The following is a 60,948-nucleotide window of genomic DNA, read 5'->3' as shown; positions in this document are numbered from 1 at the left end:
AAGCCGGAGATTCGCATTAATTGCAGAGTAGGCCGGAGATCCGCATTAATTGTGGAGTAAGCTGGAGATCCGCATTAATTGTGGAGTAAGCCGGAGATCCGCACTGATTGTTGAGTGAACTGGAGGTTTACAGTAGCCATGCGCAATAAATGCTGAAGCAGCGGCAGGATATGGTCCTCAGTTGGACCTCGGAGGAGTACGGCCGTAGTAGGTAGCTGACAAGGGTAGACCTTGAGCATCAGGATTTTCTTAGGTCGGAGGTTTCGAGGTCGGGCGTTCCGAGGTCGGACGCCGACTTTGGTTGTTCAGGGTCGGGGATTGTGCGGCTTCTTGGGGGCATTCGTGTCACTTGGGGGGAAAAATCTTATTCCCCCAACAGTGGACATCCATTTCGTGTTAGAACTTTTCATGTGCGCATAATAATTGCATGACATTGCCCTTATAATATTAGAAATTATTTTTGATTAAAATAAATTAGCTTTAGTTGAAACAAAGACTTCTCAAATTAGAAGTGATGAAACCGGAACTGTGTTTGCTAATGAAATCATTGACTTGGACCTGACAAATATTTTGAACCTTTGACTGTGACAGAAGCACAGCATGCATGAAAAAATTGGACTAGGCCACTAGCCGATTCCAATAGCACAAGTAGATATATAGCCAAGACGAGGAAAATAAATGTAAAGAAATAAGGCAACTTGCGATCGACAAATTTTTATTTATCATGTTTATAATCTTATCTTGATGAAAGATCACGTCGGTAGAGCGACACTTATTCTTCAAATTTATTAACTTCGAATATATTCCTTATGGAATAAACTATTAATAAACTTTTTGCCTCTCTCTCTCTCTCTATAAATATGTAATGCGACCTTCCACTATTAAAACTCGGTGGTGCGCTATGCCTATGACCGGCGGATTAAAATACTCTCTTTCCTCGTTCCCAACCTCAGATCTGCTTGCACTCTCTCTCTCTCCTCCTACAGCTCCCGTGCTTGCTTTACCTTAGCGCCTCCCTCGATCTAGGGTTTTGGTTGTCGCTTATCGGATCGAGATCCGGTCCAGATCTCATCACGGTGAGCAAGATTGTAGGGTCTCAGTTTCAATCGATTTCCGTTTCGATGATTTCACTGGTGAAATCTACTTCGTTTTGATGGTTTCTGTCGTGGGAAATATGAGGCACTTAGCTTGGTTGATGGGTCTGTGAATCATCTCGCTTCTATTTCCATTCGTGAGAGATTTTTTTCACCAAATGTTTGCGGTTTCTTAGGAAAAATAGTCGTGGTTTTTGAATTTGGGAAAAAATGCATGTTACGGTTCTTTAAATTCGGGATTTTTATTTTTAAAATACTTTTTTTTGGGATTTATATTACTGTTATTTGGAATTACCTTGACATGGACTCTTGGGGCGCTGGGCGGAGAATTTATTGCTTCTGGATAGTTCGCTCTTAGCGTGATTTCGCTTCATAGGATAGCTTGGCAATGATATGAAATTGGTACTGATAAATCTTCTAGTAGCTTATCCTTGATTTTTTTTATTATTGTTTTGGCTGACAAACAACGTGGGTTAGTAAATGGCTGTTTTGATTGATAGACATTTTGATCTAAGTTTGTTTGGCCAATGAATCGCGTGGATTTGATCAGTATTTCATGAGATTCTCTCGATCTCGCGAATGTCAAGCAGTGAACATCAGTAATTTTTAGTTCTTTTCCCCCCTCTATCTTTAGATTGTGTGCTGAATCTTTCAGATCTATGCCCTCAGTTCTTTTCCTGATTGATTACCTGGATGTATTTTTACCCGCCCTCTCCTATTGGTATTGAAGGCTGTTGGCATGGTTAAATTCTGATAAGTGATTAGAAATTTATGGTTGATGACTGATAGTAAATATCTTCGATGTTTCCAGGTTTTGTTTCCACCTGTCTGCTTCAGGGTCAATTTTTGCAGATTTTCTGTCATTTCTCTTTAAAAGATTAGGATCTCTTATCGGGAAGGAAAGGCAGTACAAGTTAGTTACGGCATTGACTGAAGTTTTGCTGTAGGGGTTGTAGTTTTTTGTGAGATCTTAATTTATTTTATCACAGGTTGGTGTTATATGATCCTTTGAATGCTGTTGTAGAAGAGGACTATAATAGATTTTGTTTGCTAACGTCATGAGGGGGAGAGCAGATGGAGGTCAAAAGAAACACTTGGTCCCGTCGTTGTGTCTTATGGTGCTCATTTTAGGTTTTTTGTTCCTATATTATGGTTCTTTCTTCGGTCCTCGGGGGCAGCATACTAGCTCTGCTTTAGAGTATGGTAGTAGATTCTCAAGATCAATTGGTTGGAGTAGTGATGATAGTGGAGAGGTTGGCAAATCAGATGAGTCCATTTTTGCGCTGGAAGATGGGGATGGCAGTCTTGTACCCAAGAGCTTTCCAGTAAGTGTTTGTTGAATTAGTTGTTTCTGTTTACAATCATTGACTATCATGTTTACTGAATTTAGTCGTTTTTGTTTTGCCAATGAAGATCTGCGACGATCGGCATTCAGAGTTGATTCCCTGCCTAGACAGAAATCTTATTTATCAAACACGACTAAAGTTGGATCTATCTTTAATGGAACATTATGAGAGGCACTGCCCCCAGCCTGAGAGGCGTTTCAATTGCTTGATCCCTCCACCACCGGGTTATAAGGTCAGCTAGTGTGTGCCTGAATGAAAATGCCCATGATATATGGTTACCTCACAGTTATTGTGTATTTTAAAACTTTTGCTGAATGCGTTATTACTTGTGTTATAGATTCCAATCAAGTGGCCAAAAAGCCGAGATGAAGTGTGGAAGGTGAACATACCTCACACTCACCTTGCACACGAGAAGTCTGACCAGAACTGGATGGTTGTCAAAGGTGACAAGATTGCATTTCCTGGAGGTGGAACTCATTTTCATTATGGAGCTGATAAGTATATAGCATCACTTGCAAATGTAAGTTTGGTTTGCATACACTATTAAGAAACTTAATATGGGAAGCTAACACTTTTCTGGCATTTTACTATATCCTAATTCTAATCGTAACTTTTTATATATATTCTAAAGTTGCTTGTCTATAATCTAGGATTGTTAAATCTTCTAATTACCGGCCAGTGCATTTTTCATGTTTGCTGTGCATTTATTCCTTTATCGTATGCTTTCATTGGATGACAAAATGAACAAACTTGTTCCTGGTTGAATTGACAGATGCTTAACTTCACAAATAATAATTTGAATAATGAGGGAAGAATCCGGACGGTCCTTGATGTCGGTTGTGGAGTTGCAAGTTTTGGAGGATATCTTCTTTCCTCAAATATTGTAGCAATGTCTTTAGCGCCAAATGATGTTCATCAAAACCAGATTCAATTTGCTTTGGAGAGAGGAATTCCCGCATACCTTGGTGTGTTAGGGACGAAGAGACTTCCTTACCCTAGCAGATCATTTGAACTTGCTCACTGTTCTCGATGTAGAATTGATTGGCTTCAAAGGGATGGGATCCTTCTACTTGAGTTAGATAGGCTGCTTAGGCCAGGTGGTTATTTTGCCTATTCATCTCCTGAAGCATATGCTCAGGATGAAGAGGATCTTAGAATATGGAAAGCAATGAGTGCACTGGTTGAACGAATGTGTTGGAAAGTTGCTGCCAAAAGAAACCAGACAGTTATATGGGTCAAACCTTTGACAAATGACTGTTACATGAACAGAGTGCCGGGCACGAGACCTCCTTTATGCAGATCTGATGATGATGCAGATGCTGTTTGGGGTGTCCCAATGCAGGCTTGTATCACTCCTTACTCTGACCGTGAGTATCCTGGCATTTTTCACCGCTTATGATTATTTCTTTCTTTCTTCATGCTACAGAAGTCATTGGATTTTACCAAGCTTATTTTACCATTTCTGAATATTTGGGATTGCTTGTGACTATTATGCAGCTAGGCTTTTTGGTGTGCTTGTTGAGTTCTTATTTGAGAAATCAAGCTATGTAAGAAACTATTTAGAGTAATTGTTGTGATCATGGCCATATTGTGGAAAAATCTGTTCATGAACTTTTTATGCCGGGTTAATCATTATTGTGCTCATCTCTGCTAATATGGACTTATGGTTTCTCTTTTGACCTAATTTAAGTTTTTTCATTTTGGTATGTTATATGCCAAGTGTACAACCATATGAATCCAGTCAATTATATATGGACTAGAGATGTGCTATGATGATTCCCTCTTCATTGATTGGATATGTTTGGCCCTATATAAACCATAGAACATCTTATTTTGTACATGCAGATTGTAGTTATGCACTTTCAGATTCGTGTGACCTCAGTCTCTTGTTCTATTAGCAGTAGGGGCATGCAGCAGGTGGGGGGGGGGTGGGGAATAGGATTATTACTTATTAAACTGTTTTGATTTGTTTTATAATGTGCCTCTGATTGTCTGATTTCGAGTTTAGTCATTTTGAAAGTTGGCCAGCATTATCCAGAAATGCTATCAATGTTGTTTAAATAGAGGACCGCGAAACTACACTTGCTGTTTGTTTGCAAGTTTGAGGACTTTAATTGTTATGGCAACAATGTTTACTGGTTGTATAATGTATGCATGGGAGAACCGCTATGAGAACACTATGCCTTGTGTTGATTCACAAAAGTTGTGCGTGTATCTTGACAAACATGCACTATATTCTGTTGTATGCAACCAAAGGGAGCCAAATCTTTTTTCCATTTTATATTCCTTTTGAAGTAATGGTAGGAGGACCATGTTGAACAACACTTTGGAAAACAATCCCAAGATTCGAACACAGACTTTCCACCAATTGAAGAGGACTGCAACTATTGAGCTGTTGCCTTTTTTACAAGAGGAAGCAAATATTGTATTAGTCATTATCAATTTCAACACCTTTGGTGGTGAAAAAGGTTTTAGAAATTTGATGCCTCATCTTCATGGAAAGAATTTGTGGTGTTTGTTGCCTTGTTCTACTGGACTGCCGTATGTGTCAACAGAGCTCTTTTTTCTCTGAATATTCTAAACGGCATACAAGATATTCATGTTATTGATGAAAATCTTAGATGTCCACTATGTGGACCCGTTGTTTTATTTTTGAAAAAAATACTCATCTTATCGCCCTTCAGAAATTTTGAAATTAAAATTTGTGGTAACTTCCAAAATATTTTCCTTTTTGCAGAGAGCCATAGAGATAAGGGGAGTGGATTGGCTCCTTGGCCAGCTCGCTTAACTACACCTCCTCCCCGCCTTGCTGATCTTGGTATTTCCAGTGAGACATTTGAAAAGGACATGGTAACAGAACAAGCATTTCTGCTCTTTATGTTTTTCTTTGTGGTTGTCTTTTGATGCCAGTTAGCGCAAGCATACAATTAATATACAGAGTTACAGATGATCATTGGTATAGCAGAGTTTGGTTTCTCATATTTGCTCATATACTGCAGGAGATTTGGCAAGAAAGGGTTGAGAGTTATTGGAGCCTATTGAGTCCAAAAATACGACCAAACAGTCTGAGGAACTTGATGGACATGAAGACAAATATGGGATCATTTGCAGCTGCCCTCAGAGACAAAGATGTTTGGGTTATGAATGTTGTACCAGAAGATGGACCAAATACCCTCAAGATAATTTATGATAGAGGCCTAATAGGCACCCTGCATGATTGGTAAGCAGCTGTCTAATTTATATGCACCTAAGTTCTGAAATCTAGAATGTGCCTCTATTTCTCTAAATGGGACTTTTACTTAATCCACTTATTGCCGCTTCTCAGTCGTGTGCAGAATGAGGCAGTGGTATAGGTTTTCATGAAAAGCAAAGATCAATATTGGTGGTTAGCCAATTAGTTATTGTTGCATCGTGCATTTATGGTCCTAGGACTATTTGAGTAGATTAACTTCTAGGGCAACCTTGTTTTGATGATTTGCCAAAATAGATGGGTTGCCCAATAATTTTTTAACTCCTAAATTGTGTTATGTGCTTGTAACTAAAATAAGTTCTGATAAGGTTTACATCATGCTGTTTCTAATTTGGTATGGTATCTGTCATTAATGAAGTTCCATATTATTTCAATATCTAGTGTTAAAGCATCAGGCAAAATTTTAAACTTAGGAGGTAAATAGCAAGTTATACCCCATCGAGTTGAGTTCTCTTGTTGGATTTTACCTTTGGTTTCTATCTATTGCCATGTTCTTTGATGTTGAAGAAATGCCTGCTGACCATTATCCATCTCTTTTTTCAATAATACCCCCTCCAGCTGAAATTGAAGTCCTCTTCTTTGAGGTTGTGGCCAAACCTGCACTACATTGTCAGTCCATCTCAAACTGGTTCTACCTTATCAAAGATTCTTGTTTATCGCACTAGCACCTTTTTTCATTTTAGTAATAGAACCATAAAAAGAAATCTGTCTCTGTCTCTCTCTCTCTGCGCGCGCGCTTTCGTGTTTTACAGAGACACGACTCGGTAGTTTCAGGGTAAGCCTCTATAGGGAGACAGGAAAGTTTGATGGTTGATATCAACAGGTTTGTAGTTAGTTTTCCTGGAGAAATTTAGCATACAGTAGGATCTATGTTACTTATGCTGATATATACCGTCTCGGTCAAGATAGAAGCCAATATCGAGCCCTGCAGGCAAATGCTATCTTATAATTCTGCAAATTTGGGTTTTAATGATTAATCTCAAATTTGACAGGTGTGAGGCATTCTCAACATACCCTCGTACTTATGATCTCCTACATGCTTGGACTGTCTTCGCTGACATTGAGAAAAAAGGTTGCAGCGCCGAAGACCTGCTTCTTGAGATGGACCGAATGCTCAGGCCAACTGGTTTCATAATTTTCCGGGACAGGAGGCCAATCGTTGAGTTCATCAAAAAGTTTTTAACAGCATTGCAATGGGAATCAGTTGCTGTGGTGGATGCTGAGCCAAACTTGGATTCAGAAGATGGTGAGATGGTATTTGTTATCCAAAAAAAGATGTGGCTGGTAGATGACAGCCTCAATGATTCAGCATAAAAGTGCTTAAATAGCTTTGACGTCCTTTGTTTCTGTGTTCGTTTGTGCAGTTGGGCCAAAACAATGAATGGCCTGAGTGCACCAAAAAGGTCCACGAGGAGTGAGTCGTTTACTTTCCCCTGTTTCTAACTGTAGGCCTGGTTGTTGAGTCCGTAAGCCTAGTTCAGCGTTATGCGATACATTCTTGTCTATTTTTTTTCATTCTGAAAAGCAGTCCTTTTTTTCATCTAATAAACGTGCTCAAAACATTCCTTTTAGATGGATCTGAAAATGTATACAGGTGGAGGCACAACTGTAGGGTATGTGGCTACTTTGGTATGCCTAGAAATAAATGTACAGCCTCTGCTTGCGAACTTTGTTCTGCTGTCTTTGGCATTCAGTCTCATCCGAGCATGCTGGCTTTGATTTCATTACTGGCTTTGATTTCATATCACCTATGCCAGCTTTTATTCTCTTTTCTTCGTGCCCACAAGCTGATACCATCTGCATCAAGGAGGTACTTGATAATTCCCTAGATCATGAAGGATTGCCGATCTATGGAAATGGCTGTGTCCACGCTGTCGACTAAGCTGGCATCTGCTTCCGTATTACATACGCGCACACACGCACACACCGTTCGAGAGTTTGGCGACGTGTATGAGACGTAATCACATTATATATATGATAGACCCATTTATTCTATTTATATTTTCTGTGACCAACGGCTGCTTCGTATTTCAATAAAAAACAAATTAACGTTCTCTCCTCACAAACATCTCTCTTAAGCACGACTCGTGTAAGAGCTACCCTTCGTTATGCAAGATCACAGCCATCCATGTTCCATCAAACAAGATCACAACCAGCTATGCTCCATCATGCAAGACCACAGCCGTCCGTGCTTCTCGCATGCCAAAGTTCCTGCCAGGGTCCTACCGTGGATCGAAGGTCGTTCTTTCGGTGCTTGGTTGGCGGAGATATTTGGAGAGCTCCTTGAATGGCACGACCAGGAAGATATTACGAAACATGGTTACTCCTGGAAAGCATTTTAAAAGCATTTTAAAGGCGTGCTGGGTATCAAATCTTTTCGAGCTTAAGCAAATATGGGGCCATCACCGCAAGACCTAACATCACACTGGACTAGCTAAAATATATATCAGAACAAAAGGAATCATATGAACAAGGTTACACAAGAATCCCACTGCCATATTTTCAAAGTGAGACTAACATGTACATCATCGCATGCTCTAAAACCCAGCTCACCATCCAATTTCGGAAAAAAAAATCTTCATAAATATCAGAGGACCAGAGATGGCAATTCCTTGTAAATAATGGTACTACTTCGAACTCCGACCTTCATGAGAGGCCATATTTCAGGAAAAGAAAAAGCTAGTTTTTGAGTCAGACCATCATACATGGGGCTTTTGCTTCTTAATGACAAAAGGGAACTATAGCGTGCATGGTTTGTTCATCATGCATCAGTCACAATCCAGGCTTGCGATGCTCTGCTCCAACAAATTTCTTCACACTAATGCAAACAAAATGAAGTTAGATATTTTGCAGCAATCCAAGTTCACCAATATAGCAATAAATGCAAATAAATTGAGAAGCAAACACATAGCAGCCCTAACATACTAGTTCCTATTATTCAACTTATTTACAAGAGGACCCCAACATTCTATCACCTTGTCTCCTCTCTGCACTCTCGCACACATGTTCTATAAAGTTGTATTGCACTGGTAAGCATTTATATGTTATAGCCCAGTAAAAATGGCCAGGAACGTCGCCATGTTTTGTATTGCATGGGTTGATATTCAATGGGGGCATACCAGCACGTTACTCTTGTCAGCAATGCAATTGTGTGCAATGATTCTGCCTCCTTTGTTGCATTGAAGGCATTGGCTAGAAGACCAAAATGTTTCCATGACTACCAACCTATGCTAACACAAAATATAACAGCATTCTGGTTCATTTAAGTAAAATGCAACTTCAAATTAAAGCGACTAGACAAGAGATGAGTGATCATTAGCATTTGGATTGCCCCCCAAGAGAGGAAGAGACTTATTTGAAGTATATTATCGAGAATGTCTCCATAGCATAGAGAAAGAGCATCTAAAGCTATTTCAATCTGTATCATTTGTTATTTCTCCCTCCTAGCAGCTGACCTCTGACCTCGATACTGAGGCAGTCGAAGATCTCCTTTAGAAAACAAAGCACCCCCTCACACAAAAAAAAGGGAATCCCAGCAATGCATGATTTAACTTTCATATCTAGAGCAGTTGTACCATTTGGCATCAGATAGAAACCACAGGAACACAGTTTTCAGAGTTGACAATGACGATCAGCAAGCGACCTTCAGTGAGGAGAAAACAAGAGAAAATCTTATTATTATCCAAGTTCTCTGGCTCAAAAAAAAATCTACTTAATTTGTTACTCTTCAATTTGCATGATCATTTTCAGGAAGTCTCAGCAATATAGGAGGAACAAGCAACAGAATTAGAAGTGAAGAGGCTAGTGATGCTTAATGGGCTAGCAAAGCAACTTACCGCTTGTTACTGGGTAATTATTTGGTGAGAACCTTCAAGCTTCATTTGTGCAGGATACTTTTCTTTGGCAGTTTGGGCTTCTTCTGAATGTGGTTCTGAACAAAGCACAGGAGGTAATTAACGGTAGCACAAACACAAAGGGAGCATTAAAAAAAGTAATAGTTCAGCAGGATACCTTTTGCCTTTCTAAAGCTTCAACATCTGTCCTCTCTTTCCAAATGCTCTTACGCAATTTGATAGGTCGATTTCCAACATATTTACCTAATATGGTTGTGGTGGGGAGAAGAGCCATGTAAGATAATGAAAGAAAATAAAAATATGATTTTTCCTAAACAGAAGCATGTTATATGAAGATTGTACGACTTAAAAGAGGATATAAGTATTCTTTCAAAAAAAAAAAAAGGACAAAGTATGTACCATTCATCTCTTTTAGTGCAGCTGCAAGGTCTGAAGGGTTTCCAAAACTAACAAATCCAAAACCCCTTGTTTTTCCAGTCCTCTTGTCTCTTACTACCTAGAAGCAAAACATTTCAACTGATAAGAGTCTTCATCATTAAAATTAAAATAAAAACTGCATTTATCTGCAAAAAATAAGGCCACTATATGATCTGCAATACTGCCTCAGAGGCTGGTTAGCAGCTGTAAACAATGTATGTTTTTTTTTCTTCAGGCTATAAGACACTGGTCATTCCAATCACTACGGCTCTAAAACTGAATTCACTGTTAATAGACTGCATCTAATACAACCTAATCTTCAATGCCATTCAGAACCTAAAGGAAGTAAGCTCACTGATTGCACTCAGAATTACCATGATTCTGTTGTAAAAGTTGGAAACCTCAAGATAAAGCTGAACATTAATCAAACTAGGGTGTCGCTTACGGTTTCCTGTGAAAGAAACTCTTGCACAGCCATTAAACAGATTGAATATTGAATTGAGAGATTTTTAAGCATGGATGGCTGTGATCATTTACATAATGAGATAAGCCCCCGAATTTGACTTGTGCAATTTCATGTTTCCCCCTTGTAAACAGAGAGTAAGAATTAAACCAGAAAAGGTGTATTTCTCAAAAAAGGGAGTTTTAAGAGACACATGGACAGTGAAAATGTGTGGAGTCAGACATTCAGGTAATGAATTTGTGCTATAGTGTTAGACATAGATTGAATAGAAACTCACTCTTGCCATGTTGAAGGAGGGGAACCTTGAGAATGCTTTTGAAAGAACATCATCATTGACTTCGTTGCCCAGATCTCCACAAAATAAACGAAAATCATCTGCAAAATATCTAAGAATGAGTGCACTTTGCACCTCTTTCATAGAAACTGATGCCAAACATCAATTTATGACAGGTAAACGTCTATTGGCAAGTGGAGGAATAAGCAAGTATTATGGGAAAGCAACTAAACTGGACACTATTACCTATAGTCAGACTAAAGTATGATATCCCTAAAAGGTTTTGATACATTCAGAAAGTATAACACATTAGCTTCAAATACATAAAATAATGTCCTTTAGTATATACATTTTATATGCAAATGTGATAGTTGTATTTAATGCTTTACACTGGATCTGGTTAAAATCAAGTTTGACAGAAGCCTAATAAACTCAAGCAAGAAGGGCTAGTCCAGGTCCAAAAGTTTTGAGAATAAAAGTGAAGGACCTATTTTTGTGATCGTCTATATTATGTCAACCACCTTGCATCTTTCCTAGATTGATCCAAAAAATCCCTTGACCTAATCTGCATAAAAGAAAAGCAACTTATATAAGCATGCAATGGACAAACTTACACACCAGCAAGTTTCACTTCATACCAAAATCTTCCAAAGTTCAAATGCCATGAACTTGAAAAAAAAGATGAAGAAGCTATTGTACATGCACATATACAAGTTTCACTTCTGAAAAAAAAAAATGTCCTTCAGCGAAAAGCCCTATTACAGTAACTAGCCCCATAAGGTAGGATAAATTTCCACAATCTGAACAACTCACCATGTCTTTCATAAAAAAATAAGCTTAAATTTATCATACAGACAGTATGGCATATTCAAAACAATAATTGAAATATTAATCTAAAGACAATAGTAAAAAATGTCAGATCGATACGAGCATACGACTCTTAGCAGCTTGCATTTACTTATACATCCAAAAATCTAGATTGGTGGCAAATAATTAAATTGTCATCCATCCTATAATGAGCACATTAACACATGAAATTTAGCCATACCACAACCTCAATATATGTTTGATAACTGAAGCCACTAACAATTACCAAAGTGAGAATTCATATATATCAAAAGAATCACAATCAAATATATAAATAAAGTGAGTTGCTGAACATACTCTCTGGCCATTCCGCCAATGTTGGATCCTCCCAACTTTGTCCAGCTGCCTTACGAGGTATTGCTCTCTTTTTTGTTTCAGCTTTATGCTCAACTTCACTACTTGCAAGAGCAGCTTTCACACTTTCTAGAGCCTCTGGTGTGATAGTCTGTGCATCCCGCTGGAAAAGTTGTTGTGCCTATAAATATAAAGTTTATAGTCATGCAAATCTGTGAGGTAAAATATGAAACATAAGTTCTTCCTTGAGAACAAAATATGCAACAAATATATAAGATAACAAGTATTAATGATAATCACAATTTTTCCATCCACTGATATTTGTCAAGTTTTTACATTGAAGAAAAGCCTAACATCATTAGTCAAACTCAAATAGACTCATAGTTGATTTCTAATTACCTATAATTATGCCGAATACACCAATCACGTCCCTCATCCAAGTCCCATTTATTATACTACAAAATCAACAAAGCATTAAAAATCTGGTCATATGTGAACATGGACATTTTGCATCTTTACATTTTCTCCCAAAAATATTGTAACTAGCAATTCGATTATAAAGCCAGGGGTCCGCAAAATTCTATTGACAGATGAAGCTCTAGTATCATAATTTTGATGACTTATTAATCTTGTGGTTGTGCCTCTAGATCGAACAGCATAGGATACCTCTCTAGCTTTAGCTTTGTGATCACACGGACTTACAAGCCAAGCTGCACTTTTAATTGGATGGTATTGTAAAGATTTGGTACAATTGGTATATCTTTCTTGAAAACGCGACCAAACTTCTACTAGGAAGACCGAAGATCACAACTTTTCCCTCAATTACCTACATCTTCCACCTGGTTTCTTCGTAAAATCTCTTCAATTTAAATATTTCACATGAATTATCAGCATCAAAACAATAAAATTCGAAAACGTTATCAAATGCAACATATTTTCAACAATTCGAAACGGAAATATAGAAGACAAGAAGCCGAAGAACTGACCTGCTGGTACTGTGGGAGCGAATAGACACCGGACACCACCGGAGCCGCGACAGGATACGCTGACGGGAAGGTCTGCGACACCGGCGGGATCTTGACCGGAGGAGGGATCTGGGGCGGCGCGAGGTAGGGTTGCTGCATCGTGGGATCGGGGTTCTGAAGATGGAACGGGAGAGGGAAGTATGAAGAGGCCGGAAATGAGTACTGGGACGATGCCGAGGGATTCGAATTCGACGTCGAAGCCGATTCCGTCGCCATGATCGCTTCCAAGAAAAGGGTAAAGGCTCCAAACTTGAGCACCAGAAACCCTAGATGGATCTGAAACCCTAGAGGGATTAGGGCTTTGCAAGGGTGTCGGAATTCTAGGGTTTGGAGCGGGTGGGGAGGGGCGCTTGGAGAGCCGATTTGGAGGGTGACAGATAGACGGGAGTTGAAGCCCGTACAAGCTGTGGGGGTCGGAGGAAGAAGAGGACGCGAGAGTCGGGGGAAAATGTCGGGCTACGCATAGATTATGTTCAAACCTAGAGGGCTGATCTGTAAATATCAATGTAGCACTTAATTAATGTGAACACGAAAATTTTTACCAACACTGGTTCTAATTAAGCTGTCATTAAGATTTAAACTTTGTTGTTGGTATTATAATGTTGAAATGCAATGGCTTATGCGTAATTTAAATTTCAATGAGGAAGTTGCCACTGATTTTTTTTTTCTTTTCTTTTTTTTTCTTTGACGGGTTGTTCAGACAACATGTGTCCGAATACATCCAAGAAAGTCAAAATACATAATCTCACGAAGTGCCAAAGGCAGCTCCCTCTCTCCTGCCCACAGGACGTATCCTGAGTGGTGGGCTGCATATGCAGCCACCCAGTCGGCCGCCCCATTGGCCTCTCTGAATACATGCGTGGCCTGAAAGGCCGCGCCATCCCTCACCATCATCCCGATGTCCCGGATCAGAGGGTGGTCTGCGCTCTCACCAATCGTTCCCTTCCGGATCCACCCAATAACTGTAGCCGAATCGCCCTCCAGGATGATCGAGCTAGCCCGCAGCACCTGCCGCGCGTGGCGAAGACCCGCCCAGGCAGCTCGCAACTCCGCCCCTGGGACTGATATGTCGAACAACTGGCAATCGCCTGCTGCCACTACCCTAGAATGAGGGTCCCGTATAACGAAACCTGCCCCGCCGCGCGTACCTCCATCCAACACCGACCCGTCAAAGTTGACCTTGAGGAAACTCGGGGGTGGGGGCTCCCAGGTGAAAAACACCGTCCGAGGAGCTGCCTGAGCAGAGAAGGAACCCCAGGTGTCCCGAGCTATCAAAGGTATATCTGAAGGAATGGTGAGTCTGGGCTCCATTGCCAATGCACGAGCAGACTCCGCAACAAATCTCGGCGACATCCTGCGCTCGCTGAAAATACGAGCGTTCCTTGCCAGCCAGATCTGATGGGCTGTGCAGGTCGCTCTGATGGCCTCCTGATGTGTCCCGGGACTGGCCAGCCACTGTCGTATCATCTGAAGGAAGAATCTCCTCTCCCGCCACGCCACCTCCGGGATACCTGTCCACTGCCATGTCGCCCTCGCCCAGGTGCACCGAAATAGTACATGGTCCACAGACTCGTCTACGCCGCAAGCCCCGCACTCCGCAGGGATCCCCAAACCACGCCTCCTCAGCACTGCACTCGTCGGAAGGCGATCCCACATCACCTTCCACAAGAAGAGAGCTGCCCTCGGGTGGAGACCGGACCTCCATATCCAGGTGTAGTCCGGTCCCCGCTCATGCTCCTGCTGGATAGCTCGTGATAGATCACCCAACCTGACACTGGCCCTACATGAGGTGCCCCATACCCGGACGTCTGGCCCCTCGCATCCTGGTACTGGGAGGGAGCGGATCCTCTCAGCAAGGTGTACCCCGAACAACTGATGGAGTCTGATCTCATCCCACTCTGTCCTCCCTGGTGCTAGGAGGTCGCATACCCGGTGCCCCTCGGCTGCCTCAGTATCCACCATCGTCGGCTAGTATCTCAAAGGAAGGGTGTCCACCCATGGATCACAAATCACGTCGATGCTCCGTCCATCGCCTATCAGCCACCTGGTGTTAGCCAACACAGTCGGCAAATACCTCCCGATCTCCCGCCACATAAAAGAGGTTCGGCGGCCACTCCGTGCCACCTCAGGGACCCCTCGGCCATATCTGGCTGCCATCACCCGGCTCCAGAGCCCCTGTGGCTCCAACAGAAAACGGGCTGCGTGTCGAGCGACAAGAGCCTCACGCCTCTCCAAGAGGGACTGTACTCCCAGACCGCCCTCACTGATAGGAAGATAGACCTGCTCCCAGGCCACCAAATGTACCCCATGGCCCCCACCATGAGACCCCCACAAGAAACTCCTGAGGAGACGTTCAATCTTCAACAGGGTCATCTTTGGGATCACAGTGTTGGCCATAAGGTATACCGGCATGGATCCTAACACTGATCTGACTAGTTTTTTTTCTTCCAAGACATTTTATATTAACTAAAGCCGGCAAGCATATCAGCTCTGTCTAAAGCTTAAAATGTACCAAGTTTTATGTAGATAAAATGTCAACAAGGGGTTTCAAACTAATTAACTCTCAAGATATTTCATGTAAAGTGACATTTATTACTGGCTTCACATGAAACACTTATTTTAGGCTTAGACATAATAGAAGCTTTAAAGAGGGACTTATGAGTAGTTTTTCCCCAGGTTATTCCACATGAAATCCGCAAATATTGCCGGCTACGCATGCACTAAGTTAAGTTCCAACTAGAAGCTTCATAGTAAATTGTCTTTGTAAATTTTATGATATCAGACATAATTTAAGATTCGGAAAGAAACATATAAATCGTTTATCCTCACAATACGCAAAGCAACAAATCATCATTAACGTCATGTAAGGCTTTAACAAAAAAATTTATTGTAATTAGCTCTCAAGTAGGGGCTTATAAATAGTTTTATCTAGAATATAAAGTAATATAGGTAAAAAAAAAACGAGCCGACTTCATGAAGCTTCTACGTGCAAAATCTTTGTGCAATTTTATTAGGTCCAACTGGGGACTTATAAATAATTTTCTCTCAAGCATACTCGACAAACTTTAAATGGGCGAACATCTTTTATTGGGTGTAGGCGAGAACTGAACCCAAGTCTCCGGCATCAATACTACTTTAACCCAAGCACCAACTTGGTAGGGGCACCATGATTGACTGGATGCCTCCCGGGCATTCAGCCAGTCAAGTTGATGCGGGTGAGAAGCACATTAACTAGTAGGCCTACAATGCTGCTTACTATAAAGCCAGTTTCAGAATAGCATATAAATCTTTAATTGGATAAAATGATCCAAATGGAATGGCAGCATGTGATTTCTAATAAGGTCAAAGATCAAGCATTCCAACCCCCTAAGCAAGGGTTGCAAGATGTATGGATAGATGGGAGGGATGGAAGAAATAGAGGACAAGAGTACGGGGCAAATAAAAGATAAATTAAGAAGGAAGGAGAAGGAAAGAACTCTGTCACAAATGTGTGCTTGAAATCCACGCACCAAATATCATTGACAAAGAGGAGTCCCAGGAGGGTTGGGAGCACTGACCAATGTTTTGGACGAAAATGAGTAGAAGAGCAATGCTGATGAATAAAGAATAAAATAGAAGACACGCCGGAGGCAATGGGTGAAAGAGAGAGAGCCAAAGAGGAAGAGAGGAGAGCTCCCTAGGGTTTCTGGTTATGTCCACTGTGGACTGAACAAGAAGCAGATATACTTTGTTTTGATGTTTGGTTTTGACCTCCAGCACGAAAGTTATACTAGCACTTAATTAAAATTGTATTCCCAAGGTTAGGAAGCAGGGAGATCGAGGAGGGAGTAAGGATCCTGCTTCAAGGAGGCCAAGATTGTGGAATTGCTGCAAGGGACTGGGGAGAAAAGGAAGTGGTTATTTTGATGCTAATCTGGGAGCTCCAGGTGATCTTTAAAAAAAAAAAAAAAGCCACCTGTCTTAACAGTTTTGTCTGCAAGTTATTGGGGTATATCACAATGAAATACCCAGAGTACCTCTAATAGTTTGTACTATTCGATTATGCTGCTGCCTTCTATGCATTCATTATGATGCCTGTGAAAAATTTAGTGTTTTCTCCTCTCCAATTTTACAGTTCTAATCATACATTCACAAATCTTATAATGTTTTGCTTTTATCTTGATGCGATTCGAAGGAAAAGTATCAGATTACATGTCCATTTTTATAGGTTTGCATTTGTGGGGTGTTTGTCTAGGACAGCATATATACATGTATGTTTTTGTCAGTCTGATAAATAAACCAAGGAGAAACCATCAGGGGACAAAAGACCAGGTGATTGAGAACTATTATTTGGTACTCGATCGAAGTTTCCAATTAGTTTGCAGTGCAACTGTGCATGGCAGCTTTGAAAAATAAAGAAGCTTTCTTTAGCATTAGCATTCAAATCTAGGATCTGGCCCAGCTTGTTATAGATATTTCTTGCTCATGGTAACGCATAGAAGTAGTTTGAGGAAAAATCGGAATACTTTCTCCCTCCTAGCTCCCACTGGCAGTTAAACCACTTCTGCTCCTGAACTTGCGCAGAAAGCTAGACTCTGAAAACATAAGCTACTTCAGTATTTTCCTTCCCACTTGTGTTCATGTTTAGGCCGTTCTATTGACTCTTGCCTGAAGAATCTACTTGGTAAGTCATTGTCGATGGACCTATATGATGACAAGCTAATGCCTTAATTTCAATTGCTTCAGTATGGACCTGTACATTTTGTATGCTTGTTTGGTACTATTTCAGTATGGCCAGAGGTGTCGGAAAGGTTCTGTGCCTTAAATGAGGGGTGAAAATCCTTTCCTCTCGAGGCGCCTTTTGAAGGGCAAAACTGTGAGGGCAGTGGTCTCCCCCCGTCTGCACTGGACGCGCGGGCCGGAGCGCCCAAAGGGCAGTGGTCTCCCCCCGTCTGCGCTGGAGGCACGGGCCGAAGCGCCCAAAGGGCAGTGGTCTCCCCCGTCTGCGCTGGACGCGCGGGCCGGAGCGCCCAAAGCGGACAATACCTCGGAATGAACGCAGTCCTCTTTCTCTGCTAGCTTAATGTGGGTTATGCTGTTATGTGAGGCTCCGGCCAAAGGCCGTCCCCGCAACAGATGGCGCGCCAGGTAGGGGGCGCCTCCTCCCACCGTTGACTATCCCTTAGGACTGCGGAGGCTCGAGAACCTTCCCACTGGGGGGCTATGTTGCGGGGGGAAGGGGGCCTTGAATTTAGTCCCACATCGGCTAGTAGCGGAAATGTTCTGTGCCTTGAATGGGGGGTGGAAATCCTTTCTTCTTGAGGCGCCTTTTGAAGGGCAAATCCATGAGGGCAGTGGTCTCCCCCCGTCTGCGCTGGACGCGCGGGTCGGAGCGCCCAAAGCGGACAATACCTCGGGAGAAACGCAGTCTTCTTTCTCTGCTAGCTTAATGTGAGCTATGCTGTTGTGTGAGGCTCCGGCCAAAGGCCGTCCCCGCAACAGGCTCCATGCGCCCAGTCCCCTCATGTTTATCGAACTGTCGACTTAGTTTATTCTAGTATATATAGTATATATGTCTCCGATTATTGGTGTTTCTATCTTTCATGCTTTCCCTCTCAAGAATCGGGTTGGTATCTGTCCTAAAGAATGCTTGTAGACAACCATTTCCCAACTTCCCAAGCCATCAGAACAGTCCTCCAGTGCTCAATACAACCCTAACTAACTAGCTAGGGGAGCACATCATAGCGTTTTGTTTGTTTGTTTGTTGGTTGGTTGGTTGGTTTCTGGCACCGTTGGAGAATGAAATGACGATGGACCATGACAATTCGATTAGAATATTTTGTCCTCGATCCCTTATGGTTTGCAAAGTAAGGTGGCGGCCAGCTTTTATCTGTTTCTAATTATATCTGTTTCTCACGATCAAGGAATTTTTCTGGAGACAAAACTTTAGTGGGTGGGGTAAGTATGGCTGTGCCATGAGACGTTCGGAACGAAGCCTGTCCAAGCTTTATCATTTGATTAGCTGTCGATTATTTTAGGTTAAAGCCAATAGGGGTGATTGCCGAAACCGCCAGCCACATAGTTTTCAGGGTTATGTTGTGTAATATTCTGAAAGAGTCCTGATTGTTTATTTAGAAGAATATATCTTATTGCTTGTTTGATGTTAATATGGGACAGTTTTCGCATCATACTGTTATATATTGTCCTACTAATCTGCTGGTATTCAATTATTCTCGTGCATTGGTCATGTGAATGGTTCCGGCCTTGCAAGGGATTATCTAATAAATGGAAGACATTCCGCGTCGGTTGGGCCATAGAAATCTGTGCTTGGATGACAATATCCTTTGATAGATAACCACTAACGAGACAGGTAGGTCCCTCCATTGAACTTATAACTATCCAGATCAGCGGATATAATTTGGAAACTCTAGAAGACGGCTAGGTGTGATCAAACTTGCAACGCTCGAACGGGCACGGCTTCTCACTGGCGTGTGGTGCGGCGCATGGGAGAGGCTGGGGGTTTCCGGCTGCAGCAGCCGTCATCAATGGACGCACAGGGTCACCAACGGCCGGGATCGGTTCCCCTAATTGGCCTTGGGGACTCTATGGGCCTGGCCAGGGCCCTGCCATCAATCATGGGGTTTTTCGTCTTTTGCTCCGCGCATTGATTGAAATTGGCCACCTTTCAAGGTTGCCCTGTCCCCGGATCCCTGATCGCCGGATAATCCATCGTCCAAGCTAAGCTAACATTTTTGTCAATTTTTTAAATCTACGAATCAAATCCTGCATGCATGCATGCATACGCATATTAAACTTTTTTTTTTATTTTCTTTACTTTCTTTTATATATTGGAACAACACCAAATGGTTGTTGTTTGATATGTCAACCGACCTTACGTTTAGTGCTATTCCAAACATTTCGCATTGGTCTCATCCCCTATTATTTATATGCATATATGTTTGTCGTCGACTCAGGGGAGCATTCTTCATTCTTCATATGTTGGAGGAATTATTGCCTAAAAATTATTATATCATTATTTTGTAAAAGAATAATTTATTAAAATAAATTCAAAAGTTTAAAAAAAGCTTGCTCGAATCGAGGCGTGTGATATACACTGCCTTAAGAACGTGATTCGCTCCCTATGTGCGGGTTTGCAGCGATTTCGCCCCTAAAGTATAACAATTTGTCTCAATTTGATCCTTCTCTAACGAGCACTGGAGAGGCTTGATTTGACCGACTTGTTCATATGCTTAGAAAAGAAGAAAAGATAAAAAAGAAAAAAAAATAAAAAGCATGAAGTTGAAGAGTGGAAGAAATTCTCGGAAGACAAAGTACCAGTGAGAGAGATAGATTGGATTGGATAAGAATTAATCCGAAGAAGGCTATTTATATACTTTATCTAAATATTAACATAATATTTGGAAAATACTGTAAGTCTTAGAAAATCAACATTTTCTTTTGAAGAATTATAACTCTTCTGAAGGCGGAAGATATAAAACAACTAGATAAGAAAAATTTATTTTTTTAATTAAAACTCCAATATCGGGCGTGTTATCAAGAGAGTATTCGTGCACATGTTGACAATAGAATCGGAGTTGGATTTATTTTATTAATTAATCCTCCATTGCCTTAGATAGGAAGAAAGTTGATCGCCAAATAAGACTGGAGTGAAAAGACTAATATTTTAAGCATATCTTCTTCCCGTGAAGCCTCCCTTTCCTCTCTCCATCTTAACTTTAACAAATAGGATCCATCACGGGGAATCTAAAGAAAAAATTGAAAACAATAATAACGTAAAAAAGAAGAGAGAAAAAAAAAAGGAAGAATACTGTCGGTCTACTACAGTATCTTCTTTTTTTAAATCCCTGATCATTACCCGAGTTAGGCTTGGCCCTGCCCTAAGTCATATCTCAAAAATTGTCTGATGACAATTCCTCCTGTAAGCACTTATTCTTAAAGCCTATTCATCAAAATCATCCAAAGGTAATAACCTTAAATGTCTTGATTTTTTTTTTGCCAGGACAGATAATTCATATAATACATATATAAAAGTTCTTGCTGCACAAGCATGAGGCCCCTGGCTAGCATCTCCCCAGACCCGGAGATTGTGACCGATGCGCACGCCTTGTTCGCCGATATGACGGGGATAATCATATAAAATAGTGAGGGCAGAGCTCCAATTGTGATAGCCTCCCCTCTATATTAAGCATCCACACCTCAACTAGAAGAATTTAAGCCGTTCTCAGAATTTCACAGCTAACAAACCGAGACAAGCTCATTATCTCTGCACCAAATCAAGTCCTACATACGCCTTTGTCATCCTTCCTTCAGTCTCCCTTCCCCCCTTTCAGAAGATATGGATCTGAGGGACATAGAGTCCACTCTTCCACCAGGGTTTAGGTTCTACCCGAGTGATGAGGATCTGGTCTGCCACTATCTCCACAAGAAGGTTGCAAATGAAAGAGTCTCAGGAGGAACCATGGTGGAGGTGAATTTGCATACTTGCGAGCCATGGGAGCTTCCAGGTGAGTAGTCTTCCCATGTCCTGCCACCATTTCAATCGTAGCATATGTAGTCCTTCACTCTACTCATATAATTCCTATCGATATCTTTCATTTTAAATATGATTTATAGGGGGTTTCTCATATATAAGTTGCAGCCTTAACGTCGGTATTTCACTTAATTTGAGACATAAGATGCAAACTTGATTTGCAACGAAATGAGTATACAGGTATTCGGATTATGAGAAATCGACCTGTACTTTAAACATTATTTCTAGTTGATGTTAAAGAACGGTTTTATGAAGTTATTAGGTCTAGGTTCTCATAATTATCCACGCATTTCGTTGAGAAATGAGTAATAATGATGAAAGTACTGTTCGCCTGAATAAATCCAAAAAAAATATTAATGGATACCTGATTTTGGAGATAATTACGCTTGCTTCGAGTGCATGCCGAGGAAGTTATTGCATTACCAGTCGTAATATCCCTACATTTCTCTAAACAGATCATCAAAAGTCTTATATGTACATATGCAAATGGTGAGGAAGCTGTTTATATATAGTTCTTTTTTTTTCTTTCTGTAATTGCTGTTTATAAATATTGAAAAGATATTATCTGATTTTTCTATGTTAACAACATATATGGTACACTTTGTCCATATATATATATATATAATAATAATAATAATAATAGTAATAATTCTTCACGACCAAGCCATGTAGCTAGCCCTTCTTAGATAAATAAACAAAAGTAATATATGAGTTTCTTACAGTACAATACTCCAGAGGTTTGTCATATATATCTTCCCAGCAATCCAATTCAGTCTAGTGTACCAAAAAAAAAAAAAAAAAATCCGATTCAGTCTAACACTGTTGTACTGTCACACGTAGATTACCAAATGGTAGATTAATTAAAACTGCACTTTGCTTGCATTTAGATTGGATTTAATTTCTGGTTTAGATGACTGAAGGTATGCATGATATATATTTAGAGTCTACCTGCAAAAAATCTGATCGATCAACCATCGCTGCAGAGGTTGCTAAGCTAAGTGCGAACGAGTGGTACTTCTTCAGCTTCCGTGACCGTAAGTATGCGACTGGGTCTCGCACAAATCGGGCAACAAAGTCTGGGTACTGGAAGGCCACTGGGAGAGATCGTACGGTCTATGATCCTACAGCCCGTGCAATCGTGGGGATGAGGAAGACGCTGGTCTTCTATCGTGGAAGAGCTCCAAATGGGATAAAGACTAGTTGGGTCATGCACGAGTTCCGGCTAGAAAATCCACCCCCTAGCCCTAAGGTACTTTCCCTCCATTCCTTTCTGTGGGCTCTTGTGCTTCTTTCAGATTTCCATGAGCTAGACAAAGGAAAATTTTTGATTCTTCAAGCTGCCCATAAGAATAGGAAAACTTTTGAAGTATGAGACACCAATATTTCCTTCCACCAATGTTCTTGGTTTGGGCAGGCGTCTTGTTTTGTGAACAACCCAAATTTCGTGGAGCCAACATGTTACAACCCAGGACCTCACCTAAAATGATTAGCTAGACGGTATTATTTGAGTTTTTTGATCTTGTATAAGTATCCAAAATAGCTAGCTGCATGTGTCTTCACACAACATGTCCTCAAAAATGTATACACTCACGAAACCCTAGGACACACTAGCAATGAAAACTATATTAAGTTTGATTTCTTCATAGACATATGGAAACATGCATTGATTTTTTTGCCCCCTTCCAAGAAGACCTCTTAATACTCTTAGTTACAACCTAGCATGTGGTTGAACCCTTGGTTTCAATGGGCAAGTTTTATCTTAAGAGAGCAGTGCTTGTTCTCATTTAGGTGCACTCTGTATTTTTTTTCTTTTTTCTTTTTGGGACAGGAGGACTGGGTGCTGTGCAGAGTTTTTCAGAAGAAGAAAGGGGATTCAGTGAATTACAGCATGGAGAATGATCAGGATAACAGCATTGGGTGCTCCTCATCACATTTGGGGTCATCCCCTCTGAATGGCCATGCCATGCCATATGGGTGCTATGAGCAGATGATCCCACATCAGGAGGGCAGCAGCCCTAACACCTTCCTTAATTTGGCAGCATTGCACTACAACCTCCATGGTCTCCCCCAAGAGGCGGACAGCGCAGCCATGAATGGAATGGGCTCAAGGGGTGGTCAGGATGATTTCGGGTTGCTGCTGGATGTGGGCATAGAAGACCATGACTTGGTGGATGGAGGGATGGCGAATATGGGAGGCATGAAGTTTCCAAGAGGCAAAGATCAGCTTTTCTTCTAGTGTCTTTAAATCTTAGACATGTCTATTGATTTGGATTGAAGAGTGACAAAGATGGCCATGTACAGATGCTGTCATCGTGGATTAATTTGAGAGGTTCATGCCATTATTTGTAGATAGCACACTTGCCATATTGTAGAAATTTCAGGTATAATTATTTTCAAGAAGAATAAATTATTAAGTTCACTAATCTACATGATACTATAGTTGCAGAATTGCTATCCATAAATAGATTGGTGTAAAAGCTTGCATATTTGCAGAATTTGCTAGGTTTTTCTAAATGTTTGGGGGAATTTCTAGAGGATAAACCAGATCAGGGGAAAATATCAATGTACTTTAAAGGATGTAATTAATGTCTTATATATTACAGGGGCATGTAAGAACATGGACTGAGGTGGTAATTATGGCAAGGATGCAGAAAGACTAATCGCAAGAAATCATAAAATGTATGAAATAATTTGTTGAACAATTAACGAGTTGTCAGAGAAATCTATAGTTTTTTTAAATTAAAATATTTTAATGGGCCACCAAATTTCCCAACACAGTTAGAATTGTAACCATCAACTATAATGATAGGATGGGTCTATTGGCGGATCTGCATCTCATGCATGCAACAAAATAAAGTTGGATTGACTATCTTTGGAGGTTAGAACTTTAGTATATGCTCGCTTTCCTTCTTTCTATCCTCTCTTTACATATACCTTGCTTATCTTTTCTTTTTGATAAAGTTTTTTTTAAAAGGCGAGACATGATGTATTATTTAGATTTTTTAATCCTATATAAATATCCAAGATCTGCCCAGCAAATAACCGATGTAGGACTAAACATGCGCCCGTAAGGATCCTCACATGCTCCTTTTGTTTAAAGCCTAACATTCTCGTCAGGTTAAGAGTTCAAATCCATCAAATCTAATCACAAGCACCACGATCAATACGTGGTGAGTTCTAATAAATTCATGTTGCAATGTTTCCTAATCTACATAGATTATGGGCCGAATCTGCTCTGATATTATTTTGTAACAACACAGTATCTCATCCAAAAATACTATCCAGAAGGTGATATACCTTGCCTATCTACTATCACCAAACTCTCATAAATAAACTTCATAAAGCCTCTCTTGTAAGTATTGTAGCTCCATAGGACAATAGCCAACCTTTTAACCTTGATGCCTGCTCTTGGGAGGACCACTTCAGCTATAATGTTGGCATCTATTTCCCCCTTTCTTCAAGTTCCTATCTTAAAAGATATTTTAGACTCAAACATGCAGTAGCACGCTGCTTGCAAGTGTTGAGTAGCGGCTAATTGGGTCGTCTTCATTTTCTCTCCCGCTTCACATCGCCTGTCCTTCCGAACTACCAACTTCTTACCATAACAACCAAGTTCTATAATATTACATGGGCCAGTTTGCTCTCTCTCTCTCTCTCTCTCTCTCCCCCTCAGTAGTTGGATTGTTTTCTTTTAACACTCTACCAGCACGATTTGAAGTATGAAACTTCATCAAAATTATATTAGCATGCTACTTGAGCTGCAAAGGAATTTGGTAGCGACACACTTTGCCACCGCTTAGGTCTTGTGGCTTCTTGATTTATCATGCAACACAAGAGTTTAATTTTCTTATGCTATAAAATTTAAAAGAGCGAGGAAAAGATTTTGTTCTGATATAATAAAATGTATGATGAAAAATCATGAAGAGAACTCGCTCTTCAAACGGCTTTGGCACTTGTATGCTCCTTCATTTCAACAGAAAAAAAGGGAAAAATAAAGTTTAGAACTTTGAACTTATTGTAAAAGGAGATGTGAACTTGTAGGATTTGGCACATTGAAGCTATTTTAAAAGGCAAACTAAAGAGTTGTGACTTGTGAACTTATTATAAAAGACATGCGATCGAGATCCAACAAACCATTGACGAGAGAGATATAAGAAAGAGGCTAATTAAACAAGTAAATAAGACCAACCTTGGGCCGGATCCGAGGGGATGGGCTGGTTGGTTCTCAGTCGTAGTTCCGGCCCTTTGATGGGATCTTTGATCCAGAGGCAGCGAGGGGCGCGAGGGGACGTTGGAGGAAGAGAGCATTCAGTGCGGGGAGGAAAGGGGGGGAAGGAGCGACCGGCGACGACGACTCCACTCAGCTTCACTTCCGCTTGCAATCGCGATGGTCTCTCTCTCGACGTGGGTTCGCTACGCCGCCACCAAGTTCGAGTACTCCGTCGTCCTCAGCTGGAAGGTACGAGACTCCTCCTCCTCCTCCTCTCTCTCTCTCTCTCGTTCTCGAGGGATTTTTTATTCGGCTTCCTGCCTTCTCGTTCTTGCGGTCCAAAATCCAGTCTTGATTTGGTTTCCCGTCGCAGTCGCTCTTATCGGCTTGCCCTTTTCTTGTTGCCCTCGTTTGGGCGTTCTTGATTTTCGTATTGGGGTTGCGGACGAGGATTTATTTGGGTTTGATTCTACAGGGGATATCATGGGTTTCTTGCAGGCGTTCATGTGGGATTTGATGTGAAAATTCTAGGTTTTACTTCTGGTTTGTTCCTTCGTTTTTTGATTTTTTTTTTTAATTTTAAATTCACTTCCCATGTTCTTGAGTATGATATCCCGTTATCTTGTTTATTAGGGTGAAAGGAGAACGTTTTTTTCCTTCTGAAGTCGCAATGTCCTGATGAATTGCGTGGGTGTTTGCGGTCATCTATGGTTCATGGAGTTCTCATGTATCTTGTAATTGTTGACTGGTCTTCTTGATTTCTAAATGTCCATTTTCTTGGTTTCCGATTTGGGTCTTATCTCTTTCGATGCATTAGTGGTTAATTCTCCCCCTTCGGTTTTCATGATCTCGAAAATTCCTTCTAACGCTGCAATTGGGTAGCTTTCCTTGATTTCTTCCTTTTTTTTCTTTCTTTAAAAAGAGACTTGTTGGGTTTTTAAACAATATCAAGGACGTTCATTGTTGCTGCAGATTGTTTGGTATTCAAACAAAGCAAATATGTGTAGGCGATCTGTTTTTCCACTTGTATATCTGGATTCCAGATGCTCTGATGGGTTGTTAATCGGTTTCATTCATTTTCTTTTATTATCCGCATCCTTAAACCCTATCTACTAGGGCACCAATGTGGTGATCAGCGAAGAGGTATGGACGTAATTCTTTTAATGCTTCCAAGTGGCATGCTATTACTACATTCATGATGGGGAACACTCTTTATAATACTCTGTCAGGGATCCCTTGTTTTTCTAATAGTTGGGGGTCTCCTCTCACCTCTTGGGCAAAGAGTAGTCTATAATTTCTGAAGTGTTGTTTTGGGAACTTATCAAACGAAGGGGACAGATTTTATTTTAAGAGCAACATGAATATCCTGAGGCGACACAAAAGATGACTTTCGGGGATGTTGATTGTATTTCTCTTATGGTATTATGGATGGAGCACAGTATAAGAGTTGGAGGATGCTTAATACTTTCGGAATAGTGGATGACTAGAAGGCTTATCAAGGTTGGAAAGCTCATGACTTGGACTCGACATATCCTCTACTATTTTTTTTTTTTTTGGGCTCGGATGAGTTAGCTTGGCAACTCGGGTTAGTCTTGTGTTTCTTACATGCACACACAAATATATGTGTATGTATATATGCTTCTATACATCACTAAAAAATATTTAACTGATCTAAACATCTAAAAATAATTTGAATATTTAATCTTCTAAAAGTAATGAAGAGTATATAGGTATTTAGACTTAACAATGGCAACTATATGCAAACTCAAATGAAAAATAGCAATACCAAAATAATCGCCCAACATTCCATGTTATAAAATTAATCACGTCCAAGCTATTTAGTCCAAAAAATCTGACCTTTGTCTTAGTAGGCTTAGCTTTTGACTTGACTCGATTGAGTAATGAGTTGTCTTATCAAGTGAACTAATAAAGGGCTATTGGATTCATATTGTAAATTTATTATGAGGAACCTGATGATCTTGAGCTATGCCTAAGAAACTCGAAACGATAAAAGAAACTCGAAACGATAATAGAATCACAGTTTGCGGATCTCATTGGAATATTGGGTTGGGGTGGGGAATAAGTAGCTTTTCACTTTTGCTTGTTATCCATACATTGACAATCTTATAAAAACACATAAAATTCACATTATGCTAGCATTTTTTTTTACATAAGACAACAAAATCTCACCTGCCATGCTTATTGAAAGATTCTGGAGATTGAAAGTTGTAAGTGGATAGCGTAGACTTTGCCTGGTTGATCTCCACTTTGTTAAGTGTAGTTGGTCTCCTCTTTGTTAGTTTGCTGTCCCATGATTCCCTATAAGTTGGTATCACATAAGCTATCTTTGTTTTCTGTATTTCAAATAATTATTTTTTCACTCCTTAGAAAGGTACCATATGTTGTGGGACGTGGTTTCAAATACATTGATATGGGAAGTCCAGAAGGTATGAATGAGAATAATTCTTATAGGCAGTGATAAGTTAAACTAATTTTCTTTCTTGCTCTTTATGTAGTTATATTGCCTTCCATTTGGATGGGACCTTCTTGCAATCTTGGGATCCTTTTAGTTAGATTCTTATATGCATATACTTGAAAGTAAATGTGTGTTTTATGTTAACAGATGTAAATCATAGTAATATCCATATATTTATGTATTAGTCAGGAGGTCAGTTCTACAACTCATACTTTTTGATAATTTGAGGCCTAAACATTCATAAACACGAGGGGCAAGGTCCATTGTTCTATTATTGATAAGTGATTTTAGGGCCAAAATCGAATCGGATACAGATTGGATACTAGCATATCCATATTCATATTTGTTTTATTTGACGAATACAAATATGGATACAGATGTTAGTCAGACATATTTATTCTAAACGAACACAGATACAAATTAGATACCAAAAATATGGATATAAATCAGATAATTAAACTTTATGACTATAGAGATATTGCTAAGTGGATGATAAATCAAGTTAATAGCATGTTAATATGGTCATTTATTTTTCTTAAAAGTTTATGAGTGTCATATAAAATTAAATACAGTTACAAATAGAATCGGATATTCGGATATAGATTAGATAGTTGTCTATCCATGGCCATATCTATTTTTTTTTGACAGATATGGATACATATATTAGTCGAATGCTCAAATTTCTATCCAGATCCAGATAGATTTAGATATGAAAACGGAGCCGAACGGATATTATTTGATCCGCTTTCACCCTTAAGTGGTTTCCATATGAAAAATATAAATTAGAGTTTGAAGAAGGGGAAGGAGTTGTCGGTCCATAACAAATAGAGGAGGATTTCCCAGAATATGGCACCCTTGTCCTAGTCTATTTGATTGTATCGAAATGCCCGCTAAATTGGGATTTTCCTATCAGGCCCAATCATTTTAGGTCAAGCGGTTCATTTATCATAAAGAGGATGAGCTTCACGAGAATGATCCAGAGTTCTTGCAAAGTAGAATAATGCAGCATGAGACACGAGATTGATCTTCCAAAGGACAGGGTTTTTTTTTTTTTGAATGAGCCAATTCATTTGGCAGCAGAAAGATGGATATTCCTTGCTCATTATCAGACAATTAATTATTCACAGACCCCATGTGAGTCTAGTAGTTTCATTTCCCATCTCATGGAAAACTTTTTTTTGCATATGCTTAGTGCTACCCTCCTTCTGGGGGTATTCTAGTGATAAGTTCTATAGGAATTGGACAATCTTATTTGGTCAAATACCTAATGACAAACTCATATGTTCCTTACATTACGGTATTTCCAAAAAAGTTTCTAAATAACATGCTTGAAGTAATCTTGATATGGAGTTGCTAAATATGACGGATGTGCAACTATGTATATGACGTTGAAAATAGGCTGATATCACCCTTCAATCTGCTAATATATCTATCCAAATTGGGATAAGATCCAAAGATTTTTTTTGGCTCCATATGTGATAAGGTAAAGTGAATGAGAAATATAGTGAATTTTGTCTGAACCACTAATGAAGAAAAAGGAAAAGAGGTTATTATTGAGGAAGTAAAATGGACTTTTTTGAACTTGATCCCTCAAGATTTCTAAAGTCGACAAATATTCCTGTTATTATAAATTTCATTATTGTTGGTATTGACATGTAGAAGGGGACTCTCTCTTTATTCTCGTCCAATTAATCAGTTTCTCAAAAGATCTATCAAACTTTGGAACAAATGATTTGCTCATTGAATATTCAATTTTTCCTTCAACTTTGATTAAAATGGATTCATAATACTGAATTTTTTTCTTATATATATATATATATATATATATATATTTTTATGGGTAGTTTAAGAGCTACTCTTGGTGTAACTCTTATAGAGTTCCATCTTCTTTGAATTGGACGATGGAGTGCTACCTTGATGATTTGAGCAGTTGGATGTGATCTATTATTTTTGAACTTTTTATACACAAAATTATGTGATTTGAAGACTCCTAACCTATACATCAAGTGGTCAAAAATTGGACAATTTAACATGAAACAATACATGTTTTTGACTATTGATGCATAGGTTAGAGGTCTCCAAATTGCATAATTTTTTAGTGCAGAAGCAATTTAGAGGTTGTAGATTATATCCAACAGCATGGGTCATCGATGTGAGACCCCCTATGGTGGGAAGTAGGGAACAATAGAGGCACTACTTTGATAATGCTGTTTTCTCACAGTGCTGCAAAGGCTTTTTTGGGAATCTTCCCCCCACTCACAAATCAAATCATTTGATCTCACATTTCAAGCCAGTCAAGAAGAGTGCGAAATCCTTAACCAAAGCCCTGAGCTCTCAAGAACAAAATGGATGAGAAGCTTGTTGTTTGTGTAGTAGGACACCCTCCATCTATTGTCAATACTAGTATGAGCCAGGGTGGCCTCCAAGCCTACTTATCCAGGTCCTCAAAGCCTAATATAGATTTAGCCACACCTGAGACTGCAACTGCCGACTCTACTCCATTGTTGTGCTGACTTCGCGAATCTACCGGGTATTGATTTCCTCTTATTTTTGCGCTAGGCCTGTACCATAGGCTCATATAAGATACACCGAGTGTCTTGAAAGAATACCTGGGGTAGGAGATTCAATTAATCGAGATTCAAAAGCTGAAATTGCACCTCTCCTATATATAGGTATATTTATATTCAATAGATTCGGGCTATGATTAATCATTTGATATGTTAGTATGTATACATATATGTTAGATATACAGGGCAGTCCATAAATCATTCTGGTGCGGTTAACACCATGCTTGATGATACTTCCATCAGCATGGTATTCATGTTCCTGCAGATACTGGAAATTCACAAGTGCTTACTCTTCCTGTATCTTGTACTAGGCATTGGAGCCAGAGTAGAAGTTTCAGTTCTGATTCCTGCCTTTGTGATTTTGTTTTTCATGGTGTCCTTCCATATTGATAGTTTTGCTCTTAATTCGTCTATAATATAATTTTTCTTTTGCAAGTTAAAATGTTATTTCTATTCCAAGAATGATGGGCCTTTATTTATTTATTTTTGTTTCAATACAGAAGTATAATGTAGGTCAAATCAAAGGAAGAGAGTTAAGCGATGCTATCTGGAAAATTTTTTTTCAAGGCAAGCTGACCTTCTTGCATTGGAATAAAGGAGAAGAAATGACACCTACCATAACTGGAGATGGGGGAACTCTTCTTGTCAGAAAACTTCCTTTTCCAGCTCCAACGTATTTCCACCTCTTCATGTCTATTTTCTTTTTTGACTACTTGTCCTAGATCTCTTCATGGTTATTTTCGTGTTTGCTTCTACAGTGCGTTGGAAAGCAATTTTTTGATAAGACATTCTGCATTTTGCATGGTATTCTTGAGAAAATATTCTCATTGTAATAATTTACTAGTTTCTCCTTACATTTCTGGTTATTTTTTGATCTTCATCTTGCGAAAAGTTAGTTGTTTTGTTGCTCTTGTTGCTGCTTTTGTTGTCATTGTTGCTTTTGTTGGGTGTAGGTAGGTAGGGGTCCTCTATAATTCTGTGACACATTTATTTCATTAAATTGTATGTTAATATTTCCATGAGTTATAGGATTTGATTACTCTTGTTATTTCTTCGTTTTCAATTATGTTATTATAAGGAAAACTTTAGTGCAAAATGTACGCCATGAGGTTTTAACATAACACCTATTTGCTATTAAGTATTTATTTGATCGTATTTCATGCATGTAATCATGCAACTTCTTCTGCACACTTAGAATTATTCTGGTATGGTTATTTACATTGTACATTTATGCATGTACCAACTCTCGCATGTGTAAGTTTGCTTGCCCATGCTTCTGTAAGCTGAAAGTTTCAATATATCCATTCATGAGCATTTCACTAAATTGCAGTTTTAGAATGATTTTTTTGATGTAAATGGAAGACTATGATTAAATTTGTTTGTCTACTACTTTTTGATTAGTAGGTTTGAAATGAGGAAATTTATGTGATTGGGCATGATAATTCGGAGCTGGTTTGATGGACGAAGAAGCCACATTGAGCTTCTTGATTTCAAGATTTGGTCATCTATTGCTGCCTGCATGTTGGGATTTTAGTATTTGTGCGATCTTTGTAAACTAAATAAGAATTTTTGCTAGAAGAATAATTAGATGAGAGTCCAAAATGTTAAGAGGTTTTACATTTTCCTAGATTCTCACTTTGCCAGATTCTCGCTTTTGATTGTCATCTGTCCCACTTGATACCTGTTCTAGACTTCTAGTTCATTCTGTGGATTGAAAGTTATGAACAAAAGGTTCTGCTCCTTTAAAGTGTTTCAGAATTTTACTATGTACACCTTGAGGCATATCAAAATGTCAGTATAATGAAAGTAGTTTAAAACCTGATTACATAAATGAAGTTGATGAGTTGAAGGATGATTGACTGTTGCACTAAATTGCATGGGGCTTGCCTGGGAACTGGGCTACAGTGTTTGCCTGGGTGATATGACAACCTTCACCCCAATCAATGAAAATCAATACTCCTTTCTTTTTGGGCGTCTGCTCCTGCAAGTTATTACTAAATGTAAAACATTGGTCTCCAAAGAAAAAGTTGGCAGTTGTTGAACCTGAGTTTTAATCAAGCTTGTTTTTATGAGCTACAATTTGCAAAAACTACTCGCAAATTCGGATTTTGGTTTATAGTGTCAAGGAAGCTTACAACATCTCACTTTTTGTTTTTTTCCTTTTTCTGTAAATTTGTCAGTAGTAATAGTGTTTTTTGGAGCTATTAGCATTCACTTGTATATTTGAGCATGTTGGAGCTATATCCAATGATCCACTTGGAAAGTCGGGATAAACAATGGAACTAGCATTTGAGGAAATGGGTATTTGCATTACATATTGGAATACTACATAATGGAACCACAATTGATTTGATTTTTAGTTGTATAAAATGCTAAAAGATAAGACTCAAAATTTATGAGGGCTTTGCCTGCAAATCTCATATTAATATTTCCTTTTTGAATATTAATATTGACCGGCTCTTATACAACTTGAAGTTGAGGGTTGCAAGCAAAATTTTTAATCTATCTGTCAAAGTTAATACAATCCATTGATCCTCAGACGTTACAATTCAATGTTTTTGGTTCTCTTAATTGTAGTCGTCAGTATAGGACCACTTTTGATCAGTTAAGTGTAAAAAACTAATAACAGTTATTTTCATGAAATATCCAAGATAATATAATTTAGAAGAGCTAGACTTGGCTGTACTTAAATGGATCTCGACTTAGATCCGGTCGGGTCTACATTGGATAATAAAGGTCCCACATCGATAATCCGAGCTGTTGGATGTGATCTACTACCTTTAAACTGCTTACATATCAAAAAATCATATAATTTGGAGACCCTTATCCTATGCATTAAGTGATGAATATATATATATCATTTAGTGTTATTTAGATTATTCATTTTTGGACCACTTGATGCATAGGCTAGGCATCTCCAAATCACATGATTTTTGGTATGTAACCAATTTAGAGAGAGTAGATCACATCCAATGGCTCGAATCATCGATGTGGGACCCCTATCATCCAATCCAACCCTAAGTGGATCTGAGTGGAGATCCACTCGAGTGTAGCCCAGTATGGCTCTAATTTAGAATAGGACTACTTGTCTATATGTTTTTCCCTTAGTTTTTAGTTAAATTATAGTCTGCCATATGTGTTAGATCTATAATTCCACTCTATTCATGCCGTCTAAGACTTAGATCAATCTGATATAGTGGTGGATAATGAATTGTCAATATCTTATATTGCTGCCTGCATGCCTATGTATATGAAAGAGTAGAATTTCAGTTAGAGCTACTTAATGAGAAGCTGTTTTGTAATATTTACTATTTCTTGAGATGGTGATTGTGAAGATTAGAACAAGAATAAAATATTAGAACAGAATTGGAATAAGCTATGTAGGTTATATGCAGTGTCTGTCATGGAGTGCAATGGGCACATTAGACATAATGATTACGTCAATGCATTATATAGCATGCATGAACAATACATGGTGATGCACTGACTATGGACATATAATTAATTCTATTCAAGTGCTTCTAATTTGTTCTTTAAACGTTTCTTTGTTCGTCTGCATTTTTCATTTTCCCCACGTTTTCTATTTTATCCTTTGCATATAACTATGGTATAAGGATAAAAAATAACATGTCTTGAGGATACTTCTTACTTATGATTTCCTGTTGATTAAGTATAAAAATTTGAAGCCCAGTAGTAGATAGTATGTTGATTTATCTTGGAACATGCACATCCATATGTCTGCCACTCCAATATGTACTCATTTCAAAATTTCGAATGAAGTATGGATCCATTTCATGACAGCACTAATTATCAGGGCAAGAGCTACCTAAGACTGAGGCAGGATGAAGAAACACACTTCACATACTTGCAGCTCTCTATTTCTAGTCTCTGCAAATGTTTTATTCAGTTCATCGCTTCTATAGTTATCCCTGTTTTTGTTCCACAGTTCTATATTTGAAACAAATAAATTGGAAGAGCACAAAAACTTTCTACAACCCTTGACTAATGTAGGCTTGGGGCTTGCAATAAACAACATAGATTAGTATTGACCCAAGAGTGGAATGTACTGATATGGTTCTGGGATGTGCATATTAGTTCTCAGAGCAGATATATCTTTATGAGAAAAAGAAGCTATCATCTTATAAGCTATCATCTTTATTGGGATTTATCAGCAGATATATCTTTCTGTAGAAAAAGAAGTGTAAATGTCAGTAGCATTCACTAAATATTGCTTGCCAATCCTAAAGTTTACCATAGATAATGGAATAAATTATCAATAATCATGATGCCAAATCTTTAAATAATGAATATTGCATCATATGGCCAAACTTTTTTACATGATAAATGATATTTGTATTGTTTTAAAAATCTTGTTTGTAGACAAATATGTGGTTTCAGTTTCATTATATTCGGCTTGTAGATTTTCTACTTGATCTTTAAAATGTAATAATCTTATATCATGTATATTTTGTGGTAAACCATTTTTTAGTTGAGTTCTATATATATCAAAAGCAATTAGTAATTTGAAAGATCCACAATGTTACCATTTGGTTTTAACATCTTTATAGTGCTAAAATTAGGAAGCTCATGAGGTTTTATTTCATAATTCTCTGATATGCATTCCCCTTGGTTGGTTCATAGCATTATTTTGTTCTATAGCTTATCTATAATGCATTTAAGCATTTAAGGGTCAAGACTGCTCCCTTTGCAGAATTTGTTATGTAGGGATGTTACCTTGCATATTTTATTTGTCCAGATAAACAAGAATTTTCTTGTCTTAGATAACCCCTTTAGATACATGCTTGGAGGCTATCTTTTTACTTAGGCGGTTGGTAGGAAAATATAGAGAAAAAGGATAAAGTATATGTGGTTTTTATTGACTTAGAGAAAGCTTATGTAGGGTACTAATAAAAGTAATTTGGTGGGCTTTAAAAAGGAACAATGTCCATAAATAATATATTGAAATAATTGAGAACATGTATGGTGGAACATTTGACAAGTGTTAGTAGTTGTCATGGTACAACAAGTGTATTTGCAGTGGCAATAGGCTTGCATCAAGGATCAACACTATATCCATATCTTTTTGCAATAATTATGGATGAACTTATTGCTAATAAGTAGGAAGATGTAACATATATTATTCTCGAATGATATAGTGTTGCTCGATGAAAAGAGAACTAGATTAAATAGTAAATTATATTTATTAGAAAAACTTTAGATGATAAGGATTTAAAAATTGGTAGAACAAAGATAGAGTATATGGAATGTAAATTTAGTGAAAATGGAAATGAAGATGTGATCTGATGGATAGGAGATACCATAGAGTGTTTGATTTCATTATTTAGGATCTATTATATAAAGTAATAGGGAGATAGATAAAGATATATGTAATAGAATTAGAGCTTTCTAGATGAATTGGATAAGTGAGGGTGGGCTTTGATGCAATGGTAAGGTTGCTCCATTGTAATTTGGGTGCCATAGGTCAGGAACAAAGAAGAAGCATCTTCGCATGCGAGTGTAAGGCTGCGTGCATTTGACCCTCCCTAGACCATGTAGTGGCGGGAGCTTTGTGGACTAGAATGCCTTTTTTTGGATGAAGCGGGTAAGTCCATGTGGAATATTATGTTTAGGTGCATATTTTGGAGACTTAAGAGAAATTTTATGAAAATAATAAGGTTTACAATGTTGTATGGTTTGGAATGCTGGGCAATACAAAGAGTGCATGACAACAAGTTGATTTGGCAAAAATGAGAATGTTAAGTTGATGTGTAGAGAAACTACAAAGAATAGATTGAGAAATGAATATAGTAGAGGAGTTGCTGGAGTTGCGTAAGTTAAGGGTAAAGTGATAGAAAATTGATTTGAGATGTATTTTGATTCATGTTGAAGGTTGTAAGGAAACTGATTGAGATGTATTTTAATTCATGTTGAAGGTTGCAAGGAAACTGATTGAGATGTATTTTAATTCATGTTGAAGGTTGTAAGAAAAGGAGAGGAAGATCTAAGATAATATGGATGGAGGTTGTGAGGAAGGACATGGAGAAACTTGAAATTACATCTGAGATGAATCGCAATAGGAATGCTTAGTGAACAAGGATCCATAAAACCGACCTTAAATAGTTCAGTAAATGCTGGATGGTTATGGTTATGGTGTGGTTATGTTATTGGATAAACAAGAACTTTCTAGTTGAGGTAGAAGAGAATTGCTTTCATTGCAACCTTCATTTCTTGTTAGTTGTTTTGAACCTTGTGTTATCGAGTGTTTTTTAGTGCAAAAGATGGGAAAGCCTGAGAGGCCAGATTACTTGTATTACTGTGTCCTTAATCTGCATTTAAATGAGACAAATACAAAGATTGTTTTAGCAGTGGATACCGTAGAGCATATGATGTTATTATTCTTCTAAGATGTTGAATTAATGATGTTTATGCTTCCATTTATCATGCTTCCCACTTCCTTCCTGCTGATTTCTTATGTCTAAATGCTTTAGTTTTTGATTATTTATTTACTTACATTGTGACAGGCAAGTCTTTGTGGGAGATGTTGTCCTGTTAAAAGATCCTGAGAAACCTGATGATTACCTTGTTAGAAGATTGGCTGCTATAGAAGGTTATGAGATGCTATCCACTGATGAGAAAGATACACCATTTATTTTAGAAAAGGATCAGTGTTGGGTGTTGTCAGACAATGAATCTGTAAAGCCAAAGGTACATTTATATTTGGTTTGGGTAACTATGGTTGTCAAAATTATGAATATCAAAATTAAATATGCATATAAATGGTCATGATGTTTGCAATTGGGCATTACCAAAATTTGGGAATGTATGAGCAACAGGCCATAGCGGTCACAAGTTTTCACTATTTCAGCCTTGTTGAGCACAAGTTTTTGTGGTCTTACTATCTACTGCCTTACATGCAAAGTCTTATTTTCATGTTCCTCTGGTGGCAGGAAGCCAGGGACAGTCGTTTGTTTGGTCCTGTTCCCATGACTGACGTTGTCGGTAGAGTAGTCTATGCTTTGCGGTCAGCTGTCGATCATGCTCCGGTACAGAACAGGTACAGTTGAGCAATATATTGTTGTTGTTTTATTTCTGTATCTGTTTCCATTAGCTTTTTATTTTTTCAAAGAAAAAGTCATGGAATAAGCTAAAAGTTTTATGCATTATGCGTCCAGTCATTTGGCAATGAATCAAGATTCATCAGTGTTGGCAGTGGAGTTGGATGTTGATGAGATGGTGAAGGGTACAAAAACAAAGGACATGTTGTAGGGTCCACCTAATCTGCAATCCTCCGAATGGCTCCTTTTATCAGGGTGCTGTTGTTTCTTTGAAAGAACACCGGTGAAACCCCGTCAACGTTTTGCTGGATGAGGATGACTAGTTTGAAATCGTCTTCTGTTGGCTGAATTCTATCCTGGGTGCTACAAATTAGTTTCAATTCCACATCAGACATTTGACACACAACCATATGATCTTACTCCGAGCTTTTGGATATAAAGTTCACAATCTAGAACAGCTATGAAAGTAGATGGATTCTGTTTAGATTTGGTAAGTTCATCAAATCTAAATGCATGTATATGGATCTAAATGCATATATGCATAATTTCTCCAACAATTTCACAAATATACCACATTCTAAGTAATTATTCCAGACTTATCGTCGATCAAGGTCTCCAACAAATTTTTTTTTTTTTTTGAAAAGAATTCAAATATTTAAATCAAGAGAGACTATCAGTTGTGAAGGTGATTTTCTGATTTGGTCGGTAACCGGTGGTGTCACTGTTTAAACTATTGAAGTCTTCAGGCTTGATTAACAATTAGAACTCCTAGGACTATCCCCTCCTGGCTTTTAACTTCAACTAGATTTCTTGTTTCTTTGATGTTTAAACCTAGTAAGTCTTGCTTTCTAGAGGCTGTTTGATTCATATTTGACGCTGGCGAGTGTTGTTTCCAGTGGCTGGTTTAATGATCCTTCGAGGCAGTCCTATTGTGGCATCCTGATCAAATAAAAACCCCAGGAACATATTGGAGGCTTAAGCCTGTTTTTAACCAGAGGATGCTAAAATCGTCTCTGTTACACTTGACTTCGTACCCGATTTGAGAGCATGATCTAAACAGTGCACTTATTAGAGGATGGCACCAGAGCCGATAATTTCATTTTGCGGCGGCAGCAACCAGGTAAATGAAGCATGCAAACTCAAAAGGGGTTGACATCATCTTGGCATCGAAATTGTTCTATTACTGGCGATACGCAGCATAAAAAAGTTGAAATGATGTACCATAATGATGCCCTATCACAAGGGGAGTTAGGCCATGATCCGTGACACCTCTATCTATGAAATCCAATCGAGCGGAAGCTGTCGCCTTAACTAGCAAACAAAAAAACAGCACGCATCGAGTTTTCTAGAATAGGTCGCATGCCCTGCCTGCCTGGCTCATGCAAGCTCCAAGCAGGCAACCGATAACATAATGGTGAAGGTAGAATGGCGATATTCCAATGTGTCAATTGTGTATATCAGGAGGTGATAGAATGGCGATCTCCTTGATCTCCCCGTGATTTCAATGTTTTAACAAGGAAAGACCTAGCTCTTCTTGTTCTTTCAGCTTGCTTTACGAGCATGGATCCCCGATATTATGGGTGGGCTCTAGTTTTATCATAAACCAAAACTATTTGATCACCCCTAAGTTCAGTAATTGAGATTTTATGCGGTCTCTTACTTCATGACAAGAGTCATTAGGCATTTGAGCCCAAAGATGACTCGTCTTAATGCCTTCAGGAAATGTTCGTGGCAACTAGGTAATGGGATTCGACCCCGAGTAGCCATTAGACCAACTTTTAAGGGAGCAGCTTGCATGGATCTTAACTTTTCCAAAGGAATTAATGTCACAAGCTCGAGCACGACCTCTATGAAAGTACTTGCTCGGTCAGCGTTGCAGGTAACCGGCCAGCATTACCCTAACATAATGGGTCCTTCATCATCTTTTTTTTTTTTTTTTTTTTTGTAATAAAATTAGAATCCATCTTATACTTTGAGCCTCATATTTTATATTCAATCGGTTGTTAATGACAAACATATTGCCATGGATTTGTGATCCATAGTGGCTTTCAGGCATTGTGGACCTTTGCACCCTTATATTCAAACTAATGATTCGGTAGCTGGGTCTTCAAGTTGTCCTTCATACTCGCTCCCACCAACTCGTGGTGCCCATAGTTGGTTGGAAGAAGATGGAGGCCTCCCTGAAAAGTAGCGTATGACCTCCCGAAGGCAAGAGTTAGTTTTATGGATAGGATTTGAATATGTCATGCCACATATCCATCGCTGCAGGGTCGGGTAGACAGGGTCAACAGAAAAGATATGGGTAGAGCCCAAGCTGTAGAACAAGACATGGCATTTATCTTTCGGAAAAGCCTGGAAAAGCTTGGCTTTTATGAAGTACGTGGCACAGAATAGGAAGGTCACCTGATGGGCATTTATGGTTGAGAACATGATTCCAGCACTGAATAAACTCCAACAAATTAAGGGGTTTGAAACAAGTCAGGAGTCCTAAGACTACATTGTATTATTAGTAGTTAGGTTGCCAACCCACAGCAATGGGTGCATATATGTACATCTTATAAAGAAGCTATGCCTTCTGGCACGGTCTCCTCACGGTACCACTTCGCTTTGGGCCCCTTCTCCCTCGACTCGGACTAACCTCTCATGAATCATACTAATCTTCTTACTTCGTTGAGACATGCAACATTACTTTATATTTTTTAGCAACCTAAACATCATTACTTGCCAAACCAATTCTCCAAATCAATTTACCAGCGACGCTTGGTCATTATGAACTGCCTCCATGTTGGACCCATGCATGGAATGCTCTGGATGTTCACAGCGCATGCACATTTTGAGCAAAACTGGTGACACCTGGCTACTTCGATAATAATCACGTAATCTATTTAATTCCTTCTAAACTCTTTCTTAATCAGTCCTTGGAGGGGAATCCCTACTCATTTCGCCATGGACGGGAAAAGGCTGGCCTGGTTTTAATCTCCCTTCATAGTTTCCATCTCTTACGCCGTCACCTGCTTCACCCGCAGGGACAACAAACCCAATAAAAAAGAGCACTAAAATAAAACAAAGGTGGGACCTTTCCCCGTCTTTTCTCTCCTCTCTCTCTCTCTCTCCCCCCCCCTGCCCCCCCAACCTTTCTCTCTCTGGAGCTCTGGAGCTCTTAGATCTTTTAGGGTTTTGAGCAAGGGTTTTAGGACAGGGTCAGGGATGATGCAGAGGAATCCAGCAGCTGGCGGCATCTACGTGAACGGAGGTATGGCTGCTTTTCCCTTCTTTTTTGGGCTTAACGGGAGCCATTACCCACTAATGAGTAGGAGATTACTGAGATTGGGTTCAGGGCTTTTCGGATGATCCATGTATGTTTGGAAAATGGGTAGGAGATGGAATCAAGTGGGCCTTTTCCTTTGATTTATGTCGGTGCTTAGACTGCTGCTTAATCCAATTCATCTGTGTCCTTGATCTTTTGGGTGAACTTAGGACCATTGAGAATTATGGGTATGGAATGAAATTTACCGTAAATGTGTTCCTATTTTACATGTATTCATGTAATTTTTGTTTCCTTGGCATCTCGTTAAAGTGCCTTGGAGAATCTGAAGGTTTTACGGAGAAAAAAAATCATCCTGGCTTTCTTCTTCTGTTAGAGGTATTGGAAGCATATAATTCTCTTTTATTGCTTTCCTCAAATTAAAAGAAAACAATTAGTGTTTGGAGGTTCGTTAATGAAGTTGCATTTGTTCTTGGATGAGTATTCACTTTGGCTTCAGCATTGTGTTATTTCAGTTTGCTGATCCTTTCTTGGATCTGTTGTCTCCTGGTCACTATGATGAGGAGACGCTATCCTTATCATTTCTCCGTTGTTACCCTTATAACCTTCTTTAAATTTTATGGATAATTAACTCTTAACATATAGGGCGACTGCCACTTGAAATTGGTTCTTTCTAGTCAACGATACATGCTAATCGATAGCTCCTTTTTCATTAATGTTGTCCATGAAAGCAGTATCATGCTTAAAAAGAAAGGGACCAACAGCTAGCTCAGGGTTCATCACATCTCATTTTAGTTTAGTTCTCTGCCTTTGTGCCAAAGTTGAACTTCTATGACATGCATTTTTTTTTTCAAAAGAAAACTAGCTATCAGAAGCCTTGACATTACTATATGGTAGAACTTTCTATGTAACTGCTGCTGTTTTTTGTTGTCTAGTTCTTACTCTGACAAGCATAATGCTCATAGTGTTCATTTTTCTCCAATTTAGGAGCAATGGATGAAAATGTTATCGGAGGTCTGATCAACAGCATTTCTCGGTTTATCCATCTTGTTGGTTGCCAGACTGCAAAATCTACACTTCTGAAAGACTTCAAAAGTATAGTTGGCATATTGAAGCTCTTGAAGCCCATACTCCATGAAGCATTTGATTCTCAAATACCTTCAGACGAACACCTCATAAAAGCATTCGAGGAATTAGATGTAGCTGTTAATGAGGCTAGAGAATTTATGGAGAAACAACACCAGAGGGTGGGCAGGATATATAGTGTGAGTGCTAATTCACTATTGATATTCTTTTAGAAAAGCATAATCAGTCTCTCCTTGCTAAATGCTTTTCCTTTCCTTTTTGATGCTTCCTTTTTTATTGCCAACAATGTCTTTGTTTTGTTCAACCACTGAGAGCATCTCTGGGATTTCTTTTATTGAAATGCAACTGAACATTTTTCCAAACCACGTCTTGTGGAAGATTGAATTGTTTAACCTATGTTTAAGCTCACAGAATTTGCAGAATCATAGGATTGTAGGCCGATTGATCAAAGTAGAAGCAGGTCATTTCAAAAGAATTGTCTTTGCCATCTTCGTAGTACATAGATGCGTATTACTTCATTACTTTTGTCTTCAAATTCCTATATTTTGCGGGATAGATAAAAGCATCAGAACCATTAGAGTTGGGACCAATTCGTCATTTCTATTCCATAAACTTATACTGTACTTAGAGTGGGAAGTAGAGAGCTGAGACCCTTCCAAATTTGATATCCGTGCATGAAGACCTCCGTTAGGAGGTGGAAAGGGTCAGAAAGTATATAGTAGCAGTTGAGCCCCTTGGAAAAAAATTTTCATGTTATCGATGTCAGGCATAAAGAATTGTTCTCACAACAAGTCCTCATTCATTTCTTATTCACTGTGATTAATTTATGCATGAGCCAAATTCTAAAATTACTATTTCTTAACCTTCTTTACTTCGCTGAGTCCAAAAATTTTGTTAAAAATAATTTCATGCAAAACTATCCAGAATCATTCAACCCGTTGGTTGATGGATTCAATTGGTGATACTCAGACTCAGCTGAAAACAATTCAACTGTTGTTTTCTGCTCTTTTAGTTTTTGGCAAGCATTAGAAATTAAAAAGAAATCTATTTGAATCTTACCCTTGTACAGTCAAAATGAACCTGGGGCTATAAGATGATCCATTGATCAACTAGACTAGTTTAACCAGTCTGGCTGTGCCCTGTTTAATCTGGAAAAAAGACTAAAGCTCATGTTATTGATTGAGCTATACTTCCATAACCCATTGGAATATTTAGTTGATAAGTCAATCATGGCTAGACTTATGGTTTTTGTGTGTACCTTGCCTATCTCATCTAGTGGTTGCAGTTTAGCACAATTTCCAAAATCAGCTTCTTATATGTTTTGTATATCAAAAATGTCATGTATATTAAGAATCTGTAACTCTGCCATATTGTAATTTGCCTCTTAGCCAGCTTGCAATAGTTGGATTTTGGATGCTCTAATCTGCATTCTCATGATAGCAAATCAAAGCATCAAGCACCTTAATGTGCATATGCAAGCTAATTATCTTCAGTAGTCATCCACACTAAACCTGTCATTGTATACTACTACACTATACAAAAACATGCGTCAATCATAGTTTTTGTGCATGCATGACCAAAATTTGACCGAAATTCTTCATTTAAATTAGTTGCTAATGTGATGGAAAAATGGTGGATATGAACTATTAACACTACTCTTTTCCCAATGCATTTGGTGGATTTCAAATGAAATCTTCTTATCTAATTAAGCATGAACTGCCTTTACCCTTATATGCATGGATTGGATATATGTAGATATACAAGGAAAACAGCATCCTTCTACATTTGTAATTTTTAGTATGAGTACCATTAGTTTGGACCATAAGTCGTACTTCATGTTTAACTTATTCTCGATGTGCAGGTTTTACAAAGTGAGCCAATGGTGTTGAAGGTTCAGAAGTCATCTATAGAGATATGTCATGTCTTGAGTGAATTGTTACAATCATCTCATTATACTTCTTATTTAGCAAGCATCCAGGTGCTTACATGGTGACTGATGACCATTTTATTTTATGTCAACATCTTGCCATCACTTTTCTTTTTCAATCCAACCAATGTGCATAAATTGTTTTTATATTAATCCTGTGGAGTGAAACTAACGACAACAAATGGTCTTCCAGCACTGCTTGCAGGAACTTCAATGCATGCAGCAGGACCTAACATCGGAACTCATTGAAAATGCTCTGAAAGATCAAAGAGATTATGTCATACCCAGTCTAGAAGATATTATAAAGATCATGGATACACTTGGTTTGGCATCAAACCAGGAACTCCTGATGGAAAGTATAGCTCTGGAGAAGGAGAGAGCAAAGGCTGAGCTCAAAGAAAAGACTGAGGATGCAGACCACATAAGTCAGATAATTGCACTAGTTGTTCACATGCGTTATTGCGTCGCAAAACTTGAGCAGTTTGGGTTTATAAATGGGCTACCCATCCCTTCACATTTTCGTTGCCCTCTCTCTTTGCAACTCATGCTGGATCCCGTAATTGTGGCCTCAGGTCAAACATATGAAAGATCTTTTATACAGAAGTGGCTGGATAGTGGCCTGAGAATTTGTCCCAGGACGCATCAAATCCTCTCCCATACAAATCTTATACCAAATTTCACGGTCAAGGAGTTGATTGCAAATTGGTGTGAACACAACAACATAAGGTTAAGCAATTCTGTTCAATCTGATTGTATCTCAAATCCCTTCTTATCTAATGCAATGCTGGAAGACTTCAGGCCTGAGAATAATTTACATGGTTCACTGCATAGAGATTCGACCTCCACACCCTCTTTTGAATGTGTAAATCAAACAGAACAGCAAATTACTGAGGTGTCATCTGGATGTGGTGAAGAGTCTTCCCTTATTAGCCACCATCAGAAATTGGCAGGTAAGGTTACTATGCAAGGCAATCTGTCGCATGAACAGCAGTGTAGCTGTCATAGTCATAGTGAATCCATCTCAAGTGTTGTTTCTAGCATTGAAATATCGAGTAGGTTCAATGAAAAAGTCAGTCTTTTGGGAGAAGTCCCGCATCCTTCATCTTCTCCATTGAATAAAGATATGGGGTTTTCCCCGCGATTTTCCCCACCCGAACTTTCTGGCTTCAGGAATGGACATGCAAATATTTGCGCAAGTCAGTTGTCGCTCCCTAGATCAGGATCAGATGAGCTTACCACCTCTTCCCATGTTCAGAAATTAATCGAGGATCTGAAGAGTCAAGCTCCTGAAGTGCAGACAGCTGCTGCATCAGAGCTGAGACTTCTTGCAAAGCATAACATGGAAAACCGTGTTCTAATTGCAAAATATGGGGCTATCCCTCCACTAGTTTCCTTGCTATATTCCAAGGTAAAAAGGGTACAGGAAATTGCTGTTACCGCTCTGCTGAATTTGTCCCTTAATGATAATAATAAGGTTTCCATAGCAGAGGCAGGAGCTATTGAACCACTTATCTATGTTCTGGAATGTGGAAGCACAGAAGCCAAAGAGAACTCAGCAGCTGCTTTGTTCAGCCTCTCAATTCTGGAGGACTACAAAGTTAAGATTGGACGTTCTGGTGCAATTAAGGCATTAGTTAATCTTTTAGGTTCTGGAAGCCTTAGAGGAAAGAAAGATGCTGCTACTGCCTTATTCAATCTGTCAATCTTCCATGAGAACAAGGCACGGATAGTCCAAGCTGGTGCAGTTAGGTATCTTGTTGAGCTGATGGATCCTAGCACAGGAATGGCGGACAAATCAGTGGCACTATTGGCTAATCTTTCTACAGTTCCTGAGGGCCGCTTGGCTGTCAGCCAAGAAGGTGGCATTCCCCTGCTAGTTGAGATTGTTGAGACAGGTTCTCAAAGGGGAAAGGAGAATGCAGCATCTGCTTTGTTGCAACTCTGCCTCCACAGCCACAAATTCTGCAGCCTGGTCTTGCAAGAAGGAGCTGTGCCACCTCTTATTGCATTGTCTCAATTTGGAACACCCAGAGCCAAAGAAAAGGTATACTCATTGCTTGTTTTTTACACTAGCACTACTAACGGGTGACAGATTTCCTCTGGCATCTGATGCTTCTTTGTTTTTGAGTGGTAACAGTAACAGCAAATAATGTTGATATGATTGCAATCTCTTTATGGTCTTTTTTACTTTATCTTGTGTTTAGAAAATCTTTTTGTTGGTCATGGAGAAAAAAAGCTGGACAATTTGCTGTCATGTGCTTGTGCAGGCACAACAGATCCTTGGTCACTTCCGAAGTCAGCGTGAGGGGATGGTGCGCAAACCGTAGTAATGATTTCTTCTATCTGGTACTTGGCTTGCACTTGAAATTTCAATGTAACTTGGAAATATGTGGCATTCCCATGTACTTGTATGCCAGATTCACAAAATACTGTACTTTGTTGATGACTCCAGGCTTGCGGTTTATAATTAGCACAGGATGAAGCCGATACAAGGGGAAGCTGAAAGGATGCAGAGCAAGTATGTTGGAATCAAGACGATCAGAATTTGCTCCCAAATTTTAGTGTTGTGAATATGTAAATATATGTCGTATTGCTTGCAGCAGTGCAACTTATTTTTGTATTGGTACCATTCTTTGGTGGAATATCAGTTCTTGATCCTTTTGTATATGGATTTGCTTGCTCATTTCTTACTTGGGTGTAACAAAAATGATGTCTCCTGTGTATCTCTCGCAGACATGGGAATACCGAACCTGTTGTCTTGCAAAACTAGAAAGCATCATTTTCGAAATGGGCAGATGAAATGTTGGAGCTATAGTAGCAGCGAAGAAGGTGGTGGAAGACCAGCTGATGTCTCCGAAGTAGGCAATGGAGATCTGGAAGTTTGCTTTCGAGGATAAAAGTAGAGAGTGAAATATCTTGGTGTAAACTCAGGCCCCTTTTTTTTTTTTTTTTTTTTTTTTTTTTTTTTTTTTTTGCTGAAAACGGATATTTCATACAATACGTGTACGAATACATCCAAGAAAATCAAAATAAAGCAACTCGCGGAGCGCATGTGGCAGCTCCTCCTCCCCCGACCAAAGGGTATACCCTGAGTGATGAGCCGCATGGGCCGCCACCCAATCGGCTGCCCCATTAGCTTCTCTAAATACATGTTGAGCCTGAAAGGCTCGCTCATCTCCCATCATGCTCCCTATGTCGCGGATCAAAGGGTGGTCTGTACCATCACCCGTCGCCCCCCTCCGAATCCATCCGATGACCGTGGTGGAGTCGCCCTCCAAAATGATCGACCTGGCTCGCAGGATCATCCTCGCATGGCGCACGCCCGCCCAGGCTGCTCGAAGCTCTGCCTCCGGAACCGACGTATCGAACAGCTGGCAGCCACCTGCTGCAACTACCCTGGAGTGCGGGCCTCGTATAACAAAGCCCGCACCACCCCGCGCACCGCCGTCCAACACCGACCCGTCAAAATTGACCTTGAGGAAACTCGGGGGTGGGGGCTCCCAGGTGAAAAACACCATATGGTGGGCTGCCGAAGCAGAGGGGGGCCCCAGGTGTCCCGAGCTGTCAAAGGTCTGTCTGAAGAGGTGGTGGGTACAAACTCAAGGGCCTGAACACGAGCAAGCTCCGCAGCAAACCTCGGTGACACCCTGCGGTCGCCGAGAGTACGAGCATTTCTTGCCAGCCAAATCTGGTGCGCTGTGCAAGTCGCTCTAATAGCCTCCTGACACGTCCCGGAACTGGGTAGCCCCTGTCGTATCATGTGAAGGAACTGTGGCCTGTCACTCCGGGCCTCCTGCGAGATCCCGGCCCACTGCCATGTCAATCTCGCCCATACACACTGAAAGAGCACATGGTCTACCGACTCCACAGCCCCACACGCTCCACACTCTGCAGGGATCCCCCAACCACGCCTACTCAGCGCAGCTCTCGTCGGAAGGCGATCCCAGAACACCTTCCATAAGAAGAGGGCTACCCGCGGGTGGAGACCGTGCCTCCAGATCCATGTGCAATCCGGCCCCCTCTCCCGTTCTGACTGGATGACACGGGAGAGGTCTCCTAGCCTAACACTGGCCTGGCTCGATGTGCCCCATACCCTGACATCCCGCCCCCCACATCCTGGTAACGGAAGAGACCGGATCCTCGCTGCGAGGTGTACCCCAAATAGCTGTCGAAGTCTAGTATCATCCCACTCTACTCCACCTCCTGCCAAAAGGTCGCTAACCCGTAGTCCCTCTACTGCCTCTACATCGACCATGGTCGGCCAACGCCTCAATGGCACGGTGTCCACCCATGGCTCGCTGGTCACATCAATGCTCTGCCCGTCGCCGATCAGCCACCTGGTGCTCGCTAATGCAGTCGGTAAGTGCCTCACAATCTCACGCCACATGAAAGAGACTCGGCGGCCCCTCCATGCCCCCCTAGGCCCCCTCGTCCATATCGGGCTGCCATCACCTGACTCCATAGGCTATGTGGCTCAAGTATAAACCGAACTGCATGCCGAGCGATGAGCGCCTCGCGCCTCTCCATCAGGGACTGCACCCCAAGACCGCCCTCACTAATAGGACGGCAGACCTGCTCCCAAGCCACCAAATGCACTCCATGGCCTCCACCGTGTGAGCCCCACAAAAAACTCCGAAGAAGACGCTCAATCCTCAACAAGGTCGTCTTTGGCATAACAGTGTTGGCCATGAGATACATCGGTATGGATCCCAACACTGATCTGACCAAAGTCAATCTCCCCATCATGGATAGGGAAGATGCTCTCCATCCCTCAAGCCTGCTCTGTACCCGCTGCACCAGGCCCGAGCACTCTGCCACTCGCGGTCGTCGGCCGGTGATGGTAACTCCCAGGTAGGTCAGCGTCCCCTCCTGCTCTGGTATCTGCAGTAACCCCCGGATCTCCTGTCGAACTCTGGACTCCGTACTGGGGCTGAAGGTAATAGCTGACTTCCGGAAGTTCACTCTCTGGCCAGACGCTATGCAATAGTCCGTCACCACCCTGCGAAGAACCCGTGCCTCAGCCACTCGTGCCCTGGTCAAAAGAAGACAATCATCAGCGAAAAATAAGTGGGAAAGGGGTCGGGCCCCTGGTGCCGGACTATACGGCACCAGCTCCCGGCTAGCGCAAACTCTCTGCAAAGCTCGTGACAAAGTATCAGCACAAATAATAAACAAGTATGGAGATAAAGGACATCCCTGCCGTAGCCCCAATGTGGACTCGAAGAAATGTGAGGGCGTGCCGTTGACCAAGAGGGAGAACTTTGGTCCCCGTACGCACCCCATGACCCATCCGATCCACTGTCTGTGAAAACCATATGCCTCCAGCGCCTGCTCCAGAAAGCTCCACCTGACCCTATCATAGGCCCTCTCCATATCCAGCTTGATGGCCATCAAGCTGCGCCGCTTCGGTGCTCTCTGAAGATCCCACATCATCTCCTGAGCCAACAAAACATTATGTGAGATATTTCTACCAGCTACAAACGCCCCCTGCTCCTGGCTAATGATGCCTGGCAAAAGGGGCTTCATTCTGCCCACCATTATTCTTGCCACGACCTTATATAAAGTCGTGCACAAGCTAATAGGCCTGAAATGACTAGGCTCAACCGCATCCGGACGCTTCGGTATAAGCGTAACGAAAGTGGCTTTCCAGTCCTCCGGCATAGCAGCCCGGGAGAAGAAACACTGGATAGCCTCCACCACACCTCGGCGGAGAATGCCCCAGTACTGACGAAAGAAAAAAGGCGGAAAACCATCGGGCCCTGGGGCTTTGTCTGCTGCCAGTGCCCAAACTGCCTCCTGCACCTCCTGTGCCAGCACCGGTCGGATCAGGGATGCCCTCTCGACATCACCAATACCCGTCTCCACCCTCAAAGGGCGGAGCCCATCACTGACCTCCTCATCCTCCGTCCATCTGGCGCGGAAAAAGTCAAATAAGGTCTGTCGGACCGCCTGCTCGCCCTCCACTCGGTGGCCCGAGTCATCCCGCAAGGAATGGATCATGCTCCGCTGCCTCCGAATAACCGTCGACCGATGGAAGAAGCTGGTATTACGGTCGCCCTCACTCACCCACTGCACACGGGATTTCTGACGCCAGAAAATTTCATGCTGCCGTAGCAGGGAGTGGTGAGTAGCTAATAATCCCCGAAGGTCGGACATATCGTCCTCCGGGAGTACACCCCCCAGGTCTTCTCTCCTCTGCAACTCCGCAATCGAGGACTCTACCCCCTCCAAACGTCGGAATATGTTGCCCACAACCTCACGATTCCAACGGCGGAGACGCCTCTTCGTCAGCTCCAGGCGGCGCGACACCTGCTGCATGGCATCACCACGCACCGGAGTACGCCACGCGTCACGAACTACGTCCCACGACTGGGGGTATGATAGCCAAACCTTCTCAAAACGGAAGGGGCTATGGTGGACATGTACCGATGAGGTGGATAGCAGCAGGGGGCAGTGGTCTGAGGCTATCCGGGGCAGATGCCTGACCCGGGAAGTAGGGAACCGGAGGACCCAATCAGGGGATGCTAAGGCCCTATCCAGACGCTCCCAGACTCTAGCATTACCTGACTGGTTGTTGCACCAGGTAAACTTTTGTCCGGAAAAACCTAGGTACTCAGGCCCTTTGGGAAGGGAATAATTCACTAAGCCTGCTATGTTGATGAGTGCTGTTGTTTCCCTTCAATAAAAGTTGAGTGCTGTTGTTCGTTATACCTTTGGTTTGGTATGGTCTATAATATAGTGTTGCATCTCCAAAATGCCCTTACCAAAACTTGAGATTGGAGCTGAAGAACCCAAGGATTATGTTGCTCTGAACTCCAACAACACACCCTTGAGGAAATGCTGTTTAGCCATCTCATCGAAGCTAGCAATCAGCCTTTGTGCTAGCTTGTCAGACCATGATTGGTTTACAAAATGTCATGCAAGATGGGCTACACAAGACGAGTTGGACATATAACGTGGGAAACATCAAACTTGATTTGGGGAGCTTGAGGAATAACTGCACTTGGGCCACGCCAATGTGCTGCTGGCCTGTTATTGGATGTTGGGCTGATCCCAAATTGGACCATACTGGGCTCGAGAGAAGCCGAGCTATGCTACCTCGAGCCGAACCGGGAGCACCGGAAGCGGGAGCCGAACCCTGCAGTTCGACGAGCGGCCCTTGAACTGCAGATGAGCTCCCTCACCCCGTGGAGGGCGAAATCGCTGGAAACCTAGTAGACCAAAACCTTAGAATTCGGTGGAAGACGGAGCCAAACCCTGGGCCGAGGATTCCTCCTCGTTCAGCTACTGGAATTCGAAACCCAAAGGGGATCGAAGAAGATCCCAAGATTGCCTGAAACCTTAGACGGGGCGGAGGGAGGAAGACGAAGAAGTGGGGGGCATGACGAGATTCATGATAGAGGGAGGCGTTTGGAAGAACGCGGAGGACGAGATCTTAAAGGCGGCGGCGATGAAATACCCAGCGGCTCGATCTGTCCGATTCAAGAAGGTAGGGAGGAGTGGTTTTCTTGTTCTTTCTATCTTTTGCGCTTCTTTCAGAAAATTGTTCCTTTCTTTCTTTCTTTCTTTTGTTTTGTTTTTCTGATTGATGATGGCACTCTAGAAGTCGTTCAGAGAAAGAAAGAAAGAAAGAAAGAGAGGCAGTGTTTTTGTTGCTTTAAATTGCTGCCCTGCCGTAGCTCATGAAGGCTAAGATGTTTCTGAATAATTAGCAAGCACCTAGATGCATGGAAATGTTATAAATGCAGGAGGATTGTAGATAGCTAGATAAACTTGGATGACTAGAGTGGTACTGCTGAAGGAGTCTTCTGCCAATCGTGTGCATACTACTTAGAAAGAACATTTTCCGAATGGATGGGCTCTTATTCTGATGGTAAAACTATCGTTGAAGACATAATTCTCGGAATCTAGCTCGTAGTTATATAGTACATCAGGGAAAAGATTACCTACCAGAAATTTAGATTAACTTGTTAGTTGGCAACCTTGAGGTTTTTATATAGCAGCAGCAAATCGATAGCTGGTTTCTTGAGCTAATAATTTGTTTGATTGAAATGGCATGTGTGGTGGTATCATAACGGTAGCTAGTATAAGAATTTGCAGTAGGAGAAGTTGAAAGTTTCTGCATCTTGGAAGCAAATGACTCGCATTTTTGCTCTTTGGAGGCTGGTAGAAGCTCATTTTAAAAAATACGTCCTATGTTGTCTCCATTTTCATGTGCATTTTTGAGTACTCACACCAAAGCACAAATGAAAAAAAAAAAGACTTGTAGTCTCATTAGACATACTTTAAGAGTATAACATGCTTTATATATTTGAGTAGCCTTGTCATCATTAAAGAACCATAATCTAGTCTCTCTCTCACTCATTCACTCACTCTCAGGCTGATTATTTTGACTGAGGAAGAGATTATACTTCTTAGGGTGGTAACATGGCATAAGCACGAGAGTCTTAATAATTTTGTCGAAGGACATGGTGCATGGCATGATGATCTTATGTGCCTCCCTGATCATCGCAGTTATGGCCTTGCCAGCATGGCCGGCAACAGTGAAAACTTGCTGCTTTGCGAAATGAAATTGAGATCGCGATGAAAAGAATGAATTATGAAGCAAAAAAGGCAACACGATTTGAACGGAAGATTAAGTTCTCCTACATGGGTACTGGATAAGTTGATGTTGTGCTTGGTGTCTGTTTCCTGTTATTCTTTTTAATCCTTCTTTTCTCCTCCTGAAGTTACAGTCATGGATACCTTTTGCTTGGCTTCCTACATGTTCCAGCTCTATTTCTCAAGTTATTACAATCCATCTAAGTAAAACAAACATCAGTAGGATAATGAAAACTTATTGAATGCTTATGTTTGTTCAAGAGCAGGTTCTGTGTCCCACACTCGTGGTTTCCAAATTACCCTGCTGCCGACTGGTTTCCTTCGTTTAATTGTTTTTCCCTTCCCTCTTCGTGCTTCACGGAATTAATGTTAATTTGGTTCCTCTAATTTGAATCAGCAGACAGTGGCTGCTGGGAAGTCATGGTCATAGACAAAGTCCACATATAAGCAAATGGACAACACTGCCGTGGAACTTGATGCTTCCTAGATCTACAAAAAGGAGAACTTCTAGGAGCTTCATACAGAGTTAGCAGCTTGATTGAAGAACTTAAGTCGGCAAACAGAAGGTGCTTGAACAGAGCCTCCAGGGATGATATGGGGACGGGAAGAAGCGGGCGCACTTGGGGAAAGATATTGCAACAAGGAATCCTACTACCCTTGAGGAAGGAGTGGTGACAAATTCTAGTATTCTGGATGAAGAGCTGGAAGGGAAGAATAATGAGTATTCTGGATAGTACTCGGTTGAAGTTTGCAGGCCAGGTTAGAGACTGAATGAAACTGATATAGCTGGCATGGGGGGAAAAAGCTAGACGGGTACGTAGCTGGTGCTCCAAGTTTACTATCTAATGTATCCCAAGAAATGATGGATCATATAACAGCTGGTTTCTTCCTTTGTCGTTATATATTGTGGGGTATAAAGAACAAGCGAATGTGAGGAACTAGAATAGCTATTGTATTCGAGATAGCTAGGATCATGCAAATAGGTGGCAGTATAGCTGCACTTGGTAGTAGCTAGGGATTGGTGTAGAATAAGGTGGAGGAGAGATTGGGTGGAAAGATGAGGAAACAAACGCAGCCTACTGTAGGAGCGAGGTGAGCGATCGAGATGACGTGCGGCAGGAACCAGCAGGGGAGCAACTCGATGGGCTCTACTGTGGGCCATGCGAGCAGCCTACTGTAGAAGCTCAGGAGCTCATGGAGAAGCCTTGACCGGGTGCGGGTGCAAGGTATCTCTGTGGCAGCAAAAGCTGACACAGAGCAGGCCTATGATGGAGGGAACAGCAAGAAGAGCTCAGCTTGTCCCACTTGGACAGGCTATTAGCATCCCTGGAGTCGCCGAGGGAAGGCTTACGGGGGAAACAAAGAAAAAGATTATGGTGATGGAACACACGTGCTCCTTCCTGTCAGTCCCGGGAAAGGAATGCCTGCCTCCTCTTGTTCTGGTCGAAATCAACACCTCCTCTCGTGCGAGCATCACCGCACTCGATTGTTTTTCTGATGACGAGAACCGCTCGTGGACTGATCGCCAGCTGGATCACTGCAGGAGCCATAAAATTCCGAGCCCAGATATTGTCGTGGAAATTAAGCTGGATGCGGCCAGCAAGAAATGCAGCTTGAATTGATGATTGTAATAACCTAAAATAAAAGAAATTAGGGCTAATGGGCCAGCCTGGATTGGCTAGGCCTAGCCCCACCTCGTGCGCCCAACCTTTGGGCTTGTGAGCTGGACCGAATAGGCCATGCCTGGCCTACGGGGGAATCGGGGAAGAAGCAGGCTTAGAGTCTCCCCCACCCCCCTGATTCCGGCGGAGAAGAAGGTTTCCAAAGGCAGCCCGAGTATTAAATCATATTTTGATCATATTTGCTTGTGATTGATAGTATGATTGGTACATATATGAGCATAACTTACACTTGCATAATCGGATTAATGGATCTTGTGCTATAGACTAACCATATTATTATTGGTTACCCTATTACGGGCTAGAAACGTGACTGTGGTTAGTCTAAAGTTAGAAATAAATAAAAAATAATTGATGTATGGATGTGAACTTAATTAAATGAACTAGGATTTTGAGCTCGTCTCGTTATCATTGGTTTGCCCCGTCATAGGTTGAAAATGTGAAACTAATGGTTGCCCTGTTACAGGCTTGAAATGTAATACTATTGGTTTGTGCCATCACAAGCTAGAAATGTGATACTATCGGTTTGGCCCGTCATATGCTGAAAATGTGAAACTACTATTTGCCCCGTCACAGACTAAAAATATGAAGCTATTGTTTGCCCCATCACATGCTGGAAATGTGATATTGTTGGTTGCCCCGTCACAGACTAGAAACGTAACCGAGATTTGGCCCAAAGTCAAAAAGATAATTGATTTGAATCAAATTAAAAAGAAATAAAAAAAACATTGAAAATATTAATGAAGCTTTATGAGATATCATTTGCTATATCACTCTTGAGTAGCTGGATTTCTATTGATATTTGATAACATATTTATACCGATTATTCGAGCATTATTGATAGTCGATTTGTGATTTTATAATGTGTGCAACGATTTCTTACGGTTTTTAAACTTATATTATTATTGTATTGGTGTGGAAATGTGGAAATTCTTACTGAGTCGTAAAGCTCACCACCCCTTTTTCTTTCTATTTATCAGAGTTGTAGGTCGCTCGGTAATTGGCTATAATTGAGATCACAGGTGGAGATGATGATTAGATAGAGCATCAATGATACTGATGGAATGATTAAATTTTATAATTGGACCAACTTTATTATTTGGTATGAATTGAGATTATTGTTGATTACGGATATTGAGGTTGTAATATATTTGTAGTCCTTGCATATTCTCTAGGGCTTTGCCCTAGGGAGTGTGCGGTCGTGTCGCATGCCGGACTCAGATGCTGAGTTCGAGTCATGACAATGATTGATGTTATACAAATTCGTGCCAAGGTTCGTCCCGGAATCTAACTTGAATTGATGATTGATCCTATACAAAAGAACGGTAGTTGTGTTTGTCTCCGCTGTCAGCGGAGGAGAGAAGAAGAAGAAAAAATAGGGCTATAGTAATTACAAAACGATGGTTATGGCTCGTGTGGAATTACCTAGGACTGTGCCGTGTTGGCTGTGCAGCTGTTTTCTGTGAGAATCTTCTTGTTATCTCTGCTCTTAAATTCAATGGATGTGGGCGAACGAAGAGAGGGACAGATTGCGTCCTTGGATCGCTTGATAGCGAGAGGGGCATCCTGTAATGGTGATTGGAAGGGTGCACATGAAAACAGATTTATCATTTGCTCCTAATTTTTGAGTCATATTTCTGAGCTCATTATTTTTTCTGTTGAACAATTGAGATTGATCTGAATTCTTAATTCGTAAGTAAGATCTGGCAGTTGAAAGAATAGTTGAAAAAAATATAAAAAAAAAATCATGCATGCAGACTTCATCCTTTCTATGATCCAGCTTCACTAATTTTTTGAGACAGAAACTGTCAGTAATAACTTCATTTCAAATGTATAGAAAAGTATAATATATATTCATAATTTTTTTTTATGTTATTTAAATAAACTTTCCGCTCTTCGCTAGTTTAAATTTCTGGCTGGACCAAGCCTCAAAAAAAAAAAAAAAAAAAATCTATCTTTGTTCAGACAAAATACAGCCTTGAGAGCTTATATGGCAGGCCACCATTGGCCGTAGTAGTGGGACCGACACAATGTATCAATAAGCCACACATTGATTTTTTAAGAATGTATGAAATGTTTGATTTTTAGCACAAAAATGTCTCTTTTTTTGTAAAAATATTACAAAAATATCTTACATCTTATGCCTTTTGGCAATTACCAGGTTGCCAACTTTGTAATTATCGCAGTAGATTTTCAAGTAAAAAGATGGGCCCCAACACTCAAGCCAACATGGCTGCCACATCATCTTTGGAGGTGATATGGAGACAGCACTTCCCATGTGATGCTACGTATAGAAGGTCAAGTAGCAATCCTACTAAAGTTCCAAATAGTCTACAAAAAATCCATGCCCGCACAAAAAGCGCACGATCTAATTTTTCCCCTAAATTAGTATGGATGATTTATATAACACCTTCATAACTGTGCATTTAAAGGCCACAGATTGAATCCGATAGAGGCTGTTATAGCATTTCACCATTTAATTTCATTATTTCTCAAAACAACAGCTCAAATATATAGTTTTCTTATTTAAGTTTATGATTGTACTTTAATAGTTCTTCAAAGTCATATGACAGGAAATACATAGAACTAACAATAAAATATAATAGCGTCATGGATATTTTCGCTTATATTTGAGATATTGTTATCATGATGTATTTAGTAATAAAATCACATACATACATACGTACGTATGTATGTGTGTGTGTGTGTGTTATATACTGCGAGAAAGCTAACCCATTTAGAAGCGTTGCTGCCTCTACCAAATATTTGCTGCTATGTTACTGCAAGAAAGACTTTGGGCTCCAACCACTCGCAGTATATAACTCATGGTGGGTGTGGCCTTCTTCAGTACTGCGGTGTTTTTAACTCTTCACCAGACGCCACATTCCTATTCTCACTGACTTGGTCTACCTCCTTTGCGCATTTTGAACCTTACACTAGGAAGCAAGGGAGTACTCTGAACTTGATTAAAAAAACAAAGAAAATGTTGCTTTCCTTGAATTCAGTTTTGTCATGTGGTTGTTAACTTTCAAGAAATTTGGGCATTAGATTTCGTCTTCCATATGAGTTCATTTGGGGTTTCTGATCATTACTTTCACATGTTGTGATAGGTATTCCCTTACTTTATGTGCTTGTAATTAGCTCACAAACTAGTCCATTTTCAGGATATAAGATAATTACCAAGTTGCTTGATAATTAGTGATAACATTGTTCATGCGGCTTGTTGCATGCCTCTAATATTTGGGATAAATATTATTACCCTGATGGATGGGAATTTTTCACCAACAAATCATTGCCGGAACAATTTACATAGCTACATAGGTTTCAAGTCCGGCGGCAATACATTTTGACCGAAGATTCATGATCTTCATGAATTTTGATGGTCTTAGGCTGGCCATCTTTTTCATGAAAAAGAATGGGTGTGATGTCAATACATCATGCATGATCTGATGGACTTCTTAATGGCACATTAATTTTTTCTAGTTGGAGGAAATATTGAATGAGGTACATCTTCATATTCTACAATTATTTCTTTTACAATAACAGGTTTTGAATCAAGGTTATCATGAAATAGCCTTCTAAATATCCAATCACATGTGGCCCATGGAGTCTTTCCCCACGGGGTTTATCTTGTGAGCATGTTGCCTCATGTAGCATAAATAAGGTCTGCTTGTAGCATGACAGTGCATGATTTATTTCACGAGGCCTAGTTTGTCTCTTGCACATTACTTATGATCCCTGGAAGTGTATATAGTTGGTGAGGGCAATAATAATGCTATCAGTTGCAGCCATGCTCTAAGATGCACGCTCTCGATCTAGGGGAGGCAAAAGAGGAGAAACTCTCTCTTTTTTTTTACACCATCATCTTGTTGCCGACTGGCGATCGCATCCATCCAAGGGTACCATCTTTGGCTATTGCAATATTGCAAGTCATGGCTGTCAATTGAACTTTTGATCAATATTCCTCCAGAGACAACTAATGCCTTATAATAATCGCTTATTGCCATTATATTTTTAATTATGACATGCTGCCACGATACTTTGAAAAATGTTGCAGCAAAAAGAAAATAATGCCACTATTTGACAAAATCATCAGTTTTTTATATTATTATTTTTGAATCGATAGCTTTGTATACTGAAAAAGAATGCAAAAAGTCAAAATAAATATGAACCCTGATGAATGGATTCCTTTCTGAAATAAGTTTAGAGTATTTTTAGCAACAAAAAAAATAACTTTAGAGTATCACCGATCAACTCAGGTTCCTGTACTTTATTATAAAAAAAGAAAGGAAAAAAAAAAAAGTTCCCTGTAGTTAATTAGGCGAGGGGCACTCTGGTCATTCTCGGAAGGTTGTGGCGGTCATCGCATCTCCACTAAAATTTTACCCGCTCTGCGCACTTCTGTGCCGGTCGCCATCACCTTTCAACCCACCGTCGAACCTCTCGCCCGTAAACGCAGAAAACTGTGCTCTAACACCCCCCCCCCCCCTTCCTCTGTATGGTAAAAAAGAAAAATAGAATTTTCTCCTTTTTAGGCCAAGCAAGCAATCCATCACCTTCGGAGACCTAAAGCATGGAATCCATCGGTCCCTGAAGCTCTCATGTCCCATAGCAGCAGCAGTCGCCAGCACATCCACGAGCGGACTTCCCACTTCATCAAAGCAAGGCTAAAAAGAGCGAGATTCGACATTCCTTCCCTCAGATCTTCCTCTCAAGCCAGAAATAAAATTTACTCTCCATCTCTCCCTCCAGACCCCCCTCATCCGATCATTCTAACCCTTCTAAATCTGTCGGCAGATCGCAGCCCCGCCTCGCACCATCATCCTGAAGAAGCAAGAGAGCTCCAACCAGCAGCCATGCCCACTATAAACAACTGAATTATATCACCATATATTCATCTGGTTCTCTCTCTCTCTCTCTCTCTCTCTCTGTGTGTGTGCCTGACTGTGTGTGCGCGTGTGTGAAAAATAGATATAAATCCATCAGCATGCAGTAAATCCCAGATCGATCATCATCATTTCATTACCATTATCGGCAGGAAAAATTAATATATGAGCAATAACTAGTCTTTCATCTTATCTGATATATAGTCCCCCCCAGAAAGAAGAGCAAGAAGAGCTACGGAGGAGGTGAGTTTGGTTGGTTCCACACCCACATACATACATACAGGACCATGGAAACCGCACCAAACCCAGATAGCCCTTCTTCAGAAGGCTTCACCACCAGCCCCAACGCCGCCGCTTCCTCATCCTCCCCCGCCGCCGGCTCCAAACCCTCGTCCTCCTCCTCCTCCCCCTCGGGTCCTTCTCCGAGCCGCTACGAGTCCCAGAAGCGCCGGGACTGGAACACCTTCGGGCAGTATCTCAAGAACCACCGGCCACCGCTCAGCCTCTCGCGATGCAGCGGCGCCCACGTGCTCGAGTTCCTCCGCTATCTCGACCAGTTCGGCAAGACCAAGGTCCACACCCAGATGTGCCCCTTCTTTGGCCACCCCAACCCGCCCGCGCCCTGCCCGTGCCCGCTCCGCCAGGCCTGGGGATCCCTCGACGCCCTCATCGGCCGCCTCCGCGCCGCCTACGAGGAGAACGGCGGCAAGCCCGAAGCCAACCCCTTCGGCGCCCGCCCCGTCCGCCTCTACCTCCGCGAGGTCCGCGAGATGCAGGCCAAGGCTCGGGGCATCAGCTATGAAAAGAAGAAGCGCAAGAAGCCGCCTCCAGCTTCGCACCAGGGTGGCCACCCGGCCGCCGGCCCATCCGACCATCCCCGTAGCCCTCCGTCGGCCACCGGTGCAACAGCCTGATCTTTCGATGACTTCGAGAGCCTTAACTATCTTTGCTTCGTCACTCCCTCGCACGTATTGGTATGTCTATCTGCACAACATTGAAGCCCGGTACTAGTATCTTGCTCCTTTAAATTTCTGCTGTCAAACTATTGAGACTTGCTGTTGTTAGTGGTAGCACTTGTAGCAGTAGAAATCGTAGCAAGAACAGCTGCTGCTGCTGCTGCTGCTAAATTATCATCAAATAGTAGCAATATATACTACTACTAGCAGTATTGATATCAGTAGCAACGGTCGTAGATGTAGCGGTAGAGGAATGATGGAGCTGTGCACTTTGGATCTTGTAGTTCATTCCTTACATAACTGTACTTGAGATCTCATGTATGAAAGCTAGATTTTTGAACATCATGTGTCGCTCCTTTATGTTTGTTTCTTTTAATGGAATTAAAGTGGCGGCGGAAGCTATCTATCCTTGAGATCATGAGTCGGTGAAGATATATATATATAAATATAATTGCCGGTCATCCACATGTTAGTGCTTCAACTGGGCAGGCCTTTTTTTTGGTTCACCCTCCTTTTCCTTCTGTTTCCATTTTGTTCGATCACTTGCAGCTCTGATTCATCTGGGAGTTGTTGGATTTTCCCTTTTTCTTCGGGATTCTTTTGCTTCTTACAGAAGGCAAAAGGCCCGACTGACCCTCCAAAGGAAAGTCTCGCCACGGGTGTCTTATCAGAGTTGTTTGGTTCTGCCAATTATGTTGACATGGAAGTGACCGGCCGGACTGGGAGGCCATCAAATTCTTCTCATTCCTTTGCATATATTTCTCTCAAGATAACAAGCAGGGGTTTTGTTCCTGGCTCTTTATTCGGTCATTCATTCCATCTACTA

The 60,948-nt window shown here is 40.7% G+C and overlaps 6 protein-coding genes across 9 annotated transcripts; 5 read left to right on the top strand and 1 right to left on the bottom strand.

The window, feature by feature from the left end:
• Nucleotides 1–879: 879 nt before the first annotated feature.
• LOC103706916 (probable methyltransferase PMT3) lies at nucleotides 880–7,383 on the top strand. 2 transcript variants are annotated; one of them, XM_008791182.3, is made up of 9 exons: nucleotides 880–1,076; nucleotides 1,906–2,007; nucleotides 2,084–2,419; nucleotides 2,508–2,672; nucleotides 2,778–2,960; nucleotides 3,213–3,807; nucleotides 5,178–5,290; nucleotides 5,440–5,660; nucleotides 6,683–7,383. In XM_008791182.3, the coding sequence occupies exons 3-9, from the start codon at nucleotides 2,153–2,155 to the stop codon at nucleotides 7,002–7,004; spliced, it is 1,866 nt and encodes a 621-aa protein (XP_008789404.1). In that variant the 5' UTR covers nucleotides 880–1,076; nucleotides 1,906–2,007; nucleotides 2,084–2,152; the 3' UTR covers nucleotides 7,005–7,383. The 2 variants fall into 2 exon arrangements, with proteins under 2 accessions (XP_008789404.1, XP_008789405.1); XM_008791183.3 differs by lacking the exon at nucleotides 1,906–2,007 and having other exon boundaries at nucleotides 882–1,076.
• Nucleotides 7,384–8,116: 733 nt separating this feature from the next.
• LOC103706917 (RNA-binding protein 42-like) lies at nucleotides 8,117–13,338 on the bottom strand. 2 transcript variants are annotated; one of them, XM_008791184.4, is made up of 7 exons: nucleotides 12,846–13,337; nucleotides 11,863–12,040; nucleotides 10,702–10,799; nucleotides 9,944–10,040; nucleotides 9,702–9,787; nucleotides 9,527–9,621; nucleotides 8,117–8,508 (listed from the first exon to the last, which is right to left on the bottom strand). In XM_008791184.4, exons 1-6 carry the CDS (start codon nucleotides 13,098–13,100, stop codon nucleotides 9,568–9,570), a joined length of 768 nt encoding a protein of 255 aa, XP_008789406.1. In that variant the 5' UTR covers nucleotides 13,101–13,337; the 3' UTR covers nucleotides 8,117–8,508; nucleotides 9,527–9,567. The 2 variants fall into 2 exon arrangements, with proteins under 2 accessions (XP_008789406.1, XP_008789407.1); XM_008791185.4 differs by lacking the exon at nucleotides 8,117–8,508 and adding an exon at nucleotides 8,969–9,333 and having other exon boundaries at nucleotides 12,846–13,338.
• A 7,608-nt stretch (nucleotides 13,339–20,946) lies between these two features.
• Nucleotides 20,947–23,837, top strand: LOC103707019 (NAC domain-containing protein 100). The gene is made up of 3 exons (XM_008791349.4): nucleotides 20,947–21,388; nucleotides 22,398–22,663; nucleotides 23,243–23,837. Exons 1-3 carry the CDS (start codon nucleotides 21,220–21,222, stop codon nucleotides 23,648–23,650), a joined length of 843 nt encoding a protein of 280 aa, XP_008789571.2. The 5' UTR covers nucleotides 20,947–21,219; the 3' UTR covers nucleotides 23,651–23,837.
• Nucleotides 23,838–25,670: 1,833 nt separating this feature from the next.
• Nucleotides 25,671–38,326, top strand: LOC120104375. Its single transcript, XM_039115298.1, has 5 exons — nucleotides 25,671–25,873; nucleotides 31,168–31,340; nucleotides 37,189–37,372; nucleotides 37,615–37,721; nucleotides 37,840–38,326. The coding sequence occupies exons 1-5, from the start codon at nucleotides 25,802–25,804 to the stop codon at nucleotides 37,931–37,933; spliced, it is 630 nt and encodes a 209-aa protein (XP_038971226.1). The 5' UTR covers nucleotides 25,671–25,801; the 3' UTR covers nucleotides 37,934–38,326.
• A 2,345-nt stretch (nucleotides 38,327–40,671) lies between these two features.
• Nucleotides 40,672–46,930, top strand: LOC103720003 (U-box domain-containing protein 3). 2 transcript variants are annotated; one of them, XR_606066.4, is made up of 7 exons: nucleotides 40,672–40,975; nucleotides 41,975–42,252; nucleotides 43,935–44,051; nucleotides 44,194–46,044; nucleotides 46,268–46,346; nucleotides 46,453–46,518; nucleotides 46,734–46,930. XR_606066.4 is itself a non-coding variant. In XM_008809509.4 (6 exons), the coding sequence occupies exons 1-5, from the start codon at nucleotides 40,930–40,932 to the stop codon at nucleotides 46,325–46,327; spliced, it is 2,352 nt and encodes a 783-aa protein (XP_008807731.2). In that variant the 5' UTR covers nucleotides 40,672–40,929; the 3' UTR covers nucleotides 46,328–46,346; nucleotides 46,453–46,681. The 2 variants fall into 2 exon arrangements, 1 of the variants encoding a protein (XP_008807731.2); XM_008809509.4 differs by lacking the exon at nucleotides 46,734–46,930 and having other exon boundaries at nucleotides 46,453–46,681.
• An 11,838-nt stretch (nucleotides 46,931–58,768) lies between these two features.
• LOC103719996 (protein LIGHT-DEPENDENT SHORT HYPOCOTYLS 4-like) lies at nucleotides 58,769–60,464 on the top strand. The gene is made up of 2 exons (XM_008809497.4): nucleotides 58,769–59,181; nucleotides 59,371–60,464. Exon 2 carries the CDS (start codon nucleotides 59,454–59,456, stop codon nucleotides 60,078–60,080), a length of 627 nt encoding a protein of 208 aa, XP_008807719.1. The 5' UTR covers nucleotides 58,769–59,181; nucleotides 59,371–59,453; the 3' UTR covers nucleotides 60,081–60,464.
• Nucleotides 60,465–60,948: the final 484 nt, after the last annotated feature.

The sequence above is a fragment of the Phoenix dactylifera genome, chromosome 18 (assembly GCF_009389715.1).
Source record: "Phoenix dactylifera cultivar Barhee BC4 chromosome 18, palm_55x_up_171113_PBpolish2nd_filt_p, whole genome shotgun sequence".
NCBI classification, from domain to species: domain Eukaryota; kingdom Viridiplantae; phylum Streptophyta; class Magnoliopsida; order Arecales; family Arecaceae; genus Phoenix; species Phoenix dactylifera.
This window is presented reverse-complemented; position numbering and strand designations above follow the sequence as displayed.

Excerpts from the sequence above, each read along its gene's own strand:
- LOC103706917 (XM_008791185.4), bottom strand. The coding sequence starts at position 13,100 with ATGGCGACGGAATCGGCTTCGACGTCGAATTCGAATCCCTCGGCATCG. Across the intron at positions 12,041-12,845 it reads CGCTCCCACAGTACCAGCAG|GCACAACAACTTTTCCAGCG; the intron begins GTCAGTTCTTCG and ends TTATATTTATAG. Across the intron at positions 10,800-11,862 it reads ATTGGCGGAATGGCCAGAGA|ATGATTTTCGTTTATTTTGT; the intron begins GTATGTTCAGCA and ends GATATTTTGCAG.
- LOC103720003 (XM_008809509.4), top strand. The coding sequence starts at position 40,930 with ATGATGCAGAGGAATCCAGCAGCTGGCGGCATCTACGTGAACGGAG. Across the intron at positions 40,976-41,974 it reads CGGCATCTACGTGAACGGAG|GAGCAATGGATGAAAATGTT; the intron begins GTATGGCTGCTT and ends TCTCCAATTTAG. Across the intron at positions 44,052-44,193 it reads CTTATTTAGCAAGCATCCAG|CACTGCTTGCAGGAACTTCA; the intron begins GTGCTTACATGG and ends ATGGTCTTCCAG.
- LOC103719996 (XM_008809497.4), top strand. The coding sequence starts at position 59,454 with ATGGAAACCGCACCAAACCCAGATAGCCCTTCTTCAGAAGGCTTCACC.
- LOC120104375 (XM_039115298.1), top strand. The coding sequence starts at position 25,802 with ATGGTCTCTCTCTCGACGTGGGTTCGCTACGCCGCCACCAAGTTCGAG. Across the intron at positions 37,373-37,614 it reads ATGAATCTGTAAAGCCAAAG|GAAGCCAGGGACAGTCGTTT; the intron begins GTACATTTATAT and ends CTCTGGTGGCAG. Across the intron at positions 37,722-37,839 it reads CATGCTCCGGTACAGAACAG|TCATTTGGCAATGAATCAAG; the intron begins GTACAGTTGAGC and ends TTATGCGTCCAG.
- LOC103706916 (XM_008791182.3), top strand. The coding sequence starts at position 2,153 with ATGAGGGGGAGAGCAGATGGAGGTCAAAAGAAACACTTGGTCCCGTCG. Across the intron at positions 2,420-2,507 it reads TTGTACCCAAGAGCTTTCCA|ATCTGCGACGATCGGCATTC; the intron begins GTAAGTGTTTGT and ends TTGCCAATGAAG. Across the intron at positions 5,661-6,682 it reads ATAGGCACCCTGCATGATTG|GTGTGAGGCATTCTCAACAT; the intron begins GTAAGCAGCTGT and ends CAAATTTGACAG.
- LOC103707019 (XM_008791349.4), top strand. The coding sequence starts at position 21,220 with ATGGATCTGAGGGACATAGAGTCCACTCTTCCACCAGGGTTTAGGTTC. Across the intron at positions 21,389-22,397 it reads CGAGCCATGGGAGCTTCCAG|AGGTTGCTAAGCTAAGTGCG; the intron begins GTGAGTAGTCTT and ends CCATCGCTGCAG. Across the intron at positions 22,664-23,242 it reads ATCCACCCCCTAGCCCTAAG|GAGGACTGGGTGCTGTGCAG; the intron begins GTACTTTCCCTC and ends TTTTTGGGACAG.